The 59,352-nt window shown below is 48.7% G+C and overlaps 1 protein-coding gene across 3 annotated transcripts; it reads left to right on the forward strand.

The window, feature by feature from the left end:
* Positions 1–231: 231 nt before the first annotated feature.
* LOC146007313 (homeobox protein NOBOX-like) lies at positions 232–31,355 on the forward strand. 3 transcript variants are annotated; one of them, XM_083145656.1, is made up of 9 exons: positions 232–355; positions 13,499–13,993; positions 15,465–15,571; positions 16,292–16,500; positions 18,751–18,848; positions 19,279–19,489; positions 19,587–19,849; positions 24,335–24,541; positions 31,092–31,355. In XM_083145656.1, the coding sequence occupies exons 1-9, from the start codon at positions 247–249 to the stop codon at positions 31,133–31,135; spliced, it is 1,743 nt and encodes a 580-aa protein (XP_083001782.1). In that variant the 5' UTR covers positions 232–246; the 3' UTR covers positions 31,136–31,355. The 3 variants fall into 3 exon arrangements, with proteins under 3 accessions (XP_083001782.1, XP_083001783.1, XP_083001781.1); XM_083145657.1 differs by having other exon boundaries at positions 249–355; positions 13,496–13,993; positions 24,338–24,541; XM_083145655.1 differs by having other exon boundaries at positions 250–355; positions 13,496–13,993.
* The last annotated feature ends 27,997 nt before the right edge of the window (positions 31,356–59,352 follow it).

Here is a 59,352-nt window from a genome sequence, read left to right on the forward strand (position 1 = left end):
CCAGCTGGGCCAAACCATTTGCAGTGAGATCAGGGGGGGTCAGCATAAAAGCAAATCCATATTAATATATCTATGTCCTATCATAATGTGACATAAGAGCCATCACTGGTAGACACCCATGACATTCCCTTTCCACTAGTGACAAGTCCCTAATACCCACAGGGGTGGGAAGGAGAGAACAGCGCCCCCCAGGGGGAGAGTGGTCCCGTCCGATGAACTTGTGCAAAGTAGCAAAAAGAGAGTAAAATGTATCAAAAAGCGGAAAGAAGTCTCCTGGGAGCCGCAGAGAGAGAGACAGGAGCCATGGACGGAGGAGAGACCCCTGGGAAGGTGGAGAGCAGCCCCTGCCTCATGGGTAACACTTGTATTAATGCCTAATTAGCACCAATAATGGCCCAGCTCGCAGCCAGCAGCTCTGGCCAGTGGGGAGATGAGGGTAATAAGACGCTAATGATGTAATAATAACCCAATAAGGAGATATCAGCACAGCTCTGGCCGGCTCATTACTGCTAATGCTGTGAGCTGCTGAGATCTGACACTGGGGATCATCACTGCCACTCATTCATCTTCCCGGGGCTGCACAGTGCGACTAGTCCCCTCACAGGCAGCCAGGGCTAGCAGCTGGATGGACAGCACATTCCGTGGGCTACTCTGGGGGTGGGCACATGTGGCACAGTGCAATTAGTCCCCTCACAGGCAGCCAGGGCTAGCAGCTGGATGGACAGCACATTCCCGGCTGGCTGCCAGCCTGTGGGCTACTCTGGGGGTGCGCACATGTGGCACAGTGCAATTAGTCCCCTAACAGGCAGCCAGGGCTAGCAGCTGGGTGTACAGCACATTCCGTGGTGTACTCTGGGGGTGGGCACATGTGGCACAGGGGCTGTGACCAGCTTACATGGGGATCTATCCGATGTATGTACAGCACATAACAGCCTGGCTGACAACCTCTGGGCTACTCTGGGGATGGGCACATGTGGCACAGGGGCTGTGACAAGCTAACAGGGGGCTATCAGCTGTATGTACAGCACATTCCCGGCTGGCTGCCAGCCTGTGGGGTACTCTGGGGGTAGGCACATGTGGCATAGGGGTTGTGACCAGCTTACAGCTATCCGCTGTATGATGTACAGCACATTTTTCTGCCAGCTTGTGGGGTACTCTGCTGGCTGGCACATGTGGTGCCCCTGGCATAGGGGACGTGACCAGCTTACAGGGGGCTGTATCTGATGTATGTATGTACAGCTGGCTGATATGGTACCCCTGGCATATGTATGTGCAGCACATGACGCAGCCTGGGGTATGCGTCATAGGGCAAACATACATTAGGAAATGGTCAACAGGCCTGACACATGAAATAGGTCGACAGGGTCAGAAGTTCAACACAAGCATTAGGTCGACAAAATGTTGACATGAGTTTTTCATGTTGGGTTTTTTTTTTAATCCTGAATTTCAATGTACAGATGTAGCCCCTCCCAGGCAGCGCTCCATCTGACTGAGATACATGAGCGTCTCTCACAGGGAGCAGTTTCCTTACCCGTATCTGCTTCAGGGAGAAGGGCGGGGATGTGGGCTATGCCCCTCCGCAGGGATCAGCTTACAGGGTGCTGTGTGCAGACCAGCAATTATACCAATATATCAGTGACCAGCAGGGACAGCGGGGAGCAGCAGGGGACAGAGTACAGGGTGCTGTGTGCAGGCCAGCAATTATACCAATATATCAGTGACCAGCAGGGACAGCGGGGGACAGAGTACAGGGTGCTGTGTGCAGGCCAGCAATTATACCAATATATCAGTGACCAGCAGGGACAGCGGGGAGCAGCGGGTACAGAGTACAGGGCGCTGTGTGCAGACCAGCAATTATACCAATATATCAGTGACCACCAGGGACAGCGGGGGACAGAGTACAGGGTGCTGTATGCAGACCAGCAATTCTACCAATATATCAGTGACCAGCAGGGACAGCGGGGGACAGAGTACAGGGTGCTGTGTGCAGGCCAGCAATTATACCAATATATCAGTGACCAGCAGGGACAGCGGGGAGCAGCGGGGGACAGAGTACAGGGTGCTGTGTGCAGGCCAGCAATTATACCAATATATCAGTGACCAGCAGGGACAGCGGGGAGCAGCGGGGGACAGAGTACAGGGTGCTGTGTGCAGGCCAGCAATTATACCAATATATCAGTGACCAGCAGGGACAGCGGGGAGCAGCGGGGGACAGAGTACAGGGTGCTGTATGCAGACCAGCAATTATACCAATATATCAGTGACCAGCAGGGACAGTGGGGAGCAGCGGGGGACAGAGTACAGGGTGCTGTATGCAGACCAGCAATTCTACCAATATATCAGTGACCAGCAGGGACAGCGGGGAGCAGCAGCGGGGGACAGAGTACAGGGTGCTGTGTGCAGACCAGCAATTATACCAATATATCAGTGACCAGCAGGGACAGCGGTGAGCAGTGGGGGACAGAGTACAGGGTGCTGTATGCAGACCAGCAATTCTACCAATATATCAGTGACCAGCAGGGACAGCGGGGAGCAGCGGGGGACAGAGTTCAGGGTGCTGTATGCAGGCAAGCAATTATACCAATATATCAGTGACCAGCAGGGACAGTGGGGGACAGAGTACAGGGTGCTGTGTGCAGGCAAGAAATTATACCAATATATCAGTGACCAGCAGGGACAGCGGGGAGCAGCGGGGGACAGAGTACAGGGTGCTGTGTGCAGGCAAGCAATTATACCAATATATCAGTGACCAGCAGGGACAGCGGGGAGCAGCAGGGGACAGAGTACAGGGTGCTGTATGCAGACCAGCAATTATACCAATATATCAGTGACCAGCAGGGACAGCGGGGAGCAACGGGGGACAGAGTACAGGGTGCTGTATGCAGACCAGCAATTATACCAATATATCAGTGACCAGCAGGGACAGCGGTGAGCAGCGGGGGACAGAGTACAGGGTGCTGTATGCAGACCAGCAATTCTACCAATATATCAGTGAACACCAGGGACAGCGGGGGACAGAGTACAGGGTGCTGTATGCAGACCAGCAATTCTACCAATATATCAGTGACCACCAGGGACAGCGGGGGACAGAGTACAGGGTGCTGTATGCAGACCAGCAATTCTACCAATATATCAGTGACCAGCAGGGACAGCGGGGGACAGAGTACAGGGTGCTGTGTGCAGGCCAGCAATTATACCAATATATCAGTGACCAGCAGGGACAGCGGGGAGCAGCGGGGGACAGAGTACAGGGTGCTGTGTGCAGGCCAGCAATTATACCAATATATCAGTGACCAGCAGGGACAGCGGGGAGCAGCGGGGGACAGAGTACAGGGTGCTGTATGCAGACCAGCAATTATACCAATATATCAGTGACCAGCAGGGACAGCGGGGAGCAGCGGGGGACAGAGTACAGGGTGCTGTATGCAGACCAGCAATTCTACCAATATATCAGTGACCAGCAGGGACAGCGGGGAGCAGCAGCGGGGGACAGAGTACAGGGTGCTGTGTGCAGACCAGCAATTATACCAATATATCAGTGACCAGCAGGGACAGCGGTGAGCAGCGGGGGACAGAGTACAGGGTGCTGTATGCAGACCAGCAATTCTACCAATATATCAGTGACCAGCAGGGACAGCGGGGAGCAGCGGGGGACAGAGTTCAGGGTGCTGTATGCAGGCAATCAATTATACCAATATATCAGTGACCAGCAGGGACAGTGGGGGACAGAGTACAGGGTGCTGTGTGCAGGCAAGAAATTATACCAATATATCAGTGACCAGCAGGGACAGCGGGGAGCAGCGGGGGACAGAGTACAGGGTGCTGTGTGCAGGCAAGAAATTATACCAATATATCAGTGACCAGCAGGGACAGCGGGGAGCAGCGGGGGACAGAGTACAGGGTGCTGTGTGCAGGCAAGCAATTATACCAATATATCAGTGACCAGCAGGGACAGCGGGGAGCAGCAGGGGACAGAGTACAGGGTGCTGTATGCAGACCAGCAATTATACCAATATATCAGTGACCAGCAGGGACAGCGGGGAGCAGCGGGGGACAGAGTACAGGGTGCTGTATGCAGACCAGCAATTATACCAATATATCAGTGACCAGCAGGGACAGCGGTGAGCAGCGGGGGACAGAGTACAGGGTGCTGTATGCAGACCAGCAATTCTACCAATATATCAGTGACCAGCAGGGACAGCGGGGAGCAGCGGGGGACAGAGTTCAGGGTGCTGTATGCAGGCAAGCAATTATACCAATATATCAGTGACCAGCAGGGACAGTGGGGGACAGAGTACAGGGTGCTGTGTGCAGGCAAGCAATTATACCAATATATCAGTGACCAGCAGGGACAGCGGGGAGCAGCGGGGGACAGAGTACAGGGTGCTGTGTGCAGGCAAGCAATTATACCAATATATCAGTGACCAGCAGGGACAGCGGGGAGCAGCAGGGGACAGAGTACAGGGTGCTGTATGCAGGCAAGCAATTATACCAATATATCAGTGACCAGCAGGGACAGCGGGGGACAGAGTACAGGGTGCTGTGTGCAGACCAGCAATTATACCAATATATCAGTGACCAGCGGGGGACAGAGTACAGGGTGCTGTATGCAGGCCAGCAATTCTACCAATATATCAGTGACCAGCAGGGACAGCGGGGAGCAGCGGGGGACAGAGTACAGGGTGCTGTATGCAGGCCAGCAATTCTACCAATATATCAGGGGCAGCGGGGGACAGAGTACAGGGTGCTGTATGCAGACCAGCAATTATACCAATATATCAGTGACCAGCAGGGACAGCGGGGAGCAGCGGGGGACAGAGTACAGGGTGCTGTGTGCAGACCAGCAATTCTACCAATATATCAGTGACCAGCAGGGACAGCGGGGAGCAGCGGGGGACAGAGTACAGGGTGCTGTATGAAGACCAGCAATTCTACCAAAATATCAGTGACCAGCGGGGAGCAGCGGGGGACAGAGTACAGGGTGCTGTATGCAGGCCAGCAATTATACCAATATATCAGTGACCAGCGGGGGACAGAGTACAGGGTGCTGTGTGCAGGCCAGCAATTATACCAATATATCAGTGACCAGCGGGGGACAGAGTACAGGGTGCTGTATGCAGGCCAGCAATTCTACCAATATATCAGTGACCAGCAGGGACAGCGGTGAGCAGCGGGGGACAGAGTACAGGGTGCTGTATGCAGACCAGCAATTATACCAATATATCGGTGACCAGCAGGGACAGCGGGGGACAGAGTACAGGGTGCTGTATGCAGACCAGCAATTCTACCAATATATCAGTGACCAGCAGGGACAGCGGGGAGCAGCGGGGACAGAGTACAGGATGCTGTGTGCAGGCCAGCAATTATACCAATATATCAGTGACCAGCAGGGACAGCGGGGAGCAGCGGGGGACAGAGTACAGGGTGCTGTGTGCAGGCCAGCAATTCTACCAATATATCAGTGACCAGCAGGGACAGCGGGGGACAGAGTACAGGGTGCTGTATGCAGACCAGCAATTCTACCAATATATCAGTGACCAGCAGGGACAGCGGGGAGCAGCGGGGGACAGAGTACAGGGTGCTGTATGCAGGCCAGCAATTCTACCAATATATCAGTGACCAGCAGGGACAGCGTGGGACAGAGTACAGGGTGCTGTATGCAGGTCAGCAATTCTACCAATATATCAGTGACCAGCAGGGACAGTGGGGAGCAGCGGAGGACAGAGTACAGGGTGCTGTGTGCAGGTCAGCAATTCTACCAATATATCAGATATCAGTGACCAGCGGGGACATTGGGGAGCAGCGGGGGACAGAGTACAGGGTGCTGTGTGCAGACCAGCAATTCTACCGATATATCAGTGACCAGCAGGGACAGCGGGGAGCAGCGGGGGACAGAGTACAGGGTGCTGTGTGCAGGCCAGCAATTATACCAATATATCAGTGACCAGCAGGGACAGCGGGGGACAGAGTACAGGGTGCTGTATGCAGACCAGCAATTCTACCAATATATCAGTGACCAGCAGGGACAGCGGGGAGCAGCGGGGGACAGAGTACAGGGTGCTGTATGCAGGCCAGCAATTCTACCAATATATCAGTGACCAGCAGGGACAGCGGGGGACAGAGTACAGGGTGCTGTATGCAGGCCAGCAATTCTACCAATATATCAGTGACCAGCAGGGACAGCGGGGGACAGAGTACAGGGTGCTGTATGCAGGTCAGCAATTCTACCAATATATCAGTGACCAGCAGGGACAGTGGGGAGCAGCGGAGGACAGAGTACAGGGTGCTGTGTGCAGGTCAGCAATTCTACCAATATATCAGATATCAGTGACCAGCGGGGACAGTGGGGAGCAGCGGGGGACAGAGTACAGGGTGCTGTATGCAGGCCAACAATTCTACCAATATATCAGTGACCAGCAGGGACAGCGGGGAGCAGCGGGGGACAGAGTACAGGGTGCTGTATGCAGGCCAACAATTCTACCAATATATCAGTGACCAGCAGGGACAGCGGGGGACAGAGTACAGGGTGCTGTATGTAGACCAGCAATTCTACCAATATATCAGTGACCAGCAGGGACAGCGGTGAGCAGCGGGGGACAGAGTACAGGGTGCTGTATGCAGGCCAGCAATTCTACCAATATATCAGTGACCAGCAGGGACAGCGGGGGACAGAGTACAGGGTGCTGTATGCAGACCAGCAATTCTACCAATATATCAGTGACCAGCAGGGACAGCGGGGAGCAGCGGGGGACAGAGTACAGGGTGCTGTGTGCAGACCAGCAATTCTACCAATATATCAGTGACCAGCGGGGGACAGAGTACAGGGTGCTGTGTGCAGACCAGCAATTCTACCAATATATCAGTGATCAGCAGGGACAGCGGGGAGCAGCGGGGGACAGAGTACAGGGTGCTGTATGCAGGCCAGCAATTCTACCAATATATCAGGGACAGCGGGGAGCAGCGGGGGACAGAGTACAGGGTGCTGTATGCAGGTCAGCAATTCTACCAATATATCAGTGACCAGCGGGGACAGTGGGGAGCAGCGGGGGACAGAGTACAGGGTGCTGTGTGCAGGCCAGCAATTATACCAATATATCAGTGACCAGCAGGGACAGCGGGGGACAGAGTACAGGGTGCTGTATGCAGGTCAGCAATTCTACCAATATATCAGTGACCAGCAGGGACAGCGGGGAGCAGCGGGGGACAGAGTACAGGGTGCTGTATGCAGGTCAGCAATTCTACGAATATATCAGTGACCAGCAGGGACAGCGGGGGACAGAGTACAGGGTGGGGGACAGCGGGGGACAGAGTACAGGGTGGGGGACAGCGGGGACTTGGGTATATACAGTACATCTGTATGCAGCACTCCTACTGATGTAAAGCCTCCTATCTATCTATCTATCTATCTATCTATCTATCTATCTATCTATCTATCTATCTTCCTATTTCCCCACAGGGCCTCAGCCATTAGCCAGGGAAACGTCCATCCTGTCAGCATCTTGTAGTCCGTATACACCCAACAGGCTCATGCCTTCCACTGATTTGTGGGCCACCCCCTCACCCCGACATACACAGCCAGACAGGTATAGAAACATAGAATTTGATGGCAGATAAGAACCACTTGGCCCATCTAGTCTGCCCCTTTTTTAAACATGTTACCTCAAACCATATTTGATCCTTATTTTTTTGTAAGGATATCAATATGCCTATCCCAAGCATGTTTAAATTGTACTACTGTATTTGCGTCTACCACCTCTGATGGGAAGTTACTCCACTTATCTACTACTCTTTCTGTGAAGTAATTCTTCCTCACATTTCCCCTGAATCTTCCTCCCTCTAGTGTCAGTGCATGTCCTCGTGTTCTGCTGCTCCTCTTCCTGTGAAGAACGTCTCCCACCTGTACCTTCCTCCCCCTAGTGTCAGTGCGTGTCCTCGTGTTCTGCTGCTCCTCTTCCTGTGACTAATGTCTCCCACCTGTACCTTCCTCCCTCTAGTGTCAGTGCGTGTCCTCGTGTTCTGCTGCTCCTCTTCCTGTGACTAATGTCTCCCACCTGTACCTTCCTCCCCCTAGTGTCAGTGCGTGTCCTCGTGTTCTGCTGCTCCTCTTCCTGTGACTAATGTCTCCCACCTGTACCTTGTTATAACCCTTGATATATGTGAAAGTTTCTATCATGTCCCCCCTTTCCCTTCTCTGCTGTAAAGTATCTCTTATATATTTAGCCAGATCTGTCACTCATCCCCTGTGTAGCTAACGTTCCCGCCCAGCGGCATACACAAACCGGAATCTGCTGCGCTATATAAGACGCTGTAACAGAATCTTCTGCGCTATATAAGACACTGTAACGGAATCTGCTGCGCTATATAAGACGCTGTAACGGAATCTGCTGCGCTATATTAGACACTGTAACGGAATCTGCTGCGCTATATAAGACGCTGTAACGGAATCTGCTGCGCTATATAAGACGCTGTAACGGAATCTGCTGCGCTATATAAGACGCTGTAACGGAATCTGCTGCGCTATATAAGACACTGTAACGGAATCTGCTGCGCTATATAAGACACTGTAACAGAATCTGCTGCGCTATATAAGACACTGTAACGGAATCTGCTGCGCTATATAAGACACTGTAACGGAATGTGCTGCGCTATATAAGACACTGTAACGGAATCTGCTGCGCTATATAAGACGCTGTGACGGAATCTGCTGCGCTATATAAGACACTGTAACGGAATGTGCTGCTATATAAGACGCTGTAACGGAATCTGCTGCGCTATATAAGACACTGTAACGGAATCTGCTGCGCTATATAAGACGCTGTAACGGAATCTGCTGCGCTATATAAGACGCTGTAACGGAATCTGCTGCGCTATATAAGACGCTGTAACGGAACCTGCTGCGTTATATAAGACGCTGTAACGGAATCTGCTGCGCTATATAAGACACTGTAACGGAATCTGCTGCGCTATATATGACGCTGTAACGGAATCTGCTGCGCTATATAAGACACTGTAACGGAATGTGCTGCTATAAGACGCTGTAACGGAATCTGCTGCGCTATATAAGACACTGTGACGGAATCTGTTGCGCTATATAAGACACTGTAATGGAATCTGCTGCGCTATATAAGACACTGTAACGGAATCTGCTGCGCTATATAAAACACTGTAACGGAATCTGTTGCGCTATATAAGACACTGTAACGGAATCTGTTGCGCTATATAAGACACTGTAATGGAATCTTCTGCGCTATATAAGACACTGTAACGGAATCTGTTGCGCTATATAAGACACTGTAAATAAATTAATTAATTAATGGATCAACCTGGTTTAGGTCAACAATACAATACCAGAGTCGACCACTAGGGGTCACTGCTGTCTAGTTAAACGCGTATACCTGGTTGTTGGCATTTAGATACACAGTGACGCTAGATCGGAAGGCAGGAATCAACGGGAACCTGGTTGAATGTCTGAGGGGTGCCCATGGACACTGTGTTTTGGGCACGGTGCCTCGCTACACTCAGCACACTGTTATAATCGCATTCTATGTCCACTTGGATAGTAGAGTAGGAACCAAGTGGACCGACACCAAAATAACACGAAAAACCCGTGTCGACCAGGTTCCCGTCAATGCCTTCCTCCCATCTCTGTGCTCCATACTGCCCTCACCCTTCCGTCTCTGTGCTCGATACTGCCCATCACCCTCCCGTCTCTGTGCCCCATACTGCCCCTCACCCTCCCGTCTCTGTGCTCCATACTGCCCCTCACCCTCCCGTCTCTGTGCCCCATACTGCCCCTCACCCTCCCGTCTATGTGCCCTACACTGCTCCTCACCCTCCCCTCTCTGTGCTCCATACTGCCCCTCACCCCTCTCTGTGCTCCATACTGCCCCTCACCCCTCTCTGTGCTCCATACTGCCCCTCACCCCTCTCTGTGCTCCATACTGCCCCTCACCCTCCCGTCTCTGTGCCCCATACTGCCCCTCACCCTCCCGTCTATGTGCCCTACACTGCTCCTCACCCTCCCCTCTCTGTGCTCCATACTGCCCCTCACCCCTCTCTGTGCTCCATATTGCCCCTTACCCCTCTCTGTGCTCCATACTGCCCCTCACCCTCCTGTCTCTCTGTGCCCCATACTGCCCCTCACCCTCCCATCTCTGTGCTCCATACTGCCCCTCACCCTCCCCTCTCTGTGCTCCGTACTGACCCTCACCCCCCCGTCTCTGTGCTCCATACTGCCCCTCATCCTCCCGTCTCTGTGCTCCATACTGCCCTCACCCTCCCGTCTCTGTGCCCCATACTGCCCCTCACTCTCCCGTCTCTGTACCCCATACTGCCCCTCACCCTCCCCTCTCTGTGCCCCATACTGCCCCTCACCCTCCCCTCTCTGTGCTGCATACTGCCCCTCACCCTCCCCTCTCTGCTCCGTACTGCCCCTCACCCGCCCCTCTCTGTGCCCCGTACTGCCCCTCACCCTCCCGTCTCTGTGCTCCATACTGCCCTCACCCTCCCCTCTCTGTGCTCCATACTGCCCCTCACCCTCCCCTCTCTGTGCTGCATACTGCCCCTCACCCTCCCCTCTCTGCTCCGTACTGCCCCTCACCCGCCCCTCTCTGTGCCCCGTACTGCCCCTCACCCTCCCGTCTCTGTGCTCCATACTGCCCTCACCCTCCCCTCTCTGTGCTTCGTACTGCCCCTCACCCGCCCCTCTCTGTGCCCCGTACTGCCCCTCACCCTCCCATCTCTGTGCTCCATACTGCCCTCACCCTCCCCTCTCTGTGCTCCATACTGCCCCTCACCCTCCCGTCTCTGTGCTCCATACTGCCCCTCGCCGTCCCGTCTTTGTGCCCCATACTGCCCCTCACCCTCCCCTCTCTGTGCCCCATACTGCCCCTCACCCTCCCGTCTCTGTGCCCCATACTGCCCTCAACCTCCCCTCTCTGTGCTCCGTACTGCCCCTCACCCTCCCCTCTCTGTGCCCCATACTGCCCCTCGCCGTCCCGTCTTTGTGCCCCATACTGCCCCTCCCCCTCCCCTCTCTGTGCCCCATACTGCCCCTCACCCTCCCTTCTCTGTGCCCCATACTGCCCCTCGCCGTCCCGTCTTTGTGCCCCATACTGCCCCTCACCCTCCCCTCTCTGTGCCCCATACTGCCCCTCACCCTCCCCTCTCTGTGCCCCATACTGCCCCTCACCCTCCCCTCTCATACTGCCCAGGGCACCGTAGGGAAAGGTGGGGACATTATAGAAACTTTCACATATACCGGGGTCTTAATTTTCGCACAAGGGGTGTGCATGAACACGCATGTGCAGACCCCCCCCTCCCAAAATTCGGACCCGTACAAATGGGTCTGATTAGGCCCCGTGGTTAGTAAAGGGGCAGACTAGATGGGCTGAGTGGTTCTTATCTGCCGTCACATTCTATGTTTCTATGATAATCTTATTTATCGGGCTGGTAATGTGGTAAAACTGCGTAAAGCTGCGTTTCCTGGCCGATAATCAATTGTGTGGAGAGTGATAAACTACCAGCCAGCCTCTAACTGTCATGTTACAGTCTAGGTTTAAAAAATGACAGGAGCTGGTTATCCGGTACTTTTATCTCTCTCTACTTTAGCACTTTCTGAAGATTGGCGCACTGCCAAGCCCCTTTGGCCAATCATATGTATGTATAAACAAGTCAAGCCGTTCCCATCTAACTTCTAATCGCCACGTTTGGCTTATTTGCTATAATAGGGCATGTTTTCTGATTTCATGCTGTAAGCGCCTACAGTAGGTGGTACGGTGCGTTGCGCTGAGTTGAGTGTGCGAGGAGATTCCCTGTCATTTCCAGCAGATGGATTGGACTGGGTCCTGGACGGGATCCCGACTGTCAAAACGCCGACAGACAGGTTCCCGACGGCCACCGGCTATTTTCCCTCCTGGGGGTCCACGACCCCCATAGAGGGAGAATAGAATAGGTGGCGAGCATAGAGAGCCACCGTGCCCGCAAGGGGCTTTGTTGCGCTCACCATGCTGTCTGACTCCGGGCAGTCGGGATCCAGACTGTCGGAACCCCAAACCACACCCGATTGGACCAGGTATATGAGGTTAGTGATCATGGTGGTTGCGCATATCTACATTTCTTAGATAAAGTTGAATCTAACTGTGAATAGGGTCCTTCTATGTCTCGGGTATCTTGCTCCAGGTCGTTACATTTTATGTCCTCGCCCAGTAACCGTATGACCGCGGCTGTCAACGTATGTACACCGGCATTCTTACATTGCCAGATTTCTTTTGGCGCAGTTTCTTGAAGAGAAGCCACCTACTGTTCCCATGGGATCTTTAATGCTGTCTCTGTGATGCGGCCTACATGCTGGAGGTCTCACGTCTGACCTTCCGTACTGTCGGCTAGTTTGTCATATTCAACTAATAAGCTATTCGGTTGTGATATAAATGGCCGACAGTGTCTAGGTCGGCAGTCACTGACCTAGACACTCTAGCTCCGCATACTAGGCTGGGCGACCGCCGTGGCTCCGCATACTATGCTGGGCGACCGGCGTAGCTCCGCATACTAGGCTGGGTGACCGGCCGACCGGCACGGCTCTGCATACTAGGCTGGGCGACCAGCGCGGCTCTGCATACTAGGCTGGGCGACCGGCGCGGCTCCGCATGCTAGGCTGGGCGACCGGCGCAGCTCCGCATACTAGGCTGGGCGACCGGCGTGGCTCTGCATACTAGGCTGGGCGACCGGCGTGGCTCTGCATACTAGGCTGGGCGACCGGCGTGGCTCCGCATACTAGGCTGGACGACCATCGTGGCTCTGCATACTAGGCTGGACGACCATCGTGGCTCCCCATACTAGGCTGGACGACCGTCGTGGCTCTGCATACTAGGCTGGGCGACCGGCGCGGCTCCGCATGCTAGGCTGGGCGACCGGCTTGGCTCTGCATACTAGGCTGGGCGACCGGCGTGGCTCTGCATACTAGGCTGGGCGACCGGTGTGGCTCCACATACTAGGCTGGACGACCGTCGTGGCTCCCCATACTAGGCTGGACGACCGTCGTGGCTCCCCATACTAGGCTGGACGACCGTCGTGGCTCCCCATACTAGGCTGGACGACCGTCGTGGCTCCGCATACTAGGCTGGGCAATCGGCGTGGCGCTGCATACTAGGCTGGGCGACCGGCGTGGCTCCGCATACTAGGCTGGGCGACCGGCGTGGCTCCGCATACTAGGCTGGGCGACTGTCGTGGCTCCCCATACTAGGCTGGGCGATCGGCATGGCGCTGCATACTAGGTTGGGCGATCGGCGTGGCGCTGCACACTAGGCTGGGCGACCGTAAGCTGGGGGTCACAGACATTTGCCTCTATACTTCGGTTGTCAGCCCGTCCTGCTCAGCAGCACAGAGGTGAAAGTTGGGGGCCGGTACGCTGGGGGTCAGAGACATTTGTAGTTGAGGCGCAATCTCCTATAGCTGTCCAATCACTGCTGTGTCCCTCCTCACCTGTGTCCTCTCCCAGCAGATCCCAAAGAACCATCTCTACTATGCACAGAGCAGGGGATCGAGGACGATTCTCCAGAGTACGACACCGTGATTGTCGCAGGTCACAGTGATGAACCGGAATCCTCCAACTCCACAGAGTTCGGTCTTCGTGCCCCTGAGACTACCAAAGCTGATAACGGGCAGTCCCAGCTGAGTCTGCTGGCAGTTTGTGGACCCATGGCAGACACCTCGGGAGGATGCTACGGTGCTTACAGCGCTGAGGCACGCCACGGGCCAGGATTCTTCACTGCAGGGGGGCGGTTCCAGCCGGTGAACCTAAAAATGGAAGCCAATTTCCCAGCAACAGCTCCTCCCCCGCGCCGCTCGGCCCGACGTGCCGCCTCGTGTAAGCTGCCAGCCTTTGTATGTGATATGGGACCGGGAGTAGAGCGGCAAAGGCCCAAGTTCCAGCCTGAAAATCTTGATGAGATGTCCGCGCCCAGCAGGAAGAAGAGTCGCACCCTCTACAACATTGGTGAGCGGAACCTGACTAGCGTGTAATCACTGATATATATAATATGTGTGTGTGTTACTTCTCAAGTCAAAAACCAAGACACGGGGAAATAAAGAGTACATATAAACCCGTGTCGGGTTTATATGTACTCTCTGTCCCTACTCCTACTGGTGCTCCGGTTTCCTGCTACATTTCACACATATACCGGGAGGTCATTCTGATCTGTATTCACCGTTGCAAATTCTCAACACTGTGCGATGTTGATGAGCTGCGCATGCAAAGCATCCATTCGCATGTGTGCAGGCGGCGTTTACCTGACTCGCAGCTTGGTGAGACCATCAGAATGACCTCCATATTGTGCCTTGGTCAGGAACTGAACTGGTGACGGCCAGGACTATGAGGCAGTAACACTAACCACTACACCGACTGTCGCCTAAATATAGAATAACCCTCGTGAACGGGACCTGGCACCATCGTTCTTTGAGTTACTAATTTTCTAGATCCGTGTTTCTCAAACTCTGTCCTCATCAAACCCTGACAGTGCGTGTTTTCAAGATATCCTCAGGAATAATTAGTTGCACCTGTAGATCTGTTGTTTCAGTCAATTCACACACAGCTGTTCGGGCTCCAGATTTGAGGAACACTGTACTAGATACGCGTGACTAATATGCAAATGAGTCTGACTAATATGCTAATGTAACACCAGGCAGCAGCCCTGTGAGCCTCTCCTGGGCAACTGAGAGTGCTGTGGACAGCATGTATCATTCCTTGTAAGAGGACATGTGGAAGAGTCGTGTAATTTTATACTAGACGCTACGGGCAAATTCTCACTGCATTACACGGTTTGATACACCTCCCCCTATGACTTTGAAGTTGAGAGAAAAATTATTCACTCATTACACTGAGCGATGTTGCACTCATTACACTGAGCGATGTTGCACTCATTACACTGAGCGATGTTGCACTCATTACACTGAGCGATGTTGCACTCATTACACTGAGCGATGTTGCACTCATTACACTGAGCGATGTTGTCCTCATTACACTGAGCGATGTTGTACTCATTACACTGAGCGATGTTGCACTCATTACACTGAGCGATGTTGCACTCATTACACTGAGCGATGTTGCACTCGTTACACTGAGCGATGTTGCCCTCGTTACACTGAGCGATGTTGCCCTCGTTACACTGAGCGATGTTGCCCTCGTTACACTGAGCGATGTTGCCCTCGTTACACTGAGCGATGTTGCACTCATTACACTCAGCGATGTTGCACTCATTACACTCAGCGATGTTGCACTCATTACACTCAGCGATGTTGCACTCATTACACTGAGCGATGTTGCACTCATTACACTGAGCGATGTTGCTCCAAACCCAGACTCCTTTTAACCAACCGAGATCTGTCCATTTCTCCTGTGTCCCAGGCCCCCTATAATTATTTATGTCTCCTCCCCCAACAACCTCTCCGCCCCCCGGTCTCTCTTTCAGACCAGTTGCATGAACTGGAGCGGATCTTTATGGACGACCATTATCCAGACAGCGAGAAGAGGCGAGAGATTGCGGACATTGTTGGCGTCACACCGCAGAGAATTATGGTGACTTTGTGGCTTCTCCTCTATATTAGCGTCATGTTATCTGCCACCTTCAGATAATTCACTTCTAGGTCTCTGTTATACAGTACCTTCGGCAAAATACATTGTTTTGGCGTATACGGTCGACACGACTAAGGTTGATGCAAGCATTAGGTCGACAAAGGCTAGATCGACATTTAAAAGGTCGACATGAGTTTTTCATTCTTTTTTTAGCCGACATGTGTCGGCAGGTGGTATTTCATGCCCTACCATCCACTGCGGCGTGGATGGAGAATAGAATAGTGTGCCGAGCGTAGCGAGACACTATGCCCGAAGCACGGGAAGTGCAGCGGTACACTATGACGGTGCCCATGTCGACATCCGGGACAAAAGAAGTTGAAAAAATTCATGTCGACCTAGCCATTGTCGACCCAATGCTTGTGTGGAACTTCCAACCCTGTCAACCTTAGCCATGTCGGCTTAGTTCATGTGTCGACCAAATTCATGTAGACCTAATAGTGGTCGACCCAATGACCCATCCCTGTTTCGGGTGCATTTCACCAGACATTGGCCCAGGATACGTCATAGCTGTACCATGTGCTGGGTGTAATTACTGTTGTTTTTATATTTATTTATCAGAAAGCAGAATTTATACACACACACACTTGCGCGCACACACACACACACACACACACACACCTGTGCTTCTTTCGCCGCCGTGTAACCCTTGTTCCTTTATTTCAGGTCTGGTTTCAGAACCGCAGGGCTAAATGGCGCAAAGTAGAAAAATCTTCCGTCAAAGGTGTCAAAAAATCGGTTCCTTCCTCAATGGGGATGTCTCGCTCCGAGAGTACTGTTCTCACCACTTCTGCGCTCTCGCGCCCAGAGAACGTTTCGTTTTCAGTCGCGCCAAGTTTTCACCCCTACGGATCATTACCGGGCATCAGGAATGGGTGAGAAAAGGAAGTTGTGGCTGAGTCTTGTGGGAACTTATCTCTCTGGTCAGTGGGCCAGAGACATCGGCTGCCAGCACCACATACGTACTGCGGCATAATGTATACTCTCCAAGTATCTCATGCCAGTACATCCACCACATTACTAAGCATTGCACAACCCAGGAGAAACCATCGTAGACATGTAATAATGTATCGGCTTTATTCACAAAGAAGTTGCATCAGTTTCATAGAAGCCTTGCAAAAAGACCTTGTTCCTCCCACTATATAACTCTCAGTCTGTGGCTTCCTGCTGCCCCCATTCCCCTCCTCACATCATGTCACTGTCCCTGTCACACGCAGCACTGTCCTCACTGACACATCACTCATCTCCTGATATACTCTGTGCTGCTGGGGACCCTGCTCCTCCCACTATATAACTCTCAGTCTGTGGCTTCCTGCTGCCCCCATTCCCCTCCTCACATCATGTCACTGCCCCTGTCACATGCAGCCCTGTCCTCACTGACACATCACTCATCTCCTGATATACTCTGTGCTGCTGGGGACCCTGCTCCTCCCACTATATAACTCTCAGTCTGTGGCTTCCTGCTGCCCCCATTCCCCTCCTCACATCATGTCACTGCCCCTGTCACATGCAGCCCTGTCCTCACTGACACATCACTCAGCTCCTGATATACTCTGTGCTGCTGGGAACCCTGCTCCTCCCACTATATAACTCTCAGTCTGTGACTTCCTGCTGCCCCCATTCCCCTCCTCACATCATGTCACTGCCCCTGTCACATGCAGCCCTGCTCTCACTGACACATCACTCAGCTCCTGATATACTCTGTGCTGCTGGGGACTCTGCTACTCCCACTATATAACTCTCAGTCTGTGGCTTCCTGCTGCCCCCATTCCCCTCCTCACATCATGTCACTGCTCCTGTCAAATGCAGCACTGTCCTCATTGACACATCACTCATCTCCTGATATACTCTGTGCTGCTGGGGACCCTGCTCCACCCACTATATACCTCTCAGTCTGTGGCTTCCTGCTGCCCCCATTCCCCTCCTCACATCATGTTACTGCCCCTGTCACATGCAGCCCTGTCCTCACTGACACATCCCTCATCTCCTGATATACTCTGTGCTGCTGGGGGACCCTGCTCCTCCCACTATATAATTCTCAGTCTGTGACTTCCTGCTGCCCCCATTCCCCTCCTCACATCATGTCACTGCCCCTGTCACAAGCAGCCCTGTCCTCACTGATACATCACTCATCTCCTGATATACTCTGTGCTGCTGGGGACCCTGCTCCTCCCACTATATAACTCTCAGTCTGTGCCTGCTGCCCCCATGCCCCTCCTCACATCATGTCACTGCATCTGTCACATGCGGCCATGTCCTCACTGACACATCCCTCATCTCCTGATATACTCTGTGCTGCTGGGGACCCTGCTCCTCCCACTATATAACTGTCAGTCTGTGGCTGCTGCCTCCATTCCCCTCCTCACATCATGTCACTGTCCCTGTCACATGCAGCCCTGCCCTCACTGACACATCCCTCATCTCCTGATATACTCTGTGCTGCTGGGGACCCTGCTCCTCCCACTATATAACTCTCAGTCTGTGGCTTCCTGCTGCCCCCATTCCCCTCCTCACATCATGTCACTGCCCCGTCACATGCAGCCCTGTCCTCACTGACACATCACCCATCTCCTGATATACTCTGTGCTGCTGGGGACTCTGCTCCTCCCACTATATAACTCCCAGATTGCTCTCCTTTCTGCAATATACAAGGAGCGTTTACCATCACCATGAAGGGGAAGCAACGGTAGGGAGGGAGGAACTGTGTATACCTGTAAATATTAGAGCTGGAGCTTCTCTCCTAGGGCCAGATGTACTAAGCTTCAAATGTGATAAAATGGAGAGTGATAAACAAACAGCCAGTCAGCTCCTACCTGCCATGTCACAGACTGTGTTTGAAAAATGTCAGGCAGGAGCTGATTGGCTGGCTGTTTATCACTCTCCATTTTTTCACTTTTGAAGCTTTGTGCATCTGGCCCCTATAGTTTAGTGTCTCTGGAGCGGTTTGTCAGTAACTGATATCCACCCAAAGTCCGTATCCCCTCATTACCCCATGGTGTCATCATGCTAATGTTGCTGCTGAGCATGATGGGAGATGTAGTCCTCTCCGTGCAGGTTATATCCATGGTACATGCCCCGCTACTTTGTCTTGTCATCACCACAGATATCTGTCTTGTCCCCCACAGACTGCCCTTCATGCCCGGGGCCCTTCTGCAGAGATCTCAGTCCCTGGATGCCCATTCCCAGCACCGCTCCTCCTGCAGTACAAACAGCAGCGGCTCAGGTCAGTATGCGTTACGCCGGGCGCACACCTTACAGCAGTGCCACGTGGTCATGCCATGTGACAATACATCATGGGGTGATTCTGGCTGACTCGCAATGCTGGGAATTTCACAGCTTGGTGAGTCATTTAAACGCCGCCTGTCTCTGACCATCGGATGATTTCTACAGCGCTTGCAGATCTTAGCCTCCTCTCTAGTGTCTGAGGTGTGCGGGTGCCTGTACAGGAAGCGGGCGGTACAGGAATCAGGGCCCATATCTGCGGTACGATCCGCTGACTGATGGCGCAGTGTATGGTCGCATGTTCTAGGTACACCGTATACAATGTGTACGATATACAGGACGATAGATCGCATCGTGTGCACACACCCAGCACATTGTAGCACTGTGCTGTATATTTGTTTGATGCTAAACATATAATGTTTCCTCTGCAGCAAGTCTGGGATCACCGAACACGGTCTGCTTACCGTCCTCCCAGGAGTACCCCCCGGCATTTCACAGCCCCCCGCCGCTGCGCCGTGTTGGCCTGCCCATGTCCATGAACTTTCACCCTAGCAGTCACATGGTTCCGCTGATGCCGGATACACCTGAAGGCACCCCGTCCCCGTCGACTGATGGCGACATGTACACTTACAATATACAGGAGTACGTGGCAAGTTGTAGCATAGTCAGTGATTAACGTGGAGCTACAGCGGCGTAACCGCCTGATTAATACGTTGCTGTCCTATGTTTCTGGTTGCAGGTCCCAAATGATGGATTCCATGTCTGCGTCCATGAGGTTCGGACCACAGTACTATCACCAAAGTAACCAGCTGGGGCCCTACCAGGTGCCGCAGTACGCGCAGTACCAACGCTTCCCTGTGCACAGCCTCACCCCAACCTCTCCAGAGGACACGGCCTTCCTATCTCTACCAGGAAACAACGCCGGGGTGCTGGCGTACGGGAACCGCGGACCCTTCCGGCCGGGACGCGCCGCCGGCCATATTCTGCTTCAGCCGGGTGCAGGTAACTTTATAATGTGGAACGTATCCGTGTGATTATATCGGTGGTAATTCTGCTAATTACAATGTAACTTACCATTCACTTATCTACTGGTGTATAGGTGAAGCGTATCTCTGTGATGGTGCAGCAACAATGTTTCTACAAAACAAACAATAGTCTATTGTAGGAGTTGTTACGGGGAAGGGGTAGGAAGATAGTAGGTGGGAGTAGTTGGGGGGGGGGGGGGTTAAAAAGCGGTAATGATAAGGCAGATTGCAGGTGATGAGTCTCCATCTGGGGTTCCGTGCACCCCTGCAGGTTATCCTACCACTATGTGGATTACCTCACAGACAATGTCTAAGTCGACAGTTGTCAAAAGTTCAACATGCCCTTTTGCTTATGGAAGGACCGCTAATTAGTGTAGTGTAGTTTGCAAATCCAACGTTATGGGCTAATTTGCAAAGAGGGTGGTTCTGGGTACTTGCCGGAGGTCTTTCACATCAGTTACAGTAGCTGGTTGGTATGTGACGCGTTTCACCGCTGAGCAGATTTCCTGTTTAAAAAAAACGGTGCTTAGCGTGAAATGCGTCAGTGGCACCTACCGATCAATCCACCTACCTGGATCGAAAGACCTCCGGTAAGTAACCGGTACCAGCAGGTTTTGAAAAGACTTGTCGGACGCTGATTGGCTGAATTCCAATCAGCGTCCGGCAAGTCTTTTCAAAGTCATCAGCGCTTCCCGCCGCCAGGCAGATAGCGCTAGGAGACGGAGTGAGTGAAGGCTGCCGCTACACCAGTCCCTGGACCCCTGGACGCTGCCTACCCCCGCTGGCTGCACACAGGTATGTTGGCAGCGGGGGTCCAGGGACTGGTGTAGCGGCAGCTTTCACATACACAGCCACTCGCTATTTGCCTGGCGGCGGGAAGCGCTGATGATTTTGAAAAGACTTGCCGGACGCTGATTGGCTGAATTCAGCCAATCAGCATCCGGCAAGTCTTTTCAAAATCTGCTTCCCGCCCACCGCCCGGCAGCGCTAGGAGCCGGAGTTAACCTTCTCCTGTCACAGCAGAGGATCAACTGATAGAACATTGGACCGGGGGCCTAATTCAGCTTGGATTGCTGATCTTACAGATGTCTTCTTGGCCACAGACCCTATCCGTATACTACCGTAACTGTTTAGATTTATTTGTTTATTAACCTTTACTTCTATAAGAATTGGCTTAGTGACAAATTTGGCGCGCCCCCCCCCCCCCCCTCCAGTAAATTTAAGACATTCCCCCCCCTCCGTGTCACTCTGTGGCCGGGACCCGCAGATCTACTAGTCTGGGGATGCAGTCAATTTGCCGGCGGTCGGGATCCCGGCGGTCAGAATCCCGACCGCCGAAATCCCCAAACTTTCTCCCTCCGTGGGTGTCCACGACACCCATAGAGGGAGAATAAAATAGCGTGCCGAGCGTAGCGAGCGCAGCGAGCCCGCAAGGGGGGCGCTCCACGTCCCCCCCATGTCGGGATTTCGGCGGTCGGGATTCCGACCGCCGGCATTACATATCGGATCCCTAGTCTGTGCTCCTCCTGGCTCCTTATGAAAAATGTCCCTCACAAAATGGCCGCCCCTTACAGCAGAACTTTTTTAAAGCTATCCGGACTGATCTTAGAATGACTCTAGGTCGACATGGTCCAAAGGGTTTAAAGGTCGACATGGTCATGCGAAATGCGCATGTGCAGCCACTTTTTACCAAATTTTGAGCCGACATGTGCCGATGGCGGTATTTCATGCCCTACCATCCACTAGGGCGCGGTGGAAGAATAAAATAGTGTGAGGAGCGTAGCGAGCCATGTGAGGGGTCACCGCCTCCTCCTCCAGCATCCTCAAACACGGTCTGCTGTAAGGGGGCGGCCATTTGGTGAGGAACATGTTTCAGGAGGAGCGTCGGGACACAGACTAATAGATCTGCGGGTCCCGGCCACGGACGCGGCGGGATAAGGCAGGTCCCGGCAAGCGGCAGTGTAACAATAGCCCCCGCAGACCCGCGGCGACCGCACTTACTCAGCGCCTCCCCGCCACCGCCTGGTCTGTGGCGCTGTTGTTACGCCACTGTCTATAAACATACAAACTCCACACAGATTACACACACACCCAGTAACCACTTATTAACGTCGCAGTGATGTTTTTCCACCAGCATGCCTTGTGTATGTGTTATGTCTGTGGTGCAGAGGCATTTATTTGAAGGGGGTCGCAGGAGGGGTGGATGTCACAGTTAGTGGTGGCGATTGGGGTATTTTCAGGGCTCGCTGCTGGCTTATTTTGTATGTCGTGATCCTTGTTGCCATGGTGTCCTGTATTTTGTAAATAGTCTAAGGTAATTGGTGGCGGCCTGAGGGCCCAGACCAGGGGTAACGGGTAGCTGTCCGGCTGCTTCTCGTCTCCAGCAATGAGATTTATGGAATTGGTTATATTAGTTTCTCAGTTTTGAGAAATAGGACGGTATGATGGGAAAATGTAATTCCGGTTATAAGAAACGGACAGATGATACGTACATCAGGACTGTGGCATCGTTCTACTCTGGTCCCCTCCCTTGGGGCCTAATTCAGGTTGGCTCTGTATGCAGCTATAACCATGCAGCTAAGATCCGCCATTTCCCGGTAGTGACATAGAATTATTTTGCAACTCTGTAGAACCTAGAACCTGGAAACTTTGTTGAGACTTTTTTTTTGTCCCTTTGAAGATTAACAATGAATCTTTCCTCACTGACCTACTGTGTGCCAGCCCGCTCACCTACCAGCAAGGGAAGGCCCTGCTGCAGTGTGCGGAGGAGATCCTGTGCTCTGTCACTACATATACAAGGCGTAGCTTGCAGCGTACACCAGACATGATGAAGGGATGGGTAATGAAGCCAGACGGGATTATTGTGTATAATTGCCTAAACGCAGCCAGTACTGTCATCTGCACAAACAATGGCTGATTGTCCCCAAATATAAACCGCCTTCAGCGATGGTCCTGCGCTACCTCTGCGATGAGTCCTAATTGTGTCTGTAATTGTCTCAATTTCACAATGGCTGAGTATAGAAATATTTATCCTATGCAAATCATGGGGTAAATTCCAGCACGAGATAAGATGATGCTGGTAGAGTAGAACGTCACCTGACTCCTATAGAAGTCCCCTGTGCCTCCTGTTTCTTATACTGCTAGGCATAGAATGTATGCAGGAGACTATGGGCGGGTCAGAGGTGGAGGACACTGCGTCAGCTGCAGTGTCTGCTGCCCCAGTCGCGGTGACAGTAATATGCACATATGAGTTTCAGCCCTCCCCTTGTGCCAGAACGTGCAATCCCTGAGATGGCCGCTTTCCATGCCCGCGCACGCTGTAACCTCGCCAAACGCCCCACAATTGGTGCATCCTCAGCTGATAACGACACGAGACTTGTAATTCCCAAACTGGAGTGGGATCAAATCCAGGGATTCCTGTCCTACAGTTATGTGTCTGTTCTAATTGTGACGGCTCCACTGTAAGACAGCAGATCAGGCAGACTAGGCTGTTGTAGCAGGTGCTGCACCGCATCCTGCCCCTCCCCGTTCAGCAGCGCTCTACTAAAACAGCAGGGCCCGTGGGTCCCCACCGCAATGTGGATATGCATGGCGGGTATGGGTCGACCACTAAAACTTGACAGGGCTTAGGTCAACACAAGCATTAGGTCGACAATGGGAAGGTTGACAGTGAAAAGGCCGACATGCGTTTTCACACAGGGGTAGTACATGACGCTCAGCTTCCCCAGTGTGCAGTCCGCAGATCCCTCGCTCCGATCATTGCTTCTCTCATTACAACAAATGAATCGTTGCCTCTTTGTGAAAACGGAGAAAAAGAAACTGATTTCAAATCTCAATTCCAAAATCCCCACAGACGTTAGATTTGTTAGATTTGTTAGATTTGTGCGCCGCACAATCCTTGTGATTTTGGAATTAAAATTTCAGTTTAGTTTCGTTTCCATTTGTGCAAAGAGAAAAACTAAGAAATGTCACGATTGATATTCCTGCGTTTTACCTTGTACGGTGCAATATATTCTAGTGTTCATTCCAGCACCCGCCATCTTTGAAAGCCCATGCAGTTCCTGCTCCCTGCCTGGGGTGTCGAGGTCTGCTGTAGTGCTTCTAGCACAGTGTGGTCTGTATATCAGCACTGATATGCAAACCAGACCTGTGCTAGAAACATGTTGTAGTGCTCGTCCATACGATTTTTGCTGGTATTACTTCTGTGTTCTGCCGCCATAAAGTACAATTTAATATTAATGGTTGAGGGTAAATTACAATGGGGGATATTTAGAGAAACCTAGCAGAGATCTTCTTCCGTTTCTGCTATTTTCAAACAATATATTCTGTCCATTGTACAGTTACAGATGGACAGGCGCAATGTTCCTTTCAATCCGTTTCATTACTTAACTCTTTATGGAACGGTGCGATGCCGCCGCACATCCTGTCACTGGCTCTTCCTATCTCCCTCTCTCTCTCCCAGCAGGCGGACTGTCCTTCCATGCGCCTCCCTGGAATGATATGTACATACAAGGTCCTCCGTTCCCCTTTCCTCGCCCTCCGTTTGGAAGCAGTCGTGGCGGTGCACCTGAGCAGCCTCATTTCCCACCGCCTGCACCGCAAGTTGCACCGCAGCCTCACAAGCCTACAGCGACCACGGAGACCGCCACAGAGACCCAGAGCACTGAATGTGAGTGTCGTACGGTCGCTAGTAGGAAGTCCACCAAAATAAAGTCTTACATTCTAGTACAGGTTGAGTATCCCTTATCCAAAATGCTCGGAATATTTCGGAATATTTTAATATTTCAATGATGTCTTTTGAAGTATCTTGCATTTATGCTGTATAAAACACATCAACCACATGAAATACGCACAAACATATTTATTTGTTCAAAAAACAAGGTTTCAAAACCTGAAACTAAGTTTGTGTCCTATCTAAGGCACTGAATTTGAATGCCAAGCAATCATTGTCTTGCATATATATAGTGGCAGTTACATATCATGTCCCCACTAGTGCCAGCAGTGATGTGCGGTGAGGACATTGCCTGGGGAGGCACTCACCTCACCGCGGGCACCGGCAGCAGGGGGTACTTGCGTCAGCCTTCCCCCCCTCCCCGTCCCTGTCCCCGCACTGCCGCGGTCGGGCACAGGCAGCAGGGGGTACATGCGGGAGCCTACTCCCCCCCCCCCCCCCCCCCTGCACTGCCGCGGTCGGGCACAGGCAGCAGGGGGTACATGCAGGGAGCCTACTCCCCCTGCACTGCCGCGGTCGGGGACAGGCAGCAGGGGGTACATGCGGGAGCCTACTCCCCCCCCCCCCCCCCGTACTGCCGCGGTCGGGCATGGCACAGCACGGGCCCCTCTTCTCCCCCCCTCCCCTCCCCTCCCGGGCGGACTCACCTGTCCTCTCGGCTGTGGCTTTCTCCCAGCAGCGCCGGACTCAGTCCCCGCTGCCCGCGCTGCTGCATCCTCTGCCCTGCATGTGTGTGATAGGACAGCGGATCCAGCACTGGATCCGCTGGCCCAATCACATCTGGGGGCGTGCATTCATACTGGTGCCCCTGTCATTGCGGCACCAGTATGAATGCCGCTTCCCCATTCATTTTCAATGGGCTTTTACAGCCCATTGCTGCACCCTGCCCCCTGCTCTCCCCTACCCGCCCCCCGCTGCCCGTAGTTTTAATGTTAACAGCGGGAGGCACCTCTCCCGCTGCCTCCCACCCTCACTTGCAGCAGTGTAAGAGGGTGGGAGGCAGCCGGAGAGGGAGAAATGATGAAAATAATAAAAGAAGATATATAAATATATCTTCTTTTTATTATTTTCATCATTATGACAGGGGAGGCTCTGCCTCCCCTGACTGCACGTCCCTGAGTGCCAGTTACATATCATGTCCCCACTAGTGTCAGTTACATATCATGTCCCCACTAGTGCCAGTTACATATCATGTCCCCACTAGTGCCAGTTACATATCATGTCCCCACTAGTGCCAGTTACATATCATGTCCCCACTAGTGCCAGTTACATATCATGTCCCCAGTAGTGCCACTTACATATCATGTCCCCAGTAGTGCCACTTACATATCATGTCCCCAGTAGTGACAGTTACATATCACGTCCCCAGTAGTGCCAGTTACATATCATGTCCCCCAGTAGTGCCACTTACATATCATGTCCCCAGTAGTGCCACTTACATATCATGTCCCCAGTAGTGCCAGTTACATATCATGTCCCCCGTAGTGCCAGTTACATATCATGTCCCCCGTAGTGCCAGTTACATATCATGTCCCCCAGTAGTGGCAGTTACATATCATGTCCCCAGTAGTGCCAGTTACATATCATGTCCTCAGTAGTGCCAGTTACATATCATGTCCCCAGTAGTGCCAGTTACATATCATGTCCCCAGTAGTGGCAGTTACATATCATGTCCCCACTAGTGGCAGTTACATATCATGTCCCCACTAGTGGCAGTTACATATCATGTCCCCACTAGTGGCAGTTACATATCATGTCCCCACTAGTGGCAGTTACATATCATGTCCCCCGTAGTGCCAGTTACATATCAACGGCCCCCGTAGTGCCAGTTACATATCAACGGCCCCCGTAGTGCCAGTTACATATCAACGGCCCCCGTAGTGCCAGTTACATATCATGTCCCCCGTAGTGCCAGTTACATATCATGTCCCCCAGTAGTGCCAGTTACATATCATGTCCTCAGTAGTGCCAGTTACATATCATGTCCCCAGTAGTGCCAGTTACATATCATGTCCCCAGTAGTGCCAGTTACATATCATGTCCCCACTAGTGGCAGTTACATATCATGTCCCCACTAGTGGCAGTTACATATCATGTCCCCACTAGTGGCAGTTACATATCATGTCCCCACTAGTGGCAGTTACATATCATGTCCCCCGTAGTGCCAGTTACATATCAACGACCCCCGTAGTGCCAGTTACATATCAACGGCCCCCGTAGTGCCAGTTACATATCATGTCCCCCGTAGTGCCAGTTACATATCATGTCCCCCAGTAGTGCCAGTTACATATCATGTCCCCCAGTAGTAGCAGTTACATATCATGTCCCCCAGTAGTGGCAGTTACATATCATGTCCCCACTAGTGCCAGTTACATATCATGTCCCCACTAGTGCCAGTTACATATCATGTCCCCACTAGTGCCAGTTACATATCATGTCCCCACTAGTGCCAGTTACATATCATGTCCCCACTAGTGCCAGTTACATATCATGTCCCCACTAGTGCCAGTTACATATCATGTCCCCCGTAGTGCCAGTTACATATCATGTCCCCAGTAGTGCCAGTTACATATCATGTCCCCACTAGTGCCAGTTACATATCATGTCCCCAGTAGTGCCAGTTACATATCATGTCCCCAGTAGTGCCAGTTACATATCATGTCCCCAGTAGTGCCAGTTACATATCATGTCCCCAGTAGTGCCAGTTACATATCATGTCCCCAGTAAGTTTTTAGCAAAAAAATTATCTTTTTCACTTTCTGTTTTTTGGAATAATTCGGATAAGGGATATTCGGATAAGGGATACTCAACCTGTACAGCGCAGTCCAATACAGCAGGTGGGGTATTATCAGACGTGAGTCTCCTGTGTTATCCTGTCTGTCATTTACCTAGACGCCAAGTCTGCAGAATGTGACAGTAGGATATCTATGTGACCACAGAGATATATATATATATATATATATATATATATATATATATATAGTAATAGTCATGCTTACTATCAGAGGCTTAAGTGACTATGGGCCAGATGTACCAAGCTTCAAAAAGTGATAAAATGGAGAGTGATAAACAGCCAGCCAATCAGCTGCTTCCGGTCATATCACAGGCTGGGTTTAAAAAATGATAGGTAGGAGCTGATTGGATGGTTGTTTATCACTCTCCATTTTATCACTTTGAAGCGAACTCTGGTCCTATGGGAGATTCCTGATGTACCAATATCGGGCAACACCGCATCCGGCCCCAAGGTTACCGCCATCCTGAGCGGGCGGTAGCCCATTGTAGCCTATGAGCTACTTACTGCACTGCAGGCGGCTCAGCGCTGGTCGGCCAGGGGTCAGCGCTAGGGATAGCAATCGGTACAGTCGCCATCGATGGTAATACTGAAACCTGCCATCCATGGTAATAAACTATGTGATGGATGACCATCGATAGTCATCCATTTTCTTTGACACATGGGCCAATCTGAATGTGGGGGCGGGGCTTCACATATAGCAAAACATCGGTTTTACTGTGCCATCGATGGGTGGAAACCATCTGGTTCTCCCCATTAATAGCAAAAGTATTGGATATCGGCCATAAAGCATCAATGATTTAGAATCATTGGTCGCTGGCCACCCCTAGCGAGCGCTGTGTGTAGACCCCCCAGCAACAGTAGATCACAGGGACGAGCTCCTTTTGGAGACACTGTCCCTGCAGGAACATTCATTGTGATGAAGGGATTGCATATTGCAGTGCGATCCTGGATGGTAGATCCAGCCCAGATCACATTGTATATGAGATCCCATAGTGAACGGGCCCAATAGGAGAGACAACTATACTGAGACTTAGAATAAATTTAGCATAATTTTCGCCAAAAATATTGTTCCACCAACGACAAGGAGATGACCTCCACTGGTGGGTCACTAACACTAAGGTTCCGGTCCAGGGCAAGGGACACCTTAGGCCAGAACAAGTCAACCGCCTCAAGGCATCACACTAGAGAGAGAGAGGTATAAGGGGCCCATATACCATGTGATCTGGGCGGGGTCTACCACCAAGGATTGCATTGTAATATACGATCCTATAGGTGGGATGTATGTTCCTGCAGATGCAGGACAGAGGCTCTGAGATGAGCCCATCCCTGCGATTGGCTGTACCGGGTGTCTGGGTGTCTGCACATGCGAGGCTAGGGCTGAGCGCACTGCCCCACCGGTAGTGCAGTAAGTAGTCCACAGACTACCATGGGCAGCCCTCCTCTCAAAATGGCGGTAGCTCCGGGATCTGTTGCTTCCCGATATTGGTACAGCGCACAGCAACGTATCCATCATAGAAACCTATTGGGGAAGCACCTGCGGGCCGGACAGGGGGGATCAGAGATTTCTGCTACCGTCCTTCTGTCTTACATACAGTTGTGCTCATAAGTTTACATACCCCAGCAGCAGAATGTGTGATTTTCTGGCCATTTGTCAGAGAATATGAATGATAACTCACAAACGTTTCTGTCACTCATGGTTAGTGGTTGGGTGACGCCATTTATTGTCACACAACTGTGTTTACTCTTTTTAATGACATAATGACAACAGAAACTGCCCAAATGACCCTGATCAAAAGTTTACATACCCCAGTTCTATATACCATGTATTGTCTCCTTTAACATCAGAGATAGCTTGAAGTCTTTTGTGGTGGTTGTGGATGAGGCTCTTTATTTTCTCAGATGGTAAAGCTTCCCATTCTTCTTGGCAAAAAGCCTCCATTTCCTGTAAATTCTGGGGCTGTCTTGCATGAACTGCACGTTTGAGATCTCCCCAGAGTGGCTCCATGATATTGAGGTCAGGAGACTGAGATGGCCACTCCAGAACCTTCACTTTATTCTGCTGTAGCCAATGACAGGTCGACTTGGCCTTGTGTTTAGGATCATTGTCATGTTGGAACGTCCAAGTACGTCCCGTGCGCAGCTTCCGGGGTGATGAGTGCAAATGTTCCTCCAGTATTTTCTGATAACCTGCTGCATTCATCTTACCATCAATTTTGACAAGTTTCCAGTGATTTTGTAGCTCACACATCCCCAAAACATCAGCGATCCACCTCCGTGTTTCACAGTAGGAATGGTGTACCTTTCATCGGAATGGGATCATTCGTCAGAATGAACTTAGGTCTACAGTCATTAGGTCGACCCCACTAGGTCGACTGGCAGGAAGGTCGACCTGACTTAAGGTCGACATGGGCCAAGGTCGACATGACTAAAGGTCGACATGAGGAAGGTCGACTGGTCATAAGGTCAACATGGGTTTTTCACTGTTTTTTGATCCGAATGTCGACACAGTCGACATGGACACAGTTGGCAATGAGAATCGGACCCTCGCTTCGCTCGCGATGCTTCGGGCACGGTGCCTCGCTGCGCTCGGCACACTATTTTATTCTCCCACCACGGCCTAGTGGATGGTAAGGCATGAAATACCGCCTGTCGGCACATGTCGGCTCAAAAAACAGTGAAAAACCCATGTCGACCTTATGACCAGTCGACCTTCCTCATGTCGACCTTTATGCAAATTCGACCTGAAGTCATGTCGACCTTGGCCCATGTCGACCTTAAGTCAGGTCGACCTTCCTGCCAGTCGACCTAGTGGGGTCGACCTAATGACTGTAGACCTAAGTTCATTCTAATAGATGACCGCATCCCCTTTCATCATAGGCCTTGTTGACTCCTCTCCAAATGTAACGTTTATGTCCATATGACTTTGTTCCACAAGTTTTGAGGAGAGTCCTGTATTACAGCTGAAGTTATTTGTGTATTTTTTCTTTACATCCCGAACAATTTTCCTGACAGTTGTGGCTGAAATTTTTGTTGGTCTACCTGACCGTGATTTGGTTTCCACAGAATCCCTCATTTCCCACTTAATTAGAGTTTGAACACTGCTGATTGGCATTCTCATTTGCTTGTATATCTTTTTATATCCCTTTCCTGTTTTATACAGTTCAATTACCTTTACCCGCAGATCCTTTGACAATGATTTTGCTTTCCCCATGACTCAGAATCCAGACACGTCAGTGCAGCACTGGATGAAAGATGCAAGGGTCTTTCATGATTCCAGAAATTACTGACCTTTTCTACACACATACTGATTACAAGCAAACAGATCACAGGTGAGGATGGTTACCTTTAGCAGCCATTCAAACCTGTTTGTGTCAACTTGTGTGCATGTTATCAGGCCGAAATCTCCAGGGTATGTAAACTTTTGATCAGGGTCATTTGGGTCGTTTCTGTTGTCATTATGATTTAAAAAGAGTAAACACAGTTGTTTGACATTAAATGGCGTCACCCAACCACTAACCATGAGTGAGAGAACGGCCGTGGATTGTCGAGCTTACAGCCGATGTGTGCGTGTTTAGGCAACCTTGGCAACTTCACACAAATTTTACCATAACCCTCCCCCCGAATATAGCCATTATTCTCCCGAATCTCCCTGTGTGTTTTTGTTCTAATATACCATGTGTTGTGTTTTTGCAGCAGCCACCAAGGACGACAGCGGTCCCCTTGAGCAGAGTTTATGAAGCTGCAGAAGATGGCCAGACTACTTATGGACAACAAGCCGCAGTGTGTGTAGACACGACACGAGCTGTAAAGTTGTTTTTTGTTTGTTTTCCTTTGTTTCCCTGTTTACATAATTGTTGTACGATGTCCTGTCATGTGCTTGTTGCGATGGCGGAAGGTTATATTACAGGCAATGGGAGATTGCCTGCAGCGCATCGCAATAAAGATGCCTTTCCTTTGGTCGCTCTCTATCTCTTCTATCTGTAGCAGGTTCTGCGTATGTCTGGAGGGGGGGGGGGGGGGTAGGGTCAGGTCGCAGTAGAAGTACATTGTGATCTTGTTAGTGAATGAGAGGTTATTGGATTAAGCCCCAATAAGAGAAATATTAATAACATTGCACGGAGCATCATATGCCACTGCTATTATAAACTGCTATTACTTATCAGAAGTTATTTATATAGCGCACACATATTCAGCAGCGCTGTACAGAGAATATTTGAACATTTACATCAGTCCCTGCCCCAGTGGAGCTTACAATCTATATTCCCTACCACATGTACACACGCACACAGACATTCTAGGGTTAAATTTGTTGGGAGTCAATTAGCCTACCAGTATATTTTTGGATTGTGGGAGGAAACCGGAGTACCCGGAGGAAACCCACGCAAGTACGGGGAGACTACACAAACTCCACACAGTTAGGGCCAAGGTGGGGATAGATAGATACCTCAGTGCTGTGAGGCAGTAATGTAACCATTACACCATCCGTACTGCCCCGTATATATAACACATGGTGGGGATAGAACCCATGACCTCAGTGTTGTGAGGCAGTAATGTAACCATTACACCATCCGTACTGCCCCGTATATATAACACATAGTGGGGATAGAACCCATGACCTCAGCGCTGTGAGGCAGTAATGTAACCATTACACCATCTCTACTGCCCCGTATATATATAACACATGGTGAGGATATAACCCATGATCTCAGCGCTGTGAGGCAGTAATACTAACCATTACACCGTCCGTACTGCTCCATATATATAACACATGGTGGGGATAGAACCCATGACCTCAGTGCTGTGAGGCAGTAATGTAACCATTACACCATCCGTACTGCCCCGTATATATAACACATGGTGGGGATAGAACCAATGACCTCAGTGCTGTGAGGCAGTAATGCTAACCATTACACCATCCGTACTGCCCGTATATATAGCCCGTATATATAACACATGGTGGGGATAGAACCCATGACCTCAGTGCTGTGAGGCAGTAATGCTATAACCATTACACCGTCCGTACTGCCCCGTATATATAACACATGGTGGGGATAGAACCCATGACCTCAGCGCTGTGAGGCAGTAATGTAACCATTACACCATCCGTACTGCCCGTATATATAACACATGGTGGGGATAGAACCCATGACCTCAGTGCTGTGAGGCAGTAATGCTATAACCATTACACCGTCCGTACTGCCCCGTATATATAACACATGGTGGGGATAGAACCCATGACCTCAGTGCTGTGAGGCAGTAATGTAACCATTACACCATCCGTACTGCCCCGTATATATAACACATGGTGGGGATAGAACCCATGACCTCAGTGCTGTGAGGCAGTAATGTAACCATTACACCATCCGTACTGCCCCGTATATATAACACATGGTGGGAATAGAACCCATGACCTCAGCGCTGTGAGGCAGTAATGTAACCATTACACCGTCCGTACTGCCCCGTATATATAACACATGGTGGGGATAGAACCCATGACCTCAGTGATGTGAGGCAGTAATGTAACCATTACACCGTCCATACTGCCCCGTATATATAACACATGGTGGGGATAGAACCCATGACCTCAGTGCTGTGAGGCAGTAATGTAACCATTACACCATCCGTACTGCCCCGTATATATAACACATAGTGGGGATAGAACCCATGACCTCAGTGCTGTGAGGCAGTAATGTAACCATTACACCATCCGTACTGCCCCGTATATATAACACATAGTGGGGATAGAACCCATGACCTCAGTGCTGTGAGGTAGTAATGCTAACCATTACACCATCCGTACTGCCCCGTATATATAACACATGGTGGGGATAGAACCCATGACCTCAGTGCTGTGAGGCAGTAATGTAACCATTACACCGTCCGTGCTGCCCTGTATATATAACACATGGTGGGGATAGAACCCATGACCTCAGCGCTGTGAGGCAGTAATGTAACCATTACACTATCCGTACTGCCCCGTATATATAACACATGGTGGGGATAGAACCCATGACCTCAGTGCTGTGAGGCAGTAATGTAACCATTACACCGTCCGTGCTGCCCTGTATATATAACACATGGTGGGGATAGAACCCATGACCTCAGCGCTGTGAGGCAGTAATGTAACCATTACACCGTCCGTGCTGCTAATTCGCTATATATGTCAGGCAGAAGGAGGCTTATAGTCACCACGCCGGGCTCTACCTCTCTCCATCAAAACACACAGCAACGGGATCTCTTTACAGGTTGGCCACACAGACGTAGTGGCTCTTTGTTTCCATTGGCCACTGTCTGGATGTGTCTTTAAAAAAAACTCCAAAAGGTCCCTGCACAACCTGTGGGAGCTCCGCCTTGACCCCACGTGACCTGCGGCAGCTCCGACGGGTCCCCATGCAACCCGTGACCGCTCCAATATGTCCCCATGGTTCCCATGACAGGTCCCTGTGCCACCCGCGACAGCTCCAACAGGTTCTCACGCGACAGCAATGTCAGAGATGACCACTGATGTGCGAATTCACAATCCTAAGACTGCGTGTGTGTTTGGGTCATAACGTGCATGCGTGAGTCCAAATAGCAAAAATAAAATTAGCGTATTAACTCGCAGTCCCCTCAAAATTTGACTGACAGGAAGCAGGTGTTTGACCGTTGTCTGTGAGTGCCGGAAAAAACTCACCGCAAACCATTCGCAATTCTCTTGCAGTCTTGCACAGGGTTTACTTTATGATTGGGTGACTGCTTCCTGCTCGCAGTCATCTGCAAATCTGCTCTGAATCAGACCTTATATCATTAGTTACCTATTGGGGGCTAGTGTGTCGGATGCGCAGGAAGTACTAGATCTGTTTCATTGCGTTATTAGGAATTATTTTATAATAATGTTTTGCGTTTACATTTCTTTCAAACATTTGGAAATTATTCCAACAATAGACAAATCCACAGGGACAATTTATTAATTAAATTATTAGTTTATGGTGTCAGAAGTGGGGAAATTTGATAAACATGTTCATTTGTCTTTAGAAAAGGGCAGATTGCATCATTTAGTGTAATTATTATACAGTATTTATGTTGGAGCAGTGTGGATCAGAGACTGGCAAGGGTAGAAATAAATGGGCATCGGAGGGGTGATTTTTGGTGACGATCCCTTTTTCTCCCTACATACTTAAGCAAAATTGATAAAGCAGGTACTATTTTAAAGATTAAGTTCTCCTCTTCTGACGAATTGCTAATTTACAATTGCAAGTTTGTTTAAAAATCTAAGCTAAACCCCCCCCCCCACCGACAACTAAAACAGAGCCCAATCAGCTACTTAGAATTCTGCAGCTCAGCCTTGCTGCTGGACGCGCACATGCGATGTGTGGCCCCAGTTGGAGGCCAGCCGCTGACACCGCAACCCCGAGAGGTCCCTGCAGCTGCAGCAGGACGAGCGCATGCGGACATCAGTACAAGCCCGAGAATTTGCCGCCCGGGCCACATCACTGTGGCAAGCCGCTGCTGCGGGCTAAGAGTTGGGCCATACAAAGGCAGCGGGAAGAAAGGCGGCTTACTTTCCTGACCTCAGGTGCAGCCAGCAGTGGGGATCACCGCAGAGGCCTCTATGCACAGGGCCTGATACGTCCTTCCCTGTGTCTGCAGACAGGTCACCCAGAGACCCGGACCCCCTTCTATAATAAGTGGGGAAAGGCTCCTCCTGAGGTATATTTTAGTAAACAGACGTAAAACCTACTAAGGGGCCCATTTATCAAGGATCAGGGTGGAACATTGTAAAATGCGATCCAATCCCCTGAATGTATGATCCCAGCATGCAGGGACAGGGCTCCGAAAGGAGCCCGTCCCTGCGATATGTTAACCCCTTCCCGACAATTGACGTACATTTACGTCATGGTCGGGAAGTACTTCCCGACACATGGCGTAAATGTACGTCATGGCTTGTAACTGTCACCGCGTCTATAGACGCGGTGACAGTTTCAACATGTCTGCTGTCCCTGACAGCAGACATGTCCGTGCATGCCCAGGGGGGGCTGCGATGCCGCCCCCCCGTCGGCGATCGCTGTGATTGGCTGTTCAGTGTGAACAGCCAATTACAGCGTTTTCTGTGTCACCGGCGAATAACGTTCGCCGGTGACACGCGATCGGAGGTGATTGGTGCTGTAAAGTACAGCACCAATCACCGCGGGGTGTAAGGGTGACACTGGTGTCACCCCACCTCACCCCGCCCGCCCCCAAAGGCCGTGATTGGTTCGTCGGACCGACGGACCAATCACAGCCAAGGAGGGGGATTTAAACTAACGGTGACTGCACTGCAGACGCCATTCCGGTCTGGAATTGCGTGCAGTGCGGTCACCGTGCCTAGCTGCCGCAGTATACTGACCTGAACCTTGCCAAATACTTACCTGATCCTTGCAAATACCTTGCCTGATCACTGCTTCATCACTGCTTGTAGTGTGCTGGATGCTTCCTGGATCCTGTTACTTGTGACTTCCTGTGTTGTGAACTTGTGCTGCTGCAGTGTAATAGCGTTAGATAGAGAGAGATAGATAGAGAGAGATAGAGAGAGATAGTGTCAGAGAGTGCTATATTTTGTGCTGCTGCAGTGTGATATAGTTATAGATAGAGACATAGAGAGAGAGAGATAGAGAGAGATAGAGAGAGAGAGATAGAGAGGCCTAGTGACAGAGAGTGCTATATTTTGTGCTGCTGCAGTGTGATAGTTATAGATAGAGAGATAGAGAGATAGAGAGAGAGAGAGAGAGAGAGAGATAGAGATAGTGACAGATTGTGCTATATATTTTTTATATAACTGACTGCTGCCCCCCCTTTTGTGCTGATCAGTATAAATTAACTGATCAGCAACTTTTTGGGGGCGCAGGTTTTTTTTTATATATATATATACCTGTCACTGCTGCTGCTGCAGTGTCATAGAGTGTTAGATAGTGAGAGATAGAGAGAGATAGTGACAGAGAGTGATAGAGAGTGCTAAATTTTGTGTCTGCTGCCCCCGCCTTTTGTGCTGATCACTATATCTGAGGTGATCAGCAACTTTTTGGGGGTGCAGAGGTTTTTTTTTTTAGATATACCTGCCAGTTGCACTGTCAGTTGCACCAAAGGTTGTGCACCTGCTGCCCCTCACTGGTAATCAGTGTCGCATCACTGATCACCTTTTTTTTTTTTGTGTGTGCTGTGGGGTCTTTTTTTTATTTTTTTTTTACACACACTGTGATTTTGTGGGTGTCCTGTGGCCGCTGTGCGCTGATCAGTGACGTACATCACTGATCATCTTTTTCGGCACAGGGTTGATCTATTTTTTTTTTTATCAAATTCCTGTTGCCTTTCAGCGCTGTTCAGTGACGGACGTTACTGACCAACATCTGTGCTCAATTTTTGGCGCAGGACCTTTTTTTTTTTTTTTTAACCCCTTCAATTTTTTTTTTTTAACCCCTTCAATTTTTTTTTTTTTCCCCTTCCATTTTTTTTTAACCCCTTCCATTTTTTTTTTTTTTTTAACCCCTTCAATTTTTTTTTTTTTGTATAAAGTATTTTTTTTTTTCTGCACTACATACACACTACACACTACATACCCCCCGGGTTGAAATAAAGTTTGTACCCCCCCCCCTACACTATACACGTGTTGAAACATTTCACTACCAGTAACACAAAAATAAAAATGGCATCCCAAATGTCATCCCAGTCATCCAGAAGAATGTATTCAGCGGAGGAGGCATATGCCATGCTTGCTTCTGACTCTGACACAGCCAGTGATGCAAGCGGGGAATTTGAAGGATTCGCCTTAAGCTCCTCTTCCTCCTCTGGTGATGAGGGACCCCCTCAAAGACGCCCCCGTAGAGCAGCTGAGACCCCCCCCCCCAATAATTGATCTCGTATGGACCCCACCACCAGACAATTTTGAGCCCCAGGTTCCTGAGTTTTTGGCCATGCCAGGAATCCAATTTGATTCCACAGGTCTCAGAGAAATTGACTTTTTCAAATTATTTTTCTCTGATGATTTTATAAATTTAATGGTGGACCAAACTAATTTATATGCCCAGCAGTTTATTGCTCAAAACCCCACGTCATCATTTGCTAGGTGGACCCCTGTAGATGCAGTAGAGATGATGACGTTTTGGGGTCTGGTGTTTCATATGGGCATAGTAAAAAAGCCAGAAATTAGGCAATATTGGAGTACAGATGTTCTGTACAGCACCCCATTTTACCGTATGGCCATGCCCCGGGCTCGATTTGAGACGATCCTTAAATTTTTGCATTACAACGATAATGCACAGTGCCCACCCAGAGATGATCCCACCTTTGACCGGCTATTCAAAGTCAGGCCGGTCATTGATCATTTCAGTGCCAAATTTGAAGACATGTACATCCCAGATAAATTCATTTGCATAGACGAGTCCCTTATACATTTTAAAGGAAGGGTTAAATTCCGCCAGTACCTTCCCAGTAAGAGGGCAAGGTATGGCATAAAAATGTATAAGCTGTGTGAAAGCACCTCAGGTTACACTCACAGGTTTAGGGTATATGAAGGGAAGGATTCAAGAATTGAACCGCCAGAATGCCCCCCCTCCCTCGTAGGTGTTAGTGGAAAAATTGTCTGGGATTTAGTGCACCCCTTCCTGGATAAAGGTTATCACCTCTATGTGGATAACTTTTACACTAGCATCCCCCTGTTTAAGGCCCTTGGTTCAAGAGGTACAGCAGCTTGCGGTACTGTGCGCAAGAACCAAAGAGGCCTCCCAAAAACGCACATTGCCCAAGTAATGAGAAGGGGTGAAAGCAGGGGAATATGCACCGAAAATATGTTGTTGGTCAAATATAAGGACAAGAGGGATGTCCTTATACTGACAACAATTCACGGAGACAGTACCACCTCCGTCCCTGTACGAGGTACCAGTACCCACACCTCAAAACCTAATTGTATCCTGGATTACAATAGGTACATGGGCGGAGTGGATCTTTCAGATCAGGTACTGAAGCCATACAGTGCCCTGCGGAAAACAAAAATCTGGTACAAGAAGCTGTCCGTGTATATCATCCAGATGGCACTGTATAACGCTTACGTGCTATTCCGTTCTACCGGCCAGAGGGGGACATTTATGCACTTTCAAGAGGAAGTCATAAAGGGCCTAATATTTGGGAACCAGCAGGCAGAGGGCCCCAGTACTTCTAGTACTGGCCCCCGTATTGTACCAGGGCAGCATTTTCCTGATGAAATCCCCTCCACTGGAAAAAAGGGCAGGACACAAAAAAGGTGCAAAGTTTGCTATAAAAAGGGAATAAGAAAGCAAACTATTTTCCAGTGTGACACTTGCCCCGACAAACCCGGCCTATGTATAAAGGAGTGTTTTAAAATATACCACACATCTATGGATTATTAGGTTCATAATTTCACCGTGCTTCGGGGGTCTTGCTAATGCCACATAGCACCCACCATTCATTCCACCAGAATCTGAGCCGCAAAATCCAAAAATCACTCCTTCCCTTCTGAGTCCTGCCATGCACCCAACTGGTATTTTTTGGTCACATGTGAGGCATTGCCGTACTCGGGAGAAATTGGGGCACATATTTTGGGGTGCTTTTTCTCCTTCATACCTTCTGAAAATGAAAAATTTTGAGCCAGAACTGCATTTTTGTGTAAAAAAATGTAATTTTTCATTTTCACTGCCCACTTGTATCAAAATTGGTGAAACCCCTGGGGGTTTGAAATGTACACTATACCCCTAGATGAATTCCCTGAGGGGTGTAGTTTGCAAAATGGGGTCACTTGTGGGGGGGTTCCACTGTATTGGTGCTTTGGGGGTCTTGCTAATGCGACATAGCACCCACCATCATTCCACCAGAATTTGTGCTGCAAAATCCAAATATCACTCCTTCCCTTCTGAGTCCTGCCACTTTTTGGTCACACATGAGGCATTGCCGTACTCGGGAGAAATTGGGGCACAGATTTTGGGGTGCTTTGTCTCCTTCATTCCTTCTGAAAATGAAAAATTTTGAGCCAGAACTGCATTTTTGTGTAAAAAAATGTAATTTTTCATTTTCACTGCCCACTTGTATCAAAATTGGTGAAACCCCTGGGGGTTTGAAATGTACACTATACCCCTAGATGAATTCCCTGAGGGGTGTACTTTGCAAAATGGGGTGACTTGTGGGGGGGTTCCACTGTATTGGTGCAACATAGCACCCACCATTCATTCCACCAAAATCTGTGCTGCAAAATCCAAAAATCACTCCTTCCCTTCTGAGTCCTGCCATGCACCCAACTGGTATTTTTTGGTCACATGTGAGGCATTGCCGTACTCGGGAGAAATTGGGGCACAGATTTTGGGGTGCTTTTTCTCCTTCATACCTTCTGAAAATGAAAAATTTTGAGCCAGAACTGCATTTTTGTGTAAAAAAATGTAATTTTTCATTTTCACTGCCCACTTGTATCAAAATTGGTGAAACCCCTGGGGGTTTGAAATGTACACTATACCCCTAGATGAATTCCCTGAGGGGTGTAGTTTGCAAAATGGGGTCACTTGTGGGGGGGTTCCACTGTATTGGTGCTTGGGGGGTCTTGCTAATGCGACATAGCACCCACCAAAATTCCACCAGAATCTGAGCTGCAAAATCCAAAAATCACTCCTTCCCTTCTGAGTCCTGCCATGCACCCAACTGGTATTTTTTGGTCACATGTGAGGCATTGCCGTACTCGGGAGAAATTGGGGCACAGATTTTGGGGTGCTTTTTCTCCTTCATACCTTCTGAAAATGAAAAATTTTGAGCCAGAACTGCATTTTTGTGTAAAAAAATGTAATTTTTCATTTTCACTGCCCACTTGTATCAAAATTGGTGAAACCCCTGGGGGTTTGAAATGTACACTATACCCCTAGATGAATTCCCTGAGGGGTGTAGTTTGCAAAATGGGGTCACTTGTGGGGGGGGTTCCACTGTATTGGTGCTTGGGGGGTCTTGCTAATGCGACATAGCACCCACCAAAATTCCACCAGAATCTGAGCTGCAAAATCCAAAAATCACTCCTTCCCTTCTGAGTCCTGCCATGCACCCAACTGGTATTTTTTGGTCACATGTGAGGCATTGCCGTACTCGGGAGAAATTGGGGCACATATTTTGGGGTGCTTTTTCTCCTTCATACCTTCTGAAAATGAAAAATTTTGAGCCAGAACTGCATTTTTGTGTAAAAAAATGTAATTTTTCATTTTCACTGCCCACTTGTATCAAAATTGGTGAAACCCCTGGGGGTTTGAAATGTACACTATACCCCTAGATGAATTCCCTGAGGGGTGTAGTTTGCAAAATGGGGTCACTTGTGGGGGGGTTCCACTGTATTGGTGCTTGGGGGGTCTTGCTAATGCGACATAGCACCCACCAAAATTCCACCAGAATCTGAGCTGCAAAATCCAAAAATCACTCCTTCCCTTCTGAGTCCTGCCATGCACCCAACTGGTATTTTTTGGTCACATGTGAGGCATTGCCGTACTCGGGAGAAATTGGGGCACATATTTTTGGGTGCTTTTTCTCCTTCATACCTTCTGAAAATGAAAAATTTTGAGCCAGAACTGCATTTTTGTGTAAAAAAATGTAATTTTTCATTTTCACTGCCCACTTGTATCAAAATTGGTGAAACCCCTGGGGGTTTGAAATGTACACTATACCCCTAGATGAATTCCCTGAGGGGTGTACTTTGCAAAATGGGGTGACTTGTGGGGGGGTTCCACTGTATTGGTGCAACATAGCACCCACCATTCATTCCACCAAAATCTGTGCTGCAAAATCCAAAAATCACTCCTTCCCTTCTGAGTCCTGCCATGCACCCAACTGGTATTTTTTGGTCACATGTGAGGCATTGCCGTACTCGGGAGAAATTGGGGCACATATTTTCGGGTGCTTTTTCTCCTTCATACCTTCTGAAAATGAAAAATTTTGAGCCAGAACTGCATTTTTGTGTAAAAAAATGTAATTTTTCATTTTCACTGCCCAGTTGTATCAAAATTGGTGAAACCCCTGGGGGTTTGAAATGTACACTATACCCCTAGATCAATTCCCTGAGGGGTGTAGTTTGCAAAATGGGGTCACTTGTGGGGGGGTTCCACTGTATTGGTGCTTGGGGGGTCTTGCTAATGCGACATAGCACCCACCAAAATTCCACCAGAATCTGAGCTGCAAAATCCAAAAATCACTCCTTCCCTTCTGAGTCCTGCCATGCACCCAAATGGTATTTTTTGGTCACATGTGAGGCATTGCCGTACTCGGGAGAAATTGGGGCACAGATTTTGGGGTGCTTTGTCTCCTTCATACCTTCTGAAAATGAAAAATTTTGAGCCAGAACTGCATTTTTGTGTAAAAAAATGTAATTTTTCATTTTCACTGCCCAGTTGTATCAAAATTGGTGAAACCCCTGGGGGTTTGAAATGTACACTATACCCCTAGATGAATTCCCTGAGGGGTGTAGTTTGCAAAATGGGGTCACTTGTGGGGGGGTTCCTAAATTTTAGCATCTTATGGTGCCTAGAAACCTATATGGTGCCTAAAAAATAATCTCATAAAAAGGAGGCTCCAAAATCAAGTAGGTGCTCCTTCTATTATGAAGCCTGTGGTTTGGTCAACGTGCACACTAGGGCCACATATAGGATATTTATGAAAACAAAAGAATTGGGGGAATCAATTTTTAGTCACATTTCTCTAGTAAAATGTACTGTGTTCCTTAGAAAAATGTATTAAAATTGCAAATCTGCAAAAAAAATGAAATTTTGAAATTTCACCTACACTTTGTTTTAATTCCTGTGAAACACCTAAAGGGTTAACAAACTTCCAAAATGCTGTTTTGAATACTGTGAGGGGTGCAGTTTTTGAAATGGTATCATTTATGGGGGTGTCTCACATACAAGTCCCTCAAAGTCACATCAGAACTGAACTGGTCCCTAAAAAAATCAGTGTTTGAAATTTTCTTGAAAATTTGAGAATTTGCTATTCATATTGTAAGCCTCCTAGTGTCCAAAAAAATTAAAAGGAAGTTGAAATAATGATGGAAACATAAAGTAGACATATGGTCTATGTTAGTTATTAACTATTTTGAGTGGTATGATTATTTGTCTCACAAGCAGAAAATTTAACATTTTGCAAATTGCTAAATTTTCCATTTTTTTACGACATTTTGGTATTTTTCACAAAAAAACACAGACTGTATCGACCCAAATTTACCACTAATTTGAAGTACAATGTGTCACGAAAAAACAATCTCAAAATCACTGGGATAAGTAAAAGCAAAAAAAAGTTATCCCCACTTAAGTGAGACATGTCAGATTTGAAAAAAAGGGCTCTGTCAGGAACGCAAAAACTGGCTCTGTCAGGAAGGGGTTAAGCTGGGGGGTCTGTGCATGCACGGTAAGCACTGACCCCCCACGACCGCACTGCCCCGGCGGCAGTGTGATCCATTGCCCTTAGGCTACAATGGGTTAACCCCATCTCAGAACGGCAGTAGCCGAGGAATGCGAATCACTGATATTGAAACATCGGCCAGCTCCGCGTCCCCCGTAGAAATCTACGCCGATGCAGGAGGGATCACAGCCGGGACCGGAGAGTCCTGCTGCGGTCCTTCCTACATACATTTGGGTGATACATAATATTTGTGGCTAACACCTGAGGATTTATCCGCAGATATTGAATGATAAATGGGCCCTTTAGTGGCCTGTGCGGAAATGTCGATCCCTTTTTCTCCCTTTATAGTTAGCCAAAATCGATGAATGAGGTAAAGATTGGATCTGTTTTGCTCGGCTACTGGAAATGGCTGCAAATGAACCGGTTCTTCTTTCATCCTATCACAAACCACCAACCTCGCTATAAAAGTATTTGTATTTTATTCCCATGCAAAAAATGTTTTTCCCTTGCTGACTGACTTCAAGTTTCCGAGCGATACATCGGTTGCAGTAAGTTTTGGTATGATATATCGCATGGGTTCCCATTCACTGCCCCCGGATACAATGTATCCTTATTGCAGCACTGATAATCTGCAGATCCATTAGTAAATGACATACAATGTAACACTTTTCACATGATCGGCCTGATGCATGGACATCGTGTAGAAAGGGGTCATATCGTATAATTGTCTGGCCACCATAATATACCTGTATTATGTACAGGGCCCATTGCTGTAGGGAATTAGGACAATTCTCTACCAGCAAGGTCTATGACCCTGGCAGTAGAACATGTGCTGAAGGTTACCAGTTATTTATATAGCGGTGTGGCTGTCAAACTCGGTCCTCAGAACCCCACAGGTCACCCGGCAAGTGCAGTCATTACTCACTGACACGTTTTAAAAGATCTCCAGGTGGAGACAATTATTTCACTTGATTATGTGAGGAGACCTGCAAATCATGCACTCTGTGGGGTCCTGAGGACCGACTTTGAGAGCTTGTGATATAGCGCACACCTATACTACAGCGCAGAAAATATTTTAACAGTCACATCAGTTCCTGCCCCAGTGGAGCTTACAATCTATATTCCCTACCACAGGGATGGGGAACCTTCGGCCCTCCAGCTGTTTCTGAACTACACAACCCAACATGCCCTGCAACAGTTTCAGCATTGCCAAATAGCAAAACTGTAGCAAGGCATGCTGGGATGTGTAGTTCAATAACAGCTGGAGGGCCGAAGGTGCCCCATCACATGTACACATACCTCACAACATTTACATTTGAGAAATCGGGGAGCTCGCACGGCTTAGCTGCATGCATGCTGGATGAAGGAGTGTGGCCTAGGGATGGGTAATCATATGATGTTTCATCGGTAACATCGGATTTATGCTTTCAATGTTCGATGTTTAACCCTGCAATGTTAAGGAACCAATGTTTCCTCAACATCACTAGATTTCTCCCCCGATGTTTTTCTCAATTTTCCAATGTTTTTTTTTGTGAGGTGCTGTCACTGCTTTCGGCAGCAAGCTCACTCCTTGTTTTATATTCATAGACAACTTAAAAAACATACAAAACTGTAACACAAACTGGGCCAGATGCACTAAGCTTCAAGAGTGATAAAATGGAGAGTGATAAACCACCAGCCAATCAGCTCCTACCTGACATGTCACAGACTGTGTTTAAAAAATGTGAGGCAGGAGCTGATTGGCTGGTGGTTTATCACTCTCCATTTTATCACTTTTGAAGCTTAGTGCATCTGTGTGGTGAGGATATAGACTTCAGTTGAAAGAGGAGAAGAGAGAGAAAAAGATTAAATAACTAAAGAGGAAGTGAGAACATTAAAGCTACTCTATAGTATACTTAATATTGCAACAAATATTAAGGTACAGTATGTTCTATGTTGCACTGTATGGACAGTTTCTTGTTATTCTCTATCTTCAACTTAAGTTATTAGCCTGTTACTACTGTTCAAAATCAAGTAAAAAATGTTACTTCCTCATCTTTGCGGCCACCGCTTACGCTACGGAACTTACATAGCATACAGCGAGCCGCGAGGGTTATTTTCGGGGTCCACACCACCATCTATTACCTATAGTAATGTTGTGGCAAGCAAAGCACAGTGAGCCACCTAGCCCGAAACATGTTGGAGCAATCGTGAGGGGACAATAGCGATTCACATAGCGGCTAACGTAACTGGCGTAAGCGGTGGCCGCAAAGATGAGCAAGTACCTTACAAATATTTAAAAATAGCAGATTGTGAGCTGCTGTGAGATGTAGCAGATTGTGAGCTGCTGTGAGATGTAGCAAGCTGTGAGCTGCTGTGAGATGTAGCAGATTGTGAGCTGCTGTGAGATGTAGCAGGCTGTGAGCTGCTGTGAGATGTAGCAGGATGTGAGCTGCTGTGAGATGTAGCAGATTGTGAGCTGCTGTGAGATGTAGCAGGCTGTGAGATGTAGCAGGCTGTGAGCTGCTGTGAGATGTAGCAGATTGTGAGCTGCTGTGAGATGTAGCAGATTGTGAGCTGCTGTGAGTTGTAGCAGATTGTGAGCTGCTGTGAGCTGTAGCAGATTGTGAGCTGCTGTGAGATGTAGCAGGCTGTGAGCTGCTGTGAGATGTAGCAGATTGTGAGCTGCTGTGAGATGTAGCAGATTGTGAGCTGCTGTGAGATGTAGCAGATTGTGAGCTGCTGTGAGATGTAGCAGATTGTGAGCTGCTGTGAGTTGTAGCAGATTGTGAGCTGCTGTGAGATGTAGCAGGCTGTGAGCTGCTGTGAGATGTAGCAGGATGTGAGCTGCTGTGAGATGTAGCAGATTGTGAGCTGCTGTGAGATGTAGCAGGCTGTGAGATGTAGCAGGCTGTGAGCTGCTGTGAGATGTAGCAGATTGTGAGCTGCTGTGAAATGTAGCAGATTGTGAGCTGCTGTGAGTTGTAGCAGATTGTGAGCTGCTGTGAGCTGTAGCAGATTGTGAGCTGCTGTGAGATGTAGCAGGCTGTGAGCTGCTGTGAGATGTAGCAGATTGTGAGCTGCTGTGAGATGTAGCAGATTGTGAGCTGCTGTGAGATGTAGCAGATTGTGAGCTGCTGTGAGATGTAGCAGATTGTGAGCTGCTGTGAGATGTAGCAGATTGTGAGCTGCTGTGAGATGTAGCAGATTGTGAGCTGCTGTGAGATGTAGCAGATTGTGAGATGCTGTGAGATGTAGCAGATTGTGAGCTGCTATGAGATGTAGCAGGCTGTGAGCTGCTGTGAGATGTAGCAGATTGTGCGTTGCTGTGAGATGTAGCAGATTGTGAGCTGCTGTGAGATGTAGCAGATTGTGAGCTGCTGTGAGATGTAGCAGATTGTGAGCTGCTGTGAGATGTAGCAGATTGTGAGCTGTTGTGAGTTGTAGCAGATTGTGAGCTGCTGTGAGTTGTAGCAGATTGTGAGCTGCTGTGAGATGCAGCAGATTGTGAGCTGCTGTGAGATGCAGCAGGCTGTGAGATGTAGCAGATTGTGAGCTGCTGTGAGATGTAGCAGATTGTGAGCTGCTGTGAGATGCAGCAGGCTGTGAGCTGATGTGAGATGCAGCAGGCTGTGAGCTGCTGTGAGATGTAGCAGATTGTGAGCTGCTGTGAGATGTAGCAGATTGTGAGCTGTAGCAGATTGTGAGCTGCTGTGAGATGTAGCAGATTGTGAGCTGCTGTGAGTTGTAGCAGATTGTGAGCTGCTGTGAGATGTAGCAGATTGTGAGCTGCTGCAATAGTTTTACTAGTTAATGCTTCATTTCCCCCCCCCCCCCTCTGTAACAAATTTTAGTTACCACAAAACATGAATCATATATCCAATGTGTGTGTAAACTCTAAGCCACCAATAAGATAAATATAATAGAAGGATTATTTATCATTTCAGAAGTGTATTAGTGTATTATATGCTTAAATAGGCAGTTTATTAGAAATTATATAGAAACATCGGTTAACATCGGCTTCAGAGTACCAATGTTTAGGTATATATGATGTTTTGTAACCAATGTTGAAAAACATCATTCAACTGATGTTTTCTTTCTATGTCCCATCCCACTGTGGCCTATATCCGAGGGGGCGTGGCCTCACGGGGATGCCATGGCCACAAGCCATGCCCCCATTTTGCATCACTGTGGGGGCAAGGCCAGGTTGACTCATGTCAACCTTTGTTTGTTTTGACATTTTTTGTTTGTTAACCTTGTGCATGTCAACCCTTTATATCAGTCAGTGGTGATTGCTGGCCACATAACATGTAATCCTGCTGTACATGGCACACACGTGTCACTGGGGCTGCACACCACCCCACGCCGCCATTATCAGCACCATATACAACACCACCTCCCTCAGTCATCCCTGTCATAAATGCGCGGGAAGCGGTGGAACAAACCAACCAATCAGCGAAAAGCCCGCGAAAACAGCGTGACGTCAGCGGCCAGGGGGCGGTGCCAAGACGCACTGCGCATGCGCCTCTGCCTGGGACGGGGCTGACTGGAGCGCCGGGGGACTCTGTGTGTCCGGCATCACCTGGCCGCGGGTGGCGCTGGCCCTGGAGGGAACGGGAGGCAGCCTGAAAACATCGATGCAGACAGCGCCACCAGCGGTGCCGCCGCCCGTCCTCAGGTATCGCCACTGCCACACCTGCCCCGATAATCGTTCTGATTACACCACGTGACCAGGCGGGCGGGGCTTCCAATCCCTTCATCTCCAGGTGAGCTGACGTCACTATCAGTGGGTATCGTGCACTGCGCATGCGTCATGGCTTTATTATTGCATATATATTGGGCATGCTGCAGCGCTGGGTGCTACGCTTATACTACATGTGCATAGTACCACTTCTCTTATGTGCGGTTATGGTCATACTGTGACTGTACTGTATGTGTTGTGCACAGTGTAACTCCCCATAGTATGTGTGGTTATGGTCATACTGTGACTGTACTGTATGTGTTGTGCACAGTGTAACTCCCCATAGTATGTGTGGTTATGGTCATACTGTGACTGTACTGTATGTGTTGTGCTGTGCACAGTGTAACTCCCCATAGTATGTGTGGTTATGGTCATACTGTGACTGTACTGTATGTGTTGTGCTGTGCACAGTGTAACTCCCCATAGTATGTGTGGTTATGGTCATACTGTGACTGTATGTGTTGTGCACAATGTAACTCCCCATAGTATGTGTGGTTGTACTGTGACTGTACTGTATGTGTTGTGCTGTGTACAGTGTAACTCCCCATATTATGTGTGGTTATGGTCATACTGTGACTGTACTGTATGTGTTGTGCACAGTGTAACTCCCCATAGTATGTGTAGTTATGGTCATACTGTGACTGTACTGTATGTGTTGTGCACAGTGTAACTCCCCATAGTATGTGTGGTTATGGTCATACTGTGACTGTACTGTATGTGTTGTGCACAGTGTAACTCCCCATAGTATGTGTGGTTATGGTCATACTGTGACTGTACTGTATGTGTTGTGCACAGTGTAACTCCCCATAGTATGTGTGGTTATACTGTGACTGTACTGTATTTGTTGTGCTGTGCACAGTGTAACTCCCCATATTATGCGTGGTTATGGTCATACTGTGACTGTACTGTATGTGTTGTGCAAAGTGTAACTTCCCGTATTATGCGTGGTTATGGTCATACTGTGACTGTACTGTATGTGTTGTGCTGCTGTGCACAGTGTAACTCCCCATATTATGCGTGGTTATACTGTGACTGTACTGTATGTGTTGTGCTGTGCACAGTGTAACTCCCCATATTATGTGTGGTTATGGTCATACTGTGACTGTACTGTATGTGTTGTGCAAAGTGTAACTTCCCGTATTATGCGTGGTTATGGTCATACTGTGACTGTACTGTATGTGTTGTGCTGCTGTGCACAGTGTAACTCCCCATATTATGCGTGGTTATACTGTGACTGTACTGTATGTGTTGTGCTGTGCACAGTGTAACTCCCCATATTATGTGTGGTTATGGTCATACTGTGACTGTACTGTATGTGTTGTGCACAGTGTAACTCCCCATAGTATGTGTGGTTATGGTCATACTGTGACTGTACTGTATGTGTTGTGCACAGTGTAACTCCCCATAGTATGTGTGGTTATGGTCATACTGTGACTGTACTGTATGTGTTGTGCACAGTGTAACTCCCCGTATTATGTGTGGTTATGGTCATACTGTGACTGTACTGTATGTGTTGTGCTGTGCACAGTGTAACTCCCCATATTATGTGGTTATGGTTATACTGTGACTGTACTGTATGTGTTGTGCTGTGCACAGTGTAACTCCCCGTATTATGTGTGGTTATGGTCATACTGTGACAGTACTGTATGTGTTGTGCTGTGCACAGTGTAACTTCCCATATTATGTGTGGTTATGGTCATACTGTGACTGTACTGTATGTGTTGTGCTGTACACAGTGTAACTTCCCATATTATGTGTGGTTACGGTCATACTGTGACTGTACTGTATGTGTTGTGCTGTGCACAGTGTAACTACCCATGTTGTGTGTGGTTATGGTCATACTGTGACTGTACTGTATGTGTTGTGCTGTGCACAGTGTAACTCCCCATAGTATGTGTGGGTATGGTCATACTGTGACTGTACTGTATGTGTTGTGCTGTGCACAGTGTAACTCCCCATATTATGTGTGGTTATGGTCATACTGTGACTGTACTGTATGTGTTGTGCACAATGTAACTCCCCATAGTATGTGTGGTTGTACTGTGACTGTACTGTATGTGTTGTGCTGTGCACAGTGTAACTCCCCATATTATGTGTGGTTATGGTCATACTGTGACTGTACTGTATGTGTTGTGCACAGTATAACTCCCCATAGTATGTGTAGTTATGGTCATACTGTGACTGTACTGTATGTGTTGTGCACAGTGTAACTCCCCATAGTATGTGTGGTTATACTGTGACTGTACTGTATGTGTTGTGCTGTGCACAGTGTAACTCCCCATATTATGCGTGGTTATGGTCATACTGTGACTGTACTGTATGTGTTGTGCACAGTGTAACTTCCCGTATTATGCGTGGTTATGGTCATACTGTGACTGTACTGATGTGTTGTGCTGTGCACAGTGTAACTCCCCATAGTATGTGTGGTTATGGTCATACTGTGACTGTACTGTATGTGTTGTGTACTGTATGTGTTGTGCACAGTGTAACTCCCCATAGTGTGTGTGGTTATGGTCATACTGTGACTGTACTGTATGTGCTGTGCACAGTGTAACTCCCCGTATTATGTGTGGTTATGGTCATACTGTGACTGTACTGTATGTGTTGTGCTGTGCACAGTGTAACTCCCCATATTATGCGTGGTTATACTGTGACTGTACTGTATGTGTTGTGCTGTGCACAGTGTAACTCCCCATGTTGTGTGTGGTTATGGTCATACTGTGACTGTACTGTATGTGTTGTGCTGCTGTGCACAGTGTAACTTCCCATGTTGTGTGTGGTTACGGTCATACTGTGACTGTACTGTATGTGTTGTGCTGCTGTGCACAGTGTAACTTCCCATGTTGTGTGTGGTTATGGTCATACTGTAACTGTACTGTATGTGTTGTGCACATTGTAACTTCCCATGTTGTGTGTGGTTACGGTCATACTGTGACTGTACTGTATGTGTTGTGCACAGTGTAACTTTCCATATTATGTGTGGTTACGGTCATACAGTGACTTTACTGTATGTGTTGTGCACAGTGTAACTTCCCATATTATGTGTGGTTACGATTATACTGTGACTGTATTGTATGTGTTGTGCTGTGCACGGTGTAACTTCCCATATTATGTGTGGTTATGGTCATACTGTGACTGTACTGTATGTGTTGCGCTGTGCACAGTGTAACTCCCCATATTATGTGTGGTTATGGTCATACTGTGACTACTGTATGTGTTGTGCACAGTGTAACTCCCCGTATTATGTGTGGTTATGGTCATACTGTGACTGTACTGTATGTGTTGTGCTGTGCACAGTGTAACTCCCCATATTATGTGTGGTTATGGTCATACTGTGACTGTACTGTATGTGTTGTGCTGTACACAGTGTAACTTCCCATATTATGTGTGGTTACGGTCATACTGTGACTGTACTGTATGTGTTGTGCACAGTGTAACTACCCATGTTGTGTGTGGTTATGGTCATACTGTGACTGTACTGTATGTGTTGTGCTGCTGTGCACAGTGTAACTTCCCATGTTGTGTGTGGTTACGGTCATACTGTGACTGTACTGTATGTGTTGTGCTGTACACAGTGTAACTTCCCATATTATGTGTGGTTACGGTCATACTGTGACTGTACTGTATGTGTTGTGCTGCTGTGCACAGTGTAACTACCCATGTTGTGTGTGGTTATGGTCATACTGTGACTGTACTGTATGTGTTGTGCTGCTGTGCACAGTGTAACTTCCCATGTTGTGTGTGGTTACGGTCATACTGTGACTGTACTGTATGTGTTGTGCTGCTGTGCACAGTGTAACTTCCCATGATGTGTGTGGTTATGGTCATACTGTAACTGTACTGTATGTGTTGTGCACAGTGTAACTTCCCATGTTGTGTGTGGTTACGGTCATACTGTGACTGTACTGTATGTGTTGTGCACAGTGTAACTTCCCATATTATGTGTGGTTACGGTCATACTGTGACTGTACTGTATGTGTTGTGCACAGTGTAACTTCCCATATTATGTGTGGTTACGATCATACTGTGACTGTATTGTATGTGTTGTGCTGTGCACGGTGTAACTTCCCATATTATGTGTGGTTATGGTCATACTGTGACTGTACTGTATGTGTTGTGCACAGTGTAACTTCCCATATTATGTGTGGTTACGATCATACTGTGACTGTACTGTATGTGTTGTGCACAGTGTAACTTCCCATATTATGTGTGGTTATGGTCATACTGTGACTGTACTGTATGTGTTGTGCTGCTGTGCACAGTGTAACTTCCCATGTTGTGTGGTTACGGTCATACTGTGACTGTACTGTATGTGTTGGGCACAGTGTAACTTGCCATATTATGTGTGTTTATGGTCATACTGTGACTGTACTGTATGTGTTGTGCTGCTGTGCACAGTGTAACTTCCCATATTATGTGTGGTTACGGTCATACTGTGACTGTACTGTATGTGTTGTGCACAGTGTAACTTCCCATATTATGTGTGGTTACGGTCATACTGTGACTGTACTGTATGTGTTGTGCACAGTGTAACTTCCCATGTTGTGTGCGGTTATGGTCATAATGTGACTGTACTGTATGTGTTGTGCTGTGCACAGTGTAACTTCCCATAGTATGTGTGGTTATGGTCATACTGTGACTGTACTGTATGTGTTGTGCTGTGCACAGTGTAACTTCCCATGTTGTGTGTGGTTATGGTCATACTGTGACTGTACTGTATGTGTTGTGCACAGTGTAACTTCCCATAGTATGTGTGGTTACGGTCATACTGTGACTGTACTGTATGTGTTGTGCTGTACACAGTGTAACTTCCCATATTATGTGTGGTTACGGTCATACTGTGACTGTACTGTATGTGTTGTGCTGCTGTGCACAGTGTAACTTCCCATGTTGTGTGTGGTTACGGTCATACTGTGACTGTACTGTATGTGTTGTGCTGTACACAGTGTAACTTCCCATATTATGTGTGGTTACGGTCATACTGTGACTGTACTGTATGTGTTGTGCTGCTGTGCACAGTGTAACTACCCATGTTGTGTGTGGTTATGGTCATACTGTGACTGTACTGTATGTGTTGTGCTGCTGTGCACAGTGTAACTTCCCATGTTGTGTGTGGTTACGGTCATACTGTGACTACTGTATGTGTTGTGCTGCTGTGCACAGTGTAACTTCCCATGATGTGTGTGGTTATGGTCATACTGTAACTGTACTGTATGTGTTGTGCACAGTGTAACTTCCCATGTTGTGTGTGTGGTTACGGTCATACTGTGACTGTACTGTATGTGTTGTGCACAGTGTAACTTCCCATATTATGTGTGGTTACGGTCATACTGTGACTGTACTGTATGTGTTGTGCACAGTGTAACTTCCCATATTATGTGTGGTTACGATCATACTGTGACTGTATTGTATGTGTTGTGCTGTGCACGGTGTTACTTTCCATATTCTGTGTGTTTATGGTCATACTGTGACTGTACTGTATGTGTTGTGCACAGTGTAACTTCCCATATTATGTGTGGTTATGGTCATACTGTGACTGTACTGTATGTGTTGTGCACAGTGTAACTTCCCATATTATGTGTGGTTACGATCATACTGTGACTGTACTGTATGTGTTGTGCACAGTGTAACTTCCCATATTATGTGTGGTTATGGTCATACTGTGACTGTACTGTATGTGTTGTGCTGCTGTGCACAGTGTAACTTCCCATGTTGTGTGGTTACGGTCATACTGTGACTGTACTGTATGTGTTGGGCACAGTGTAACTTGCCATATTATGTGTGTTTATGGTCATACTGTGACTGTACTGTATGTGTTGTGCTGCTGTGCACAGTGTAACTTCCCATATTATGTGTGGTTACGGTCATACTGTGACTGTACTGTATGTGTTGTGCACAGTGTAACTTCCCATATTATGTGTGGTTACGGTCATACTGTGACTGTACTGTATGTGTTGTGCTGTGCACAGTGTAACTTCCCATGTTGTGTGTGGTTATGGTCATACTGTGACTGTACTGTATGTGTTGTGCACAGTGTAACTTCCCATGTTGTGTGCGGTTATGGTCATAATGTGACTGTACTGTATGTGTTGTGCTGTGCACAGTGTAACTTCCCATAGTATGTGTGGTTATGGTCATACTGTGACTGTACTGTATGTGTTGTGCTGTGCACAGTGTAACTTCCCATGTTGTGTGTGGTTATGGTCATACTGTGACTGTACTGTATGTGTTGTGCACAGTGTAACTTCCCATAGTATGTGTGGTTATGGTCATACTGTGACTGTACTGTATGTGTTGTGCCGTGCACAGTGTAACTTCCCATATTATGTGTGGTTATGGTCATACTGTGACTGTACTGTATGTAGAAAGGGGGGGGGGGGTTTACACCTTGCGGTGTCACTCTGCGCTGGGAGACCTCTGTGGATGTTACCTATATTCTTGCGCCGTAATTACAGCCAGCATAAATGGATATCAGACGTTAGGTTTCAAGTTTTATATGACATTTATTTAATGATGTAAAAAAACACAAACAATACAGTCAGATTGGTGATGATAAAAAACAAATTCATATACTGAGTAACTACTATATTCTATGTTCAATACGTGTCCTAATACCGGTACACACAAAACAGGGCGGGTTGGGATAACACACTGGGGGTGGATCTTTAAAAGGGGTGCCTGTGGTCCTCCGACTGTTCAGGCTGGTGTTGTTAAAGATTTTGTGGTGCCTCTATGGGCTACGGTACCTCTTTCAGTTGAAGAAAGAACAAGGAAATGTCTGCCGGCAGACTCCCGTCGACTACCCTCCTTTTGCTCAGAGGGATGATCAGCGGGTCCAGGTGCTTGCGATGCCTCGACTAGTTTGGCCAGATGACTGGCTTCTTCAGGATGGTCGCAGTCTGCGACCATCCTGAAGAAGCCAGTCATCTGGTGAAACTAGGGCGCTACCATCCCTACCATCCACTAGGGCGTGGTGGTGGGAGAATAAAATAGTGTGCTGAGCGAAGCGAGGGGCTGCGGTTCAGTTCCACATGTGTCGACATTCGGATAAAAAAAGTGAAAAAACCTCGCGACCGAAAGTCATTTTGACTTTTTCACCTGAACATTCTATATGTCGGGATTTTGACCCATTCGGGATTTTGACCCTGTTGGGATTTCATACTGAATCCGTGCTGGGTACTACCCCAAAAATTGGGAGCCTCCTGCAACTTCTGGGAAGGTAGCTAATTATGGCCCAGTCATGGTTTCCATCAGACTCTGATGCATCGGGCTGAGAAATCGGAGTCGGAGATTGCAAGGCTGCACTATAGATTAATCAGGGTCCTGTATCCTTGGCTGGGATCACATATGATGTATTGCATGCAATGGGGCCTTATTCAAATTCTCACAGGGGAGATGCTGGATGCGAGCGGGCACGGCGAGCTGCTAGTTTGCCGTCCTGATCGTACCTAGCAGTGCAGGCGGTGGTGAGGCGCTGCGCCCATGGGAACGGCAGCTGCCCGCCCTCTTCCCGCACAGGGAACTGGTGGGCTCGGTAGATCTACAGGAGAATTGCTCATGGAGAGACATATAGTGGATGGTAAGAGGATCATGGATGATTCCCATTCTTAAAAGCTGACGACCTCCTCCTCAGTAGAATGCTGACATACAGTACTATGCAATTGGCAGGCAGCACCAGATAATGTCTCTTCATCACAGCCATACAGCTAATCGTCACCTTGGCACCTAGCCCACATGGGGCATGCACCCACAGAACAATAAAGGCTTTGACGGCCCTGGGTATAAAACATTACCACAGCCAAAGCTCATTCCAACAGGAAGCCCCGGGACCTCGCTGCTCAGGGCTTTCTTAGGGAACGTGGAATATAACTGGGTCATCAAGGGTATAAACATGCTGAACACAGACCGGAGCAGGCCAGCTGGCGCTAGTCCTACAGCTGAGCGCTCCCCTGCATCTGTGTGTGGGGATAGAGGGGGCGGGAAGCACCAGCTCATCTGTTTTGTTATTTTGTGGATTAAAGAGGAAGCACATGCAGATGTCCTCAATTCACTCGTACAGTCCAGGTCTTAAGGATTTCCTTGTACGGATGGTTACATCAAATTAATTCAGGTACTAATTACATCAATTGTGTCCAAGCTTTGTTATCCTTAAAACCCGGACCTTCGGTGTATGGGAACATATGAGGCATTTGTGACGTCAATCCGGGTCATTGGCTTTTGTCTGAAAGGGTTATAACTGTGCACCTTGACAATTCCATGCTGCACTGCAGGTGGGCAGATGTAAGGAGGTGCGTGTACAAACTCATGTACATTGCAGTGGAAAGCTGGGAAACACACCTGTACGTGCATACCTCAGATGCGATGATACTTCTGTGTATGTGCTCTCCATGGGAGATCTGGACACCAGGAAATCGCCTACCCTAAATAGCTTAGCACACATCTCTAGGTGTGTATGTGCTCTCCATGGGAGATCTGGACACCAGGAAATCGCCTACCCTAAATAGCTTAGCACACATCTCTAGGTGTATATGTGCTCTCCATGGGAGATCTGGACACCAGGAAATCGCCTACCCTAAATAGCTTAGCACACATCTCTAGGTGTGTATGTGCTCTCCATGGGAGATCTGGACACCAGGAAATCGCCTACCCTAAATAGCTAAGCACACATCTCTAGGTGTGTATGTGCTCTCTATAGAAGATCTGGACACCAGGAAATCACCTACCCTAAATAGCTTAGCACACATCTCTAGGTGTGTATGTGCTCTCCATGGGAGATCTGGACACCAGGAAATCGCCTACCCTAAATGGCTTAGCACACATCTCTAGGTGTGTATGTGCTCTCCATGGGAGATCTGGACACCGGGAAATCGCCTACCCTAAATAGCTTAGCACACATCTCTAGGTGTGTATGTGCTCTCCATGGGAGATCTGGACACCAGGAAATCGCCTACCCTAAATAGCTTAGCACACATCTCTAGGTGTGTATGTGCTCTCCATGGGAGATCTGGACACCAGGAAATCGATCCTAAATAGCTTAGCACACATCTCTAGGTGTGTATGTGCTCTCCATGGGAGATCTGGACACCAGGAAATCGCCTACCCTAAATAGCTTAGCACACATCTCTAGGTGTGTATGTGCTCTCCATGGGAGATCTGGACACCAGGAAATCGATCCTAAATAGCTTAGCACACATCTCTAGGTGTGTATGTGCTCTCCATGGGAGATCTGGACACCAGGAAATCGCCTACCCTAAATAGCTTAGCACACATCTCTAGGTGTGTATGTGCTCTCCATGGGAGATATGGACACCAGGAAATCGCCTACCCTAAATAGCTTAGCACACATCTCTACGTCTTTAGTTTCACTTTGCTATTGATTGAAAGTCCTGACGAGCAGATCTTGGAAGAACATAAGAACAGATCTTCAGGTGTGACCGGCCTTCTTGAGATAAGATATGATTGTGAGAGAACAGCATCTAAAGAACAGGTCGGGGATCGCAGGACCAGCCTCATAATTGGATAGCAGCAGCGCACCCAGCTTTAGAATAAAACCGTCCAGCATTAGTGGGCTACATGCAAAAGCAGACTGCATTTTACTGCATGCAAAATGAATACAGGTGTTTGCAACCCTTGCAGCATGGTGTGCCCAGTGGCAGAGTTTCTTGTTTTGCTTTGGCCCAACTCGGGATCACATTGCCGAGCAAAGACACTCAGGGTCTATGCTGCCTGTTCCAATCAGGCACTGTCAGGGCAGTGACAGCCCACACTTCCCCTCCCTCTGTTTCCCTTATTACTCCCCCTCCTTTTACTTAACGTCTCTGCTTCCTCTTCCACACATAGTTGTATCTCTTTGTTCACTTTCTGCTTTCGCCATTGTCTCTGTATCCTGGAAAGTCTTCTGCGGCTAAGGGATGTAGGTGATGGTGGTTAGCGGGTATCGACTGCCCCTCCGCAGAGGCTCTCAGGTAGGCTGTTACATCTGCCCATATATCTGTGTACAGTCTGGTGGGGGATGATTGCCTGCAGCTTGTACATTGATTACACAGGGTCCTTATGGAGCACGTGTTGTACTGGGAGCAGCGTCTCCTTCCTTTATTCCCTGTGCAGCGAGTGATGCTCTGGAAAGTTATGCACCTGTCAGGGAATGACTGCGCTCCTCTTCTGCCTGCACATACACAATTACTGCACTTTTAATGCTAACATCCAGCACATCCCTTTATTTAATGTATTTGTTTTTTATGTGCACACCTGGAGTATGATTCAGAGATACAGGCGATGCCAAATGTTTATGGAATTGCTTATAACCCGAGGACAATAAGAAAATGTCTGTGTTATATATTGTACATTCTGCCAGTAGGGTTAATGACACATTGTACATACTAAATACAGATGTAACCGAGATCGCAGGTATTTGCTGCAAGATTTCCACTATCCCGTGTGCACATACATGAGTGCATCCATGTAATTGCACACGCGATCCATAGAAATTGCATTGGTGTGATCGTGGGTGCGACTATACACACCTTACCACAAATAATCACAACCACAGCAGATCCTCACACACAAGACGGGCAAGGTAGAGGTGGTCACATCTGTAAGTGACAGAACTTGGCTTTGTCATGAAGAACTGGTGGTCTGTATCAGACAGTATTGTAGGTTTGTGCAACTGAGCTGGACTTGGGATTGGAACCGTTCAACTGGAATCTAGACTGTTCCTGAAGGCTGATGAGCTGTACTGACGCTGGGAACGGATGAGGCAGAGCAGCACACACATTGGCACTCTGGGCTGAGACCAGAGACTACATAGCTGCACTCTGGGCTGGAACCAGTGTGTGCTTAGTTTGACTCCAGTGTGGAGCCGGAGGTTGGTTAGCTGGATTGGGTGTGGTACAGGGTTCTGACAGTCGGGATCCCGACAGTCAAAAGCCCGACGTCGGGATCCCAACTTGCAGGACTCAGACAGCGCGGCAATCGCAAAACAAAGCCCCTTGCGGGCTCGCTGCCCTCGCCACGCTGCGGGCACCACCTATTCTATTCTCCCCATCCTGCATTCACTGGATTTTGCGCTGAACTTTCTGCTGGCACTGAAGGCTGGCTAGCTGGACTCCAGAATGGCATAGGAGGAAGGTTAGCTGGACTCCGGCCTTTAATAGCAACATGGTTTTTTCCAGACAGTTACAGTAGTTTTTGTTTTTTGCTTGACCTACAAACATGAACGGGCCCTTTATCCCTCTCCACCTCATCTGCTGCATCTTGCTCCGCCCACTCCCGCGTGAGGTTTGTCCCACAAGTCTCTGTATTCAAGACAACCTGCCGCATCAGACACCCAGGGCTCCGACCTTACTCTCCCAATAATCACTTCTCAGCGCTGGATCATTGGGGATTAAGTCAGGATAGAAAATATACGGAGCCTGTTAGTGCCATCTGCCACATTCCTTGGCTTTGTATGAATGTCTATAGTGTAGTTGCTGGAAGGGGGCGGGGCTTCATTATGTTGTTAGGCCCCTCCCTACTTGCCAATAATGACAGTTAGTAACTGTACGTGTAGTACTGAGCTGCCGAGCACATTGGGGCTCAGCCATTGTTAGGACAGCACGCCTCATTTTACTGCACACCCCGGTCTACGTACCAGGTAAAGAGTCACTGGGCCTGATTGAAAGGGGTTTGTAGTTTTGCAAAACTACACCCTGCGGTGGCAGACTGTGGGCAAGGACACCCTACATGCCGGGTCCCACCCCATGGATTCTTAATTGATGGGTTTGTAGGAAAGATGAGCAGTGTAAATACAGTCACAGTGAACATGGCTTCCACTGCATGTGTAATCGGATGCGGACAAGATCCTGATGTCAACGGATA

Source organism: Crinia signifera, chromosome 6 (genome assembly GCF_055691185.1).
Source record: "Crinia signifera chromosome 6, ASM5569118v1, whole genome shotgun sequence".
NCBI lineage: Eukaryota > Metazoa > Chordata > Amphibia > Anura > Myobatrachidae > Crinia > Crinia signifera.

What these genes read in the sequence shown, in the direction of transcription:
- LOC146007313 (XM_083145656.1), top strand. Translation starts at nt 247, where the DNA reads ATGTATCAAAAAGCGGAAAGAAGTCTCCTGGGAGCCGCAGAGAGAGAG. An exon ending in TCGCACCCTCTACAACATTG is followed by an intron (nt 13,994 to 15,464) that starts GTGAGCGGAACC and finishes TCTCTCTTTCAG; the next exon opens with ACCAGTTGCATGAACTGGAG. An exon ending in TTACCGGGCATCAGGAATGG is followed by an intron (nt 16,501 to 18,750) that starts GTGAGAAAAGGA and finishes TGTCCCCCACAG; the next exon opens with ACTGCCCTTCATGCCCGGGG.